General features: G+C 45.8%; 1 protein-coding gene across 1 annotated transcript; it reads left to right on the top strand.

Moving 5' to 3' along the window:
* The first annotated feature begins 26,217 nt into the window (after positions 1-26,217).
* CYP19A1 (cytochrome P450 family 19 subfamily A member 1) lies at positions 26,218-59,079 on the top strand. The gene is made up of 9 exons (XM_012763484.3): positions 26,218-26,362; positions 32,067-32,217; positions 41,589-41,743; positions 47,223-47,399; positions 50,316-50,430; positions 53,475-53,589; positions 54,388-54,550; positions 57,309-57,550; positions 58,831-59,079. Exons 1-9 carry the CDS (start codon positions 26,218-26,220, stop codon positions 59,077-59,079), a joined length of 1,512 nt encoding a protein of 503 aa, XP_012618938.1.
* The last annotated feature ends 13,010 nt before the right edge of the window (positions 59,080-72,089 follow it).

The raw sequence follows: 72,089 nt of genomic DNA, 5'->3' as shown, positions 1-72,089 counted from the left end.
TAAAGGCAGAGACAATATTCCCTTAGTGTGCTTCCTATTTGCGCCCTCCCCCAGTACTGGAATCCTAACACCATGCCTTCCCTTGAAAGGAGTTTAGTGTTCTAGCAAAACTAGTGAATGAATGAATTGTAAACGTAATTTGGATCTTTTTTTTTTTTTTTCACAAAATGCCAACACTGAAAGTCCTCAGCCTCCTCTTCTCTGCCCACTCATACCAGCTTCCTGGCGTCTCTCCCCACCTGTCTGGCATTTCTCTCCCCCTGTAAAGAGCTCTCCAGTCAGTCTGCACCATCATTCCCTCTTTGGATTCACTGTTAAAGATGTTGAATAAGGCTAGATCCAAGGTCTAGCACTTTCCATTTAGAGAACTGTCCTACCAACCCTGGTTTCTTCAGCCCTGATACGACTGTACCCCCTCCCCTAACCCACAGCAACACCAGAAGAAAGCCTTACAAAGTCTTCCCCGGTGAAAGAACTAGTTGTCCTGGAGCCAAAGGAAGCTATGTGCAGTTGTCCAATTAACCCCCCAAAATCTCCCTTGAAACTCAGGAATCGAACACAATATGGCCTTTTCTCTGGGTTCTTTTGTGAGACCATGTTTTCTTGCACATAGCCAGAAGGATGCAGCTACCTCCAATTATCCCTAAGCATAGATTATGCCAGAAGCTGGTCGTGTGTAATGGATACACCGTTATTCTCAAACAAAAAAACTTTTTTTGGCATTGGTGATGACTTGACAGATGTTCTTGATGATAAATGGTGGCAGTAAGTCCCAGTGCTTCCTAGTTCTATGGGTGCTTTTGCTACCTGTTTTCTCCTCTGATGGTCATTTCATCCCCTGGATGGTAGGAGGGCAGAGATCATTAGCCCCATTATACAGATGCACAATCCGGGGCTGGGAGAGAGATTTCATGATTTGCCTAAACTGCCACAGCTTATAAAAGGTGGTGGCTGTCGGGGGTAATACTTAAACCACAGCTTCCTAAGACTTTCCCACTTTCTCAAGCTTTTGTGAAATTTGTTGTGAGCAGCATTTGCTGGGGTCAATTTTGGTTCCTTGGATATTTAGTCATCCACTTAAGCTGGCTCCTCTATTTTTTTTTTTTAAATTTAAACTCTTCTAATTAAATAAATCAGATTTACATTTTAAAAAGAAAACCACTCTAAAAGTCTTCTTAGTTTTTGTAAATCTTTGTAACAATTTCAGCAGGTCTTACCCTAGAGTTTCAGCCCACAGATATGTATCATGTGCCTCTCTGTTGACCCTTCTGCTAGACACGGGGAGACTGGCACAGGGGTGGGAGATGATGAGGAAGGGGGCAGGGGAAGGAGCGGGGGCACAGAGGGTCTGCATGCCAGCCCAAGCAAGCTCTGCTGAAGGGGCACCCTTTCCAAAGTTGATCCTCCGAAAGGTGGAGGCTTTTTCTAGAACATGCATATGTGCTGCATCTTCAGCTAGGAGTATCCTGGTGGGAGGGGCTGTGGAGAGACAACAGTGTAGTTTACAAGACAGTCAAGTCACATGCATAAGAGTTAAGCAAGCACCTGGACGACGTTGGCATAGAGATGTGCTAGCAATGGGATGACGAGGATGTACACTGAGTGCTGGATATAGTTGTAGACAGTGAAGGAAAGCAAGGGTGAGGGAGAGGTGCCAGAAGGCTGGGGGGAACTGCAGACTTTGTGGAGAAGCAACTGAGATTTGGAAAATGTACAACCCCAGCTAAAAGAAGGAAAACATAGTCCCATCCACTGGCAGGGTCCCAAGGTCCTACCTAGTGCCTATTCAAGGAGCCTCCAGTCCTTTGGAAGTAGGTAGGGTATAACTATAATGTTAGCTACCCAGCACAAAGGAGAGGAGAGAAAAGAAAGCAAGAGGCACTCAAGAGGATAAGGGCATGGTTCTGGGCCCTGAATCTGACGCCGTGGATCTGAGTTCTGTTCTACCACACAGTAGCTGGGTGACCTTGGGCAAGCTGCTTCTACTTCAGGACTTCAACAGTAGCACCTGCCTCCTAGAGTTGATATGAGGATTAAATGAGACTATTGCCTCCAAAATGCTTAGACTGGTGCCTGGCATGGAGTAGTGCTCAGTAAGTGTTAGCTATTATTATGACCATCTAGACACATACATGCTTGCACTTTGTGTACCTTTACCAGTGTGTACACATGTACGCACACAAAATGCCTGTTGTGATCTGCAAGTAGTATAAGGATCCATGGATTCAAAGTTATTATGTCCTACAAGGCACCATTAAAGGTCAGGGAAAAAGACTTGACCTTCAATTGTTGCTACTGTTTTTGCATGATTCAGTACTTTGAAATAACATTTGGAGGAAAACATTGCAGTGGAATTGGTGCTATGTGGGACTGACCTTGCGGTCCGGGGCTCAGGCACTAGAGGACAATGTCCAAGAAACCAATGCCTGTTTGTATTCATCATGCCATGGCATGGAGACAAAGCCCCTGTGGGCTACCAACCCAAGAACCCATAGTCCTGTGAACTCCAGCTTCCCCAGAAGTGTTTGTGGCCCAGGCCCTGGGGTGCGGGGGGGAGACCAGTTTTATTGCTGAGGGAAATTTCCAGAGTGGCTCTGCTCACCCTTACTGAATCAGCACCCCTCACTCTGCTCTGCCTTGCCCCAGACCAGAGGGCCTACAGAGGCCTGCCATTACTTCTCATCCAGAAGTGTAGTAAATTGGGGCCGTCGCCCCAAGTTCTACACTTGGTGACATATGAACTCTTGGGCAAGTTATCTGATCTTGCCGAGCTACATCTGTAAAATGGATATACGAGTAAAATCTGCTTTATGGGGCTGATTGTGAGGTTTAGATGTGATAAGGTGATTCCTGGCACTCAGGGAAAGGTGGCCTTACAATTATTCAGAGCAGCGACCACGGCAGCGTTGATGCCGCAGGCTGGGAGAAGCTGGTGCCGCTGTTGCAGGCTCACTTGCGACTCTCATATAATTAAGTGACCATGGACTGTATTGTCCACACTGGGGCTCTGTTAATAATGGTGCCAGGACAACAGGCACAAACGGGGGCTGTCTTGGGCAAACCAGCCCATGATTCTATAACCACTGCCCAGCCTTATCCAACTGTACCTCTGTCTTCAAAACATTGTTCTTAGTGGAACGTGTCTCTCTCTTGATGTCTTTGTCTTTTGAAGGGTGTTGTTCAACCATTGATGTCAGCCACCACTTGTTGGGGGGTGAATATGTGTCAGCCATTGCACTGGGTGTTTTATGGAAATGAGCTCTAGGATCCTCACGGTCACCTTGGGGAGCAGGTGTCCCCCCCCCAACAGACAGCCATGGAATCAGAGGCTCAGGGAGGTTAAGTAACTTGCCCAGCCAAGGTCACGGGTCTATTAAATGATATATTTGGGATTTACCACATGACATGGTAACAACAAACATTTAACAGAAAAACACTATATTGACCTTCACGGGACCAGAATGATTGGAAGTTAGCCCAGGATGATTTGTGGGGGCCCTCCCTCCCACCCCTCCCCTGCTGTGCTAATGGGGTGGGCGCCAAGGCCTAGATCTCCCTCCCATATTTACACTAATTCCCAAACCCTCAGGTCAGAGCAGCGGGCTGAGTAACCATGGGGCCCTCTGATTTCCACAGAAATGGGAGCTTCATAAATAAAGGCCGTTAAGCCTGCTTTGGGTCTCTTTGTAAATGGAATCTTGCGTAGTTTTCGTAAGACTTAAGGATGGTGTAGATAAGCCTGCAGCAGGTTTTATCCTTCTTTTTTCCATTTCAGATATTCCCAAGGTTGGGGGCGGGGGCGGTGGGGGGGATCGGTGAGAAGCAGGATCTCCAGGGCCCTGGGCCTTTACGGGCGAGCTGCATAGAAACACTTCTGCTAGGAATGCCCACTTCTGATTCTGCCGCGGTGACACAGAGACTCTGCCGTGCTCGTTCAGTGTTTGTTGGTGGAAAGCATTAACTCTGAATGTCTGGTTCCATGTGAGCAAGGCTAGGGCTTCCAGAAAACTGACCAATGATGCTCTGAATTCAGTTGAACCATCTGGGCAACCCCATTATTTCTGGGGCCATATTTCCGGGAGAACGGTTCCCACAGCGCGGGGGGTAAGGACTGCCTCTTACAGCGTTGGCGTGATGTGGCCAGAAAGCTCTCTAGCAAACGCCTTTCTAGTCCATTGTTAGAGAGTTTGTCACCTCCCGGGTGCTTGTCCAGCACTGATGTCGTTATTTAAATCAAGTGTTAGCAAGTGGAAGCTTTCTTCTGCACCCTCTGACTGGTTTCTTGGGACAATGGTGACTTGCCACGTGGCGGCAAGTCACAGATTTTTGTCTCGGCTGAACTTGAGCAGCAGGGACGGTTTCCATTCCAGGGGTGAAGGGCTTTCTAACCTTCAACAATGGTGTTGATCCCAGTTCTGAGGAGTGGGACACCAGAGAGCCTCCCCTCCACACCCACTGGCAAGCTTGATCAACTGAAATGAAACCTACTCTCAAATATTCCGAGTCAAGATTCTTTTGAGTTACTTTAACTGGGTTTTTATAGAGAGAGGAATTCCTCTCTGTTTCCCATGTCATAAGCGACTTTAGCATGCAGGGCTACCCTCCCCTTGCCTCCCCACACCTGACCGGTCAAGAATCCATGCAGGAATTTATGGCCCAGCTGCTCCGGAGACCCTCAAGACAGAAAGTGCCTGGAATTACTGGGATACTGCCTGCGTAATCTGGAAAGCCAGAGCTTTCTTACATGGGAGAAGAGCATTGCCTTCCTCACCTTTGGGACCTTTGTACACACTGTTACCTCTCCCTGGAGTAAGTCACATCGTCTCCATTCCTTCTCCGGGCAAACACTCACTCATCCTGAAGACTCAGCTTAAGGAAGCACCTGGGCTTGTGGTGGGGGGGGGGTTCTGGAAGAAGTTTCCTGTTATGTTTCTGTGGGTTCCCATGGGACTCCTCGGCTCCATTTGACACAACTCATTTTCATAATGACAAGTTCAAGGCCTACCCTCACTACTGAGACATGAGCTCTAGAGACATGGGGTCCTATCTGCCATGTTCCTCAGGCCCCTTCCTCACCCAGTAGAAGGCCCCTGGGAAAGGGATGAATCACTTAGGAGGATGTGTCTGGTGGTGGTTTGGGGCCTTGCAGGGCCCCCCTCAAATGCTTACCTGGGTTTCGAGATGCTTTCTCTCTCTCTCTCCTCTCTCTTTCAAGGAACACTGGATTGTTAGTTCTTTCTCCTAAACTCCAGGAGAGTTCGAGTAAGCCTTAAGGCAAAATTATGCCTGTCATTTATATCACTTTCCAGTTTATATAGAAGTCAAGGCAAGTAAGGTGCTATTATCTCCATTTTACTGACAAGGAGACTGACAGCTCAGAATAGTTTAATAACATGCCCCTAGTCACACAATGTGGGGCAGAGCTGGAGAATGAATCATTCCCCACTATGATACCGCTACATTGACAAGACGTCATAAAAACTATTGCAACCCTGATTATGTCTTACTTCCAAGTTCCAGTTGGTCACAGATCATTCAGAGCTTTTTTCAAACCATCTCTATCACTTCTTAAGGACTAGCCCATTTTCTCTTTGCAAATTTACTCAGCCTTGTAGAAATTTTGATTAGTTTATTGGAATTCTCGTGCCTGGTCCAAATCTCCCAGGGTGTCTCTTCTACCCGTTCTCTGGGAAGCCACTGTTACGTGTTTGCATTTCTGCTCGCTTCTCTTGCATTCCAGCTGGGTCCCGACCCTCCCCAGCCGGCCTATATTTGCTCTTTGGGGTGTCCAGTTTTTCTCTTTGCGTTATTTGTTCCCTGCTTCCTCTTGTGTTTGCTGCATCCAACTCTGGGCCCTTCTCGGGTGAGAACTAGAGCACCTCTGATATCAGTGACGTTGCTCCATTGTCACAGGATGTGGCTGGCCTCAGAGCCATGCGGCTGATGAGTAATAGATCAGCTATTACATAGTCAACAGATGATCTTTCTGTGCAACATAACTGCTTATTTTAATGATGTCACCAAAACATCAGTAGAGCCCCTTCTTTGAGATTCTCTCAGAAATCTGTGGCTTTGTATTTTTAATATCCTCAGTGAACTTCTGGTTCAAGATGGGGAGCTACACATGCATTCCAGCCTCACTTTCTTACCCCAAATCTCTGGAATTGATAGCCAAGGTATTTTTTAAACCCACAACTGAAGTGTAAAATAAGAAGGAGAGCCCTCCTTGGGCCAGAAAATCTGGAAGCATAAGAACGGATGGAATAAATCTGGCAAAGGAAACAGATCAAAATATACATGGGAGAAGAGTATTCCCACAAAGCTGGGACAAAATCCAAGAGGGCTCCACACCTGGAAATATAGCGGATTAGGAGAGCGGGAGGAAACCAGGGACAACCAGTAGGCTGGGGAACTGGCTTCAGGAGTTCCTGGATGTCTTTCTTCCCTTTCCCAAGCAGCAGTTGCTGCGGGGCTTCTGCCCAAAGAAGCTACAGGTACAGAGGGTTGGCATTGGAAACGCAGGCTGTACCCACACCTAAAAGTCTAACTGCCAAGATACTCTGACGAGTGGCGTGTCCCACCCCTCCCTCAGTCTTCCTGGAAACAGACTGGGATACAAGCTGCAAAAGGACATTCTTCCTTTCCTCCTCCTCCTCCTCCTCCTCCAAAAGGTGGGCAAACAGAGGCAGCCGCTGACTAACAGCGCATTTCAGCCACAAATGAGCACGTGATTAAGAATCACTGAACATTGGAGGAGTGCCAACACCTTGAAAGGAAGTCACAAACAGTAAACAAATAGAAGAGGTATACCTGAGGACACGGGACTCCAGAATACATTGAATTGTTAGCATCAGAGACACCAGCAGATATTGCATCCATAAAAACAGTTAGCAGATCCTGGGCACTAATGTTTTGATTTTTGAAACAAAAATCTGAATGGGTAGGCTGAGAAGCCATACAGATAACAGCTGAACAGCTGGGAGATCCAGTCAAGGAATCACCCCAGAATGCAGCACAGAAGAGAAAAGAGATGGAAAATACGAGAAAGCCGGCAAGAAACGTGAAGGGTGAAGCCGTAAGACCCAGTATCTGTCTGATTGATATTCTAGGAAGCAAACATAGTGAGGATGGAGAGGAGGCAATATTTAAAGAAATATGAACCAAGAATTTCCAGAACCAAAGAGGACTGCCTGAATTGGCAGCAGTTAAAAAAAAAAAAAGTCACATATAGATTATCTCGTGGGGGCCAGTTCTTCACTCACTGAAGGTAGACTTGATTTGGAAAGCAGCAAAAGGGCATTTGAAACCAAACATGGCAGAAAAGACGGGCAATCAAACTTAGTTCTTGTGGACCATGAGAAGTAAGTTAAATTAGATTAAAATTGTAAACATTATTTGCAAGGCTCTCTCCTGTTAGCGCCCACAGGCAGTTTAGCGAGTAGAGTTTGCTCTGTCTTCTCAAAGCTCCCTCTAGTTTCCTTACAGCTCAGAATGGGAGTACCCCAACCCATGAAAAGCCAGGGCTCCACTACGAGAGCAGAGCGATGCCTCTCCCATGTCCCTTGCTCGTCACCCCGCCCCTGCCCACAGTTCCACTCTCGGTCGATATTGATTCTTCACAGCTTGAATCCAGCTTCTTCAGTCTCAGTATCCCCAACTGCTTTACTCACTCCTGCTTCTGGCATTTGCAAGGCCCTCCCCTCTCTATCACAAACCCAACCACATTTCAGGGCCCAGAACAAGTGCTACGTTTCACACATGTTGGCTGCACATCTCTATGCTAACCTCTCCTCATACGTGTCAGCCATGCCAAGCTGAGTTTTCTCCCTAGCCAGCCTGGGGGCTGCCCTGGAGCGGGGCGGGCCCCAAACGTCTCTTTTGTGTCCTCCCGAGAACTGCTCCAGGCACCTGTTAACGGCAACAATAATCCCCGAGAGGGAAGAACAAATTGTCGGATTAGCCCCTGGGTACTAATTATTTGGGTGAGGTAATTTCTTCTGACTGGGCAGAGGAAAGTGGGTGGATAGAAAACTTGGGGAAATGACACAGAAAAGGAAGCATGGGTGAGGAGGGGCGCGGGCGGCAGACGCCCCTATTCTACGACGGTGCTGAGGTCACCTGGGCATCTCTGACGTGATGCCCAGTATTTCGGTGACAAGAGGGCCATAGAGTCACAGAACCCTAAACCCAAGGGAACTTAGAGACTACTCCACTCCCACCAGGCCCCTCTGGCAGCCAGGAGAGAAACGGTGACCTGCCCCAAAGCACACAGCTCTTTAGGGGCCCCTGAGGGGAGGGGGGCCTCTTTGCGGGGTGCACAACTCCTGAGCCCTGTCCCCTCCAGCTGTTCCCGGGACTATCCATTATTACCTCTGCCTTCTCTGGAGACTGAAGACCTACACATAATGACTCTCACTGAACTTTTACTATGTGCTAGACACTCTGATAAGGCCCCAATATGCTTTATCTCATTTCCTCCTCATTTCTCCCATTTTCTTGTTGAGGAAACTGAGGCAGAGCTGTATCAGTGAACGCAGTGACAGAGGGAGCCCCTGAACCCAGGAAAGGAAGTGGTGCAGGGAGGGGAGCGGGGGGCAGCTTTGAGCTGCTTCTGTGGATTCTTTCCTTATTCTCTTAGCCTGCAATACCCTTCCCCCGACTTGATATCTTACGAAATAATGCTCCTCCTTCAAGGCGGGCTCATAAAGCTCAGACGCGACCGTCCCTGGGTGGTCGGTCACTTTCTTCTCTGTTCCCATAGTTGTTTATGCCTCTGGTTGAATACTTGTGCACCCTGACTTATGTTATGATAGTATGAGTGGTTCTTTCTTGCTCAGATTAATTTGCTCAGATTAAGGGCAAGGACCTTATTTTGCCATATTCCTAGAGTCTGGGACAGTGGCTAGGATACTGTAGACTGACTGACTTTGCGGGGTGCAGATAGTCGCTGCACACACACGTGCATTCCATGAGCTGCAGCCCCGCCCCCACCCGTGGAAGCCCAGAGACCCCACATGCCTCGCTGCCTCCCGCAGTGCTGATGACACGCCCCCATGGACAGTGTCTGTCTGGGATCACGGGGTATCAGATGGGCCTCTCACTCTCCCCTTAAATGTTTTCATGGGTTGAAGAATCAACCACCTTATCATCAAGCTTTCAATTGTAAGTTGGGGTCCAGTTAAAACGGAAAACCCCCAAGAGAAATTCCATTCGCTTGCAACCTGGTCAGTGCAGGTGGTTTTGATCTGGAAAGAGCCTCTGGGGCATTGGGCACTGGAGGCGGAAGGTGGGGGAGGGAGCTAGCCCCAGGAGCTGTTAATTTGAGGTCTGTGAATGGGCCTCAGGGGGTCCAGGAAGCCAGAACTGATTGGGAGTACTGCATGCTGATTCCTGAGTGAGTTTCTGCAGGGCGAGATTCCACAGCTTTCGTTGGGTTCTCAGAGTGGGTCTGGGGCTCTAAAGAGAATGAGAAGAGATAGAGAAGGTGGCCAAAGCTGGCTATTTGCACCCTGGCCTCCCTGACATCTCCGTTTGTCTCGGGGCACCTGCGGCGCCTAAAGGCACCAGTGGCAGGCCTGACACCTGAGGAAGAAAAGAACCAAGGAAACCAGCAGGGCGAAGGCACAGGGACAGGATGGGGAGGGGCAGCTAAGACAGAGGGGAAGAATGTCAGGCGTCAGATAGGGAGATAAGAGGGGCCGTGTGCCCAATAGCCCTTGTTTTCTAGATAAGGAAATGGAGGTCCAGAGAGGCTAAGTGGCCCTGGCACTCTGGGGTCAGCCAGGGGCTCCCTTGCCAGGGATGGCTCTGTTCTAGGACATCGCTGTGTCCTGACAGTTTGTTCATTAAATAACAGATAAGCTTTGAAGGAAAGGCCAGCACTGCTGCTGCTATCTGACTGTTTGGGTGGTGGCTATAGGCCACTGGGCTGCTGGGACTTGGCATTTGGAATCACAGATAAGATAAGAGAATGCATCATTCTTTGAAGACCCCAGGCCCAAATGCTCAAGATGCTAACAGTTTATTCACTTCACTGACATTTACTGAGCACTTAGTAGCCTCCTGGGGGCTGCAAAGAGGAGTGAGAGGAGAGTCCTTGCCCTGGAGGAACTTATGCTGTGGTGACAATGGAGGATGTCCCACTGGGGAGGACCTGGCTGCTCTGATAGGAGGGGGTGGAGATGTCTCTGCCCTTGCAGGAGCTTAACACATCCAGGTAGAGCAGTGGAAGCCAGGCCCCTTGAGACCTCGGGGTGGTAAATCTTGGATGCCAAGACTCAGGTGAGGCTCTGGGTCTTGCCACAGAAACGGGGTTCAGTGACCTCTCTGTCTGGTGGCATCTGGGCTCCCCTAAGAATTGTGTATCCACGTGGGGACCTTGCGCTGTTGCTGCCGGAGTCATGGAAATCACACAACTTCATGTGCCACAAAGACCTTAAAACCCAGGGAATGACAAACAGCACCAGCGGTGCGTGGGTCCACTTTGGCTCTCACCTCGGCGTCCGGAGGTAGATAGCATTCACTTCCTCAGCCAGGGCTCAGGCAGACTTTTGGGAAAGGGGCAAGGCCCCAGGGCTGGTTAACCACAGAGCTGAGACTTGGACTCGAGTCCTCTCACATCTCAAATCCTGCTTTTGTGTTGCTGCCTTTACCCTCCTCGAGTTAAAAGCCAAAATTCCACTGGAAAATGCCACGATGGTACCCCTTCTGGGCCCGGACTACATGTTAGGTCTTACAAAACTGGATCGCAGAGTGGAAGTGGTGGGAAACATCTTAGAGAAACGACTGCTGTCGCTGGAACAATCTCCAGCTTGCCCTTTCTGCCTTCTTCACAAGAAAGGGTCGGAGTGCCAGTGGGAAAAGTACGGTTTGGGTGTCAGGCAAGCCCAGCACGACGGGATCTGAGGGCCCAGGGTGGGCTTCCGGTCCCCAGATACTCTCCCTCTACCTTGTCTTGTGGCCCGAAATGCCTTTAATGATCAAGAAGGCTTTTGAGGCAGTCTCTGCTGAACGGACGTGTTCCAAAACAAACTCCTCCTGGAGACGAGAGGCGCTTTGCCCTGTCAGAGGGGCAACGATGAAAGCTCTGAGGTAAAAGGGCGCCCTGCAAACTGATGCTTGCGGGAGGTTGGCCTGTAAGCTGCTGTGAGTAAAGGAGCATTCACACACACACACACACACACACACGCACACGCACACATGCACGCATGGAGTATCTGCTGTCCTGGGGATTGTGCTAGAAGTTATGGGGCCTCAAAAGTGAGCGAGAACGCCACCCTGCCCCCCCGGGCGCCCAAGAGCTTTGGGACTGCACCTGCACTCATGAGCGATGATGTGGGTTTGGGCAGCACGTGCCTTTCCTGCACTGTCGACTGTCTTCCCCGCGTGGCTGGAAGCCAAGGGGCTGAGTGGTACCGCCTGGGCTTCCCACCCATTCCACACATGATCGGTTGGGGACTGCACCGGGGGCCAGAAGTCCATACAGGGTGGACAAGACAGTTGCCCTGAAGGTGGTCCAGCCACACTCCATTTGTCCACCCCAGTTTCCTTTGTTGGCTCCTTTTGTCTCTCTCCTGCTCCAGAACAAGAAATTCCCAGGGAATCACTTGGAAGCTTGCTGGGAAGAATGACTCAACCTCCGGAGTCCTGATCCCAGGACCAGGGTATGGAAAGCTGATTGCAGAATGTGCACAAGGGTAAACCTTCCCTGCTTTTAAATCATCGTTGACAAGTGACCTTTCTTCCCTGGGTCTCATGTAGTTGATTCACGTTTAAAGTGGGGAGGAGAACTGTACTATTAGAAAATGTGTTGGCATTTCCTTCCAGTTGCGGTACATTGCTTTTCCTCGATGAAGTTCATGGGCATCTCTGCCTGTCATTCTAGAGAAATATAGTTCTCATGAGGTGTCTCGGCTTCCAGCACCTTCGGCCTATTTGCCTTACTGCTTCTCATGTCTAGAAACAGAACTGAGTGTCTGGATAGAGTACCTTGCTCAGACAAGTTGCTTAATAAAGGTTTGTTTAACGAAACCCTTCCTGACTCTGATTTACATAGTGCGTTGGCAGTCAAAAGCATGGGTGCCCCAGGATGGTGTCAGAGAGGAAAGAGCAGTAAGAAATGCCCCAGGCAAGGAGGGGAGGAAGCAGCCTTGTCCCAGGAGGCTGGTGGGGCAGAACTGGATGGGTAGGGAGACTCAGAGGGAGATGAACTCGGCAGGTAGGTCTCTGGGGGTCAAGGAGGTGTCAGACTTTGAGTGGAGACAGCCTGGAACAAGGCTGGGTGAGGATGAATTTGCAAGTCTTGAAGGCAACTGGAAGCAAGGAAGGGTTTATAGCAGGGGACTGATGTGACGAAAAGCTGGGCTGAAAAGCAATCTGGTCACAGCGTGCAGGATGGAGTGAGAGGAAAGGTCTGAGGAGGGCCTCAGAGAGGTTACGGTGGGGAACAGGAGCTGGACACGGGCGGGCAGAGTGCAAATTTGGGTGACAGGTTTGTAGCTAGCACGCATGAAGGCCCAGGTGCTGTTCTAGAAGTGGGATACAGTGGTGAAGTAGAGAGATGCAGATCCTCATCCCTGGGGAACTTGCCTCCTTCTAGAAGGAAAGGAAACAGAAGGAGGGATATGACTTTTCATGAATTAACGCCCCATTTTGTTCCATAGGAGATTCGAGGAAATTTACAAAAATACCTCCAAGTCAGAAAGATAAGTATAAATGGTTTTTTATCTATTGTCCCAGAAGATATCCCTCCTTTAGATAAAACGGTGATTTGCGTATGGCTGATCTTATAAAAGTCTCTCAGCGTCAGCTTAGGGCCTGGCACCAAAGCATCACTAACCAAAGGTAGCTGCAAAAAAGGACACAAATGACTAGGTCCCAGTGTATGGCTCCATAGAGGTTGTAGCATTGAATTCAGATACTAAGTAAAGGCTGCAAATGGGCTGGAGCCTAGACTGGGCTGGTGGAGAGAGATGTTTTGTTTTGCATCATGCCTGACGCTTTGAGAGGAGGGCGGTGCTCTGTAACATTCGTCCCCTGCCCTCCACTTTGGTGTCACCTGTGCAGCCCTCAAAGCCCTTAGAGCCTGGCACTGCCAAGAGAGGACTGAGGGCCCACCAGGAATCCCCAGATTTTTCACAATACACGCTTTTGAAAATAAATAGATATTGGAGAGTTTGAGGTGGGGTAACATTTGGCAAGAGTCTAGAAGGAAGATATGAATTTGCCTTCAACTGACCACTGAGAATACGCTTTGATCCTGAATAGAACAGAGGGCAGGGTTATAAGACCCATTATAAAAATTAAGGTATAAGCCAGAAGGTAAAGGAAATTCAGGAAAAGTACTTTGAGACAGGGACAAAACATTTTTAGGGACTCTCCCTAGAACTTGGAGACTGGACATGGCTTGGCTGGGATAGGGGAGGGACGTGGGTGGGAGAGAGTGAGGGGAAGCAAAAAGCACCAAGAACTTGAAGGTGCAGGGCCGGGCTGATGATGTGTAAGAAGGCTGGGGCGTGGGGGGAGGCTAGGAGGAAGGCGGCTGGCTTGCTTCTCCACACAGCTGTGGAGTAATGGTGACATAGCTAAGGGCTGGTGCTCGCTAGGCCACTGGGGCTTCCGAGATGGAGAGGACAGGGCCAAGAAGAGATTGGGGAGGGCAGCACCACAGAGGTAAGAGCTGAAGACAGGAGAAGTAATAATGAGCTCTTGCATGGAGGATGAAACAGAGAGGCATGAGCTTAAGCTATGGAAATGCCCATGTTCCGGGAGCCGGAGGAGAAGTAAGAACAGGAGTAGTGGAAAGAGAGAAGCCTGTCCTAGCAAGCCACCAGCGAACAGACCCAGGAGGGAGGGCCCGAGGGGTCCACCGTCAGAGAGCGAGATCCAGAACAAAGGCGGGCCTGGCCTAGTGGCTCACGCCTGTAATCCTAGCACTCTGCGAGGCCAAGGTGGGAGGAATGGTTGAGCTCAGGAGTTGCAAACCAGCCCGAGCAAGGGTAAGACCCTGTCTCTACTATAAATAGAAAGAAATTAGCCAAACAACTAAAAATAGAAAAACTTAGCCAGGCACGGTGGCAGGTGCCTGTAGTCCCGAGCTACTCGGGAAGCTGAGGCAAGAGGATCGCTTGAGCCCAGGAGTTTGAGGTTGCTGTGAGCTGGGCTGATGCCACGGCACTCTAGCTTGGGCAACAGAGACTCTGTCTCAGGAAAAAAAAAACAACAAAGGCAGAGGGTGGTAAGGTACAGATTGGGAAGTAGAAAGTCCATCTGTCACTACCGCTTAGAGAAGAGTACCTTTAGTTTCAGGAGCCAGGAGGTAAAAGGAAATGCATAGGAATGTAATGGAAGCAGCAGGCATGGGTTATTTGTTTGGAAGAAAAAGAAGAGAGGAAGAGATCAGAGACATAGAAGGAAAATGAGGAGAGGCTGGTATCAGGGAAGCCAGGAAAGGAAGCAGGCGTTAGTGAGCAGAAGCAGAAAGCGTAGTGTGGGTTGAGAGAATGGGCGTCCAAGTCAGGCAGGTTGGTGGCCCACTCCCACCCTCACCGCTCGCTCTGATGCTCCGAGGCTCAGTTGTCTAGCCTGCGGCATGGAGGTGTAGCGTGAACTTATTCCATCCCATTGTTGGGGGGATTGAGCCGTCATTCCTGTGCAGCGTTTGGTGGAACATTCCAGGTGAGAATGGGACTAGTGCTGTAGCCCACAGACCTTGTCCATCCTTTTCAACGGACCATTGACATCATAATATCCTCATTGTTTGCCCCTCTTGTAAAACAGCAAGCACAACTCTTGTAATCTTTAAAAAAAAAAAAAAAAAAAGCTTCTTGGAAGTTCATGCCTTTTGGAAATACTCGGACTTGCACTTTCAGCCCTGCCTCCTAGCCGTTATTGTAACAGCCCAGCTGCGCCTCCTTGTTCATCAAACATGCTGCCGCTTAGCCACAGTCTGCTGCTTCTAGTCTCCTGCTACTTCTTGGGCCACTCCTGCCCTGCCTTCTTTGTAAGCTCATCTTTTCTCCCCAGGTTTTTCCTCCTCTTTTCCGCCAGTAAATTGTGGTGCCTTTCAAGACACCCTCCTCAGGATACCTAGTCTCCTGGAGTGACGTCTTTCATCACCCAGGATTTAATTTCTCCCCATATGCCAGTGAGTGTCTCTAGCTCAGACACCCCGCCCCCCCACACACTGAGTTACAGGCTGTATACCCAGGAGCCTACTAGACATCGCTACTTGGATGCTCCACGAATTCCTTAAACTCAAAATTTCTAAAAGCTAAATGAGCTTCCCACACCTCAACGTTGGTCATAGCTCAGAGAATGGCTCCACCATCCTCTCCTCCTATGTCATTGGATGTAAATCACAACCCAGTCATGTCAATTCAAAGTCCAGACGTCTCTTCAGCTGTCTGTCCCCTTCTCCAATTCCACCTCCTGAGACCACAGAACCCTCCTCTCCTGCCCAAAGAACTATGGAAGACTCCCAGCTGGTTTCCCTTCATCCACTCCAACACCCACTGCCCCATGCTATTCTTCCCACTGCAGCCAGAGTGACTTAGATTTTCAAAACACACATATGATATTCTTGACCTCCGCTTAAAGCCCTTCAATGGCCTCTCATTTCTCTCAGGGTCAATTCCAACATCTTTTCCTCAGCCTGTAAGGTTTTACACAGGTGTCGCCTCCCACTGTCTCCAGCTCCAGGGCACCCCACACTGCCCCTGCTCGCTGAGCCCGGGATCACCAGCCTTCTCTCAGCTCCTTGCTGATCTTTCTGCTTATTAGCATCATGCTCACTTACACCTGTCTCCCCCTCTGTCCCACCCCCTGTACCACTCAGCAACACCTCTAGCCCCCAGGGACAGGGCACTCTCCAGCCACAAGCCTTCCGGCCCCCAACTGAAAGTTCTCACTCGCTTGGGGAACTATCCGATAAGGGTCTGTACCTCCCCCTCTAAGACCCTGTTAGTTCCTGGGGCCAAGGTCACAACTGTCTTGCTCCTAGTGGCAACACTAGCAGTCAGCTCCTGAGGACCCAAAGCAGAGGGTGCAACAGGGAGAACCAAGGTGCCTGGGTTGAGTTTCCCCTGAAGTGGGGGCATGAAAGAGGGATGGACCAAGTGTGCTGGAGTGAATTAAAGGGCGCACAGGCTTGGCACCTGGCCCTCGGACACAGGGTGGCTGGGGTCATCTCCCTGCTGGACAAGTCATCCCTGAAACTGCCCTTCAATAACGGGGTAAAAGGCGAAAACTGTGGTAAGAGAACTGTCCCCCTATAATTGCCACTCCAAAGTCACATAGCTGATGGTCATAAAGATTCCTATCCCCATAGCTGGTGTCCATAAAGATTCATAACTTTCTCCATAAATCACATTTTCAAAACCTACAGGTAGTGTTTAAGATATCTTCCTGGCCCTGCATTCCCATGGATCAATGGGCCCACCCACATCAGTGGTGCATACCAAGAAACCAACTCAACTAGAATTGTGACCCCAGGGATGGGAGCAACACAAGAAGATGATTTCCATGCCCCTATAATTTTGCCCCTATTAGCCCTATTGCCTAATCCCTTGCCTGTCAAACTACTCTTAAAAACCCCCGTCTCTCAGTTCTCAGGGAGGTGGATTTGAGAAATTTCTCCTGTCTCCCCGCCTAGCGCTATGCGGAATAGTGACTTGGTCTCTGCGTAAAACCTGCTGACTCCGCATATTGGCATATTGGCTGCTTCCTGGCCAGCTGGCAAAGGAACCTGGTTGGGCAGCAACATTCCCATGCTAAAGGTAGGATTTAGTAGGGTCTGGCCAGTCCAGGCAGCACTTCTGCAAGACCAGGGCCTGCCTCCCCTCACTGCTGAAGGCCTGGGCTATACCAGGGTACATGGGAGTCCTTTCTGGCTCTTTGGGGCCCAAGACATGTTCTGACCCCAATGTTGCCAGGACACTTAGGCTCTGCTGTGTCCCCATAGACCTTTGCCCTGTCCCAGGCTGAGTACTTTTGCTGAAGGACTGGCATTTCCTTTCCCTGAGGATGGCGGGGCATTAAATGAAGGTGTTAGTCATGTAAACTAAAATAAAATTTTAAGGCTCACCCCTCCACACACGGGCTGACTGAATGGATCCCCTGGTGGCCAAAGGAATATCCTAAAGCTAAATTGCCTGCCAGGAGGAGGGAGGTCAGACATGCCTCATCATGCCCCCTCCCTTCTTGGGGACATACTTTGTAACCCTGTTAATACAGGCCTAAGGGTAGGCAAGATAAACCTGCAGATCCTCAATTTACACAACAAATATATGTCTGCTGGCTTATGTCTGATAAACAACTCCTAGGTTAAAACATTCCAAGCCTATAGATAGACAAAGCTTCAAGTCTTTAACCAATTACAAGACAAAGAATCTTTAAACCCACCTATAACCTCTAAGCCCCCCCCACCCCCCCTCACTTCAAGATGGCCCACCTTTTCTGGCCAAACCAATGTATGCCTTCCATGTGTTGATTTATGTCTTTAGGTGTAATTCCTGTCTCCCTGAAATGTATAAAACCAAACCGTAACCCAGCCACTGCCAGTCCACTTGCTCAAGGCTTCTTGGGTGTGGCTGCGGGTCATGGTCCTCAAATTTGACTCAGAGTAAATCTCTGTAAAATTATTTTACAGAGTTTGGCTTTTTTTTTTTTTTTTTTTTTTTTTTTTTTTTTGAGACAGAGTCTCGCTTTGTTGCCCAGGCTAGAGTGAGTGCCATGGCGTCAGCCTAGCTCACAGCAACCTCAAACTCCTGGGCTCAAGCGATCCCTCCTGCCTCAGCCTCCCCAAGTAGCTGGGACTACAGGCATGCGCCACCATGCCAGGCTAATTTTTTCTATATATATTAGTTGGCCAATTAATTTCTTTGTATTTATAATAGAGACGGGGTCTCACTCTTGCTCAGGCTGGTTTCGAACTCCTGACCTCGAGCAATCCGCCCGCCTCAGCCTCCCAGAGAGCTAGGATTACAGGCGTGAGCCACCGCGCCCGGCTTCAGAGTTTGGCTTTTTCTGTTAACAAGACTTGGCGCCCAGATGTGGGGCTCAGAGAAGACTAGGAACCGCCGAAGCAGTAGCCTGAGTACCAGCACAGCCCCTTTGGGCCCTCTGACTCTGAGCTTCTCCTTTGGTGGAATTGGTCAGTCCTCCTGAGCTCCAGACCTCCCATTTTTGATTGATGGTCTTGGTTTACTCTGAGCTGGTTGTTTTCCTAGGAATTGTTGTTTGAGATCCTAACTCAGATTTGGAGATGCATTCTAAAGGGTCTTCTCCATTGTCTTTTTATCCTAAAATTAATCTCAGTTGGCTTTTTTGTGCAATTTTGAAAGAGGAAACCAAACTGTCTTGTTTGTAGATGAATGAGAGACTGAGTTCCTCAGCTCTGAACAGAAGGGGCATCTTACTCCTCCCAGCCTTGGCAGCCCTGGGTGACTGGGGTCCTGAGTGGGAGCTGCCTGGGGTGATTCCCAGAGACCCAAGTGGCCCCATAGGAAACCCCCCCCCCCAATTAATTAGTTAAAAGAAGGCTCATCCAGGAAATGCATATAAGAGCTGATCACTCAGCGTTTTGAGCTCTCTCAGAAGTCCTAGACCCCCAAAAGAGAGAAACTGAGACACGTAAGAGGGTGGGACTGACTCTTAGTGAAACACTGAGGAGCCCCACCCACAATCAGCACACGATCCAGGACACCAAACCCTGTGTTACAGTTCGGTTGCTTCTTTTAAAGAAAAATGGGAAATCCTTTAAAAATCAGGAAAGACAAGGAGAATGACCCAGTTGGGCACCCCAGTTGGTTTGTGACACCTATACTTGCAAGTATTTGTGTAAATAAAAAGATTCAAAGGCATGCCAGATTTTTCTAGGGCTCCAGCTGGTTATAGCTAATTCTTGTGCACAAGTTTTTACGAAAGAGCAAAATACATCAAGGAAAATTCAGAGCTCAAATGGTGGACCTACCACTATAGAGTTAAAACGTCTCAAGCTATTTCTCCCTCATCTTTTCCGCTACTCTGAAACCTGTCAACTTTTCCTATTGATGTTTAGATAACTCATTGTTTATGGTATTTACAACTGAAAGGCTACCTGGAGATCCTGCAGCCAGTTCTAGCTAAAATGCTAACATTGAAAACTCATTTTGAACTGAAGGAAAAAAAAGGGTAAAGGTGGTTTTTGAAAAAAAAAAAAAAAAAATCAAACTGCCATGGAAATTGCTTTACCCAAAACTTTGATCCACAGGCCATATTAGCTTACCTATCAGGGCAACTAAAATTTGCCATGTGAACAAGTTCCAGGTTCATCAGAGGAAATTTGGATCCAACTGTCTTTTACAGACTGGTGAGTTGGGGTTACCATCTCATGGCTAGAGTTCTAGGGTAAAACCTATTAGAACTTTGTGTGCATATATGTGTGTGTGAGAATGTATATGTTTAGATATGTTTTGTGTCTGTCCATATAGTACATGTTTGTGCTTACATGATTCCGGACTGGCTTAAAAATAAGGGAGCACTCATAAATTAAACCCAAATGGTTCACGTGAATTTAGTAATCTTTGGTAAATAAGCTGGGTGGGTTATTATTAAAAAATAAAAAAGGTGTTATTAGTAAACTAGTAGTAAAAATGTTTTCAAGTTGTTAGCTAGCATACATTTGTTTTAGCCTGGGTTTTACTGGACATTTTTATGTTCTTGAGGTGTCAAGATTTGACATAAAGGTTATAAAAATATAAACTCAGCCAAAGACAAAATAATGTGTGATTTTTGATAAGTAAAGTAAATTTAATATTTGATCTAATGATAATCACTAAATCTGAGTTACCAACAAAAATACCTGTATGTTTCACTTTAAGGTAAAAATGCAAATGTGCCTAAGTGTCAGCAAATTAGAATAAATAAAACACCAAGGAGAGCACAAAAAAACAAACTTATGGTCAAAGGTTTATGAAAATATTTTGGTTTTGGTCTTTTAACCCTAACTGCAGATATACTTTACTTCCACCGATTGAATGTCTGTAGAGAGGTACACGAAATGTGTTTCTAACTCAGTATCATCTAATATTAACAGTACTGTTAGGGATTCAAAGTTGTCTTAGAAGTTGTAGTTAGAAGAGCTTAAATTGGAAGCTTTAGTTTTTCCTTGGTCTTGTCCATTTTTGTCCTACTCTTTATAAGCTAGCTGGTTATGTGGACATTGTAGCTGTAAGAGAGTTTTTGTCTAACGAAAAAAATTCTAAATTATTAATTTTTGTAGTAATTTATTTTAAGATAAAAAGTTAATGATGGGCGGGGCGTGGTGGCTCACGCCTACAATATTAGCACTCTGGGAGGCCAAGGCAGGAGGATTGTTCAAAACCAGCCTGAGCAACAGCGAGACCCCGTCTCTACTATAAATAGAAAGAAATTAATTGGCCAACTAAAAATATATAGAAAAAATTAAGCAGACATGGTGGTGCATGCCTGTTGTCCCAGCTACTCAGGAGGCTGAGGCAGGAGGATTGCTTGAGCCCAGGAGTTTGAGGTTGCTGTGAGCTAGACTGACACCATGCATGGCACTCTAGCCCGGGCAACAGAGTGAGACTCTGTCTCAAAAATAAATAAATAAATAAAAGTCTAAAACAGACATTAAATTTATTTGGTGTGTCCAAACCATCCAGGGAACATTGTCAAATATGAAATGGTGTTTATCTTTCTTTCTGCTATACTTGTTTAAGTAAATTATTAACATATGCTCTAGTATTATCAAATATTGACATGTCTTGTTGTGTGTTGTCAGTAATAATTATGGTTATTATGTAAATTGCTATATGCCACAAAAATAACCAATTTGGTTATCAATTGTCTCTAACCATGGCTAGTTCAAGTTCTATTATCTTTAGAAAATTATTATTTTACTGTAATTCATCTCAGAAAGTAGTTCTTTCTGGCTAAGTCCAAAGTTGGCTTCTTCAAGTAAAATCATAGGAAGGACTGAAAAATCCACTTGAATACTGGTTTCTAATATCTTTGGAGGAGATTATATACCACTGGACTAAAAACAAACTTCCAGGATTTTAATTTTAATTAGAAAACTGATATGACTATAGATATAACAACTCAACCTCATGAGACCTAACTAAAATTTCACAAAAAGACTATTTAAACATTTCTAATTCTTTTATTTTGTTTTCCAAAGTCTTGACAAATTTTAAGTAAATAGCAAGTTTGCCTGATCTCTGGGACCTAGAACCTTGGAATCTGCCAAAGCCCCGTTGAAATATCCTCCCTCTAGGCCCAGGGACTATCGTGGAAGAGGGGTTGTGTGAGATTGTAAGGGCCGATTCTGAGGGATGGACTTAGTTTAGACCTTCCAGATCAAGGAGGGACACACAGAAGCCTAAAGGGACACTAACTGAAATACTTCGTCTTTTTAAACCACATGCTGCAGACATCCATCCAATTGTAAAATATGTTTTCCTGCTTCCTATAGACTTACAGCTTCCTGAGTATAATTTTTCTCAGTTATGGATTTATACAAAAGGAAATATAATGAGTAATTTATCAGCCACCATAGTATAAATTATTAAAGAGACTAAAATATTATGACACAATAAATTCCCTTAGTTTAAATCCCTTAGTCTCTAAATTCCCTTAGCTTAAATATTAATGATGCTTATATTTGCTACAAGTCTACCACTAAGCTCAAGAATATAGTAGCTAAACACTTACAGTTAATTAGTTTTGTAGCCTTGCCTTTGACATTTTGGATTTTACTCTTATGTCACCTAGCAGATTTTATTTTAATTTTTATTTTATTTTATTTATTTATTTTTGAAACAAGAGTCTCACTCTCTTGCCCAGGCTAGAGTGCCGTGGCATCAGCCTAGCTCACAGTAACCTCAAACTCCTGGGCTCAAGCAATCCTTCTGCCTCAGCCTCCCAAGTAGCTGGGACTACACGCATGCACCACCATGCCAGGATAATTTTTTCTATATTTTTAGTTGGCCAATTAATTTCTTTCTATTTTTAGTAGAGACGGGGGTCTCGCTGTTGCTCAGGCTGGTTTCGAACGCCTGACCTGGAGCGATCCTCCTGCCTCGGCCTCCCAGAGTGCTAGGATTACAGGTGTCCACACTCAGCCTCACCTAGCAGATTTTAAAGTGTTGATGAATTCCTGTCCTCCTCCAGTCCTGTTTGGCCTAAAATATTTAATTGGCTGTAAGCCCCCTTTCAGCTCTTCAGTCCTCTTGGCCACAAGGGTCCCACCGAGGACTGGATGGACCCAGGGCAGGTAATCACACCACCCTGGTAACCATCAGGACAAAATAAAAGTTTGGCCATAGATGCTGCCTCTGACATATCTTGGCCACAGGGGGTAATTGTGAATTAAAATACAATTTTAAGGCTCACCCCTCCACACACGGGCTGACTGAATGGACCTCCTGGTGGCCAAAGGAATATCCTAAAACTAAATTGCCTGCCAGGAGGAGGGGGGTCAGACATGCCTCTTCATGCCCTCCTCCCTTCCTGGGGACATCTTTTGTAACCCGTTAACAGGCCTAAGGGTAGGCAAGACAAACCTGCAGGTCCTCAATTTACACAACAAATATATGTCTGGTAGCTTATGTCTGATAAACAACTCCTAGGTTAAAACATTCCCTTTAGACAAAGCTTCATGTCTTTAACCAGTTACGTGCCAAAGAGTCTTTAAACCCACCTATAACCTGTAAGCACCGCCCCCTTCAAGATGACCCACCTTTTCTGGCCAAACCAATGTATACCTCCCACATACTGATTTATGACTTTACCTGTAACCCGTCTCCCAGAAATGTATGAAACCAAACCGTAACCCAGCCACGGCCAGTCCACTTGCTCAAGGCTTCTTGGGTGTGGCTCCGGGTCATGGTCCTCAAATCTGGCTCAGAGTAAATCTCTGTAAAATTATTTTACAGAGTTTGGCTTTTTTTTTTTTTTCCTGTGCTGCCACCCAGCACAGGCACACAGGCCTGGTCTGTCAGGTGGCCAGACCTCCTGCTTGGTGCCAGGCCAGCGTGGGATGCCTGAGCGGGCAAAGAGTACCCTGCAAACAACGAGGGAGGGAACCGAGGAGATGGCCCTCAGAGGTCAGTGGAAACCCAGGCATTCAAGATGGCCTTGAAGGCACATAGCACTTGAGGGCTGTGTGTGTGTGTGTGTGTGTGTGTGTGTGTGTGTGTGTGTGTGTGTGTGTGTGTGTATGCATGTTTGGAGGTGAGGGGGGATGTTACTGGCAGAGGGGACATATAAGCAACCTCTATGAAGTTCTAGGACCTTCCTATATTCCTGTACTACCATGCTGCTCAACCTGCCTGTGTGGCCCATCAGAATGTTCTACTGAATGGGAAAACCAATGTGCAATCAGGAGAGACTCTCAAAGGACATTTCCAGCTGTGGCATTCAGACGTCCATAAAGCTTATTCCTTGAAAGGGAATCTTTCTCAATAGCCCAGGAATAAACATTAATGATTGAAAAGTGCCTGCATGTAGAAACTAAATGAATCCCATAAGAGGTAGCAAAATGGCATGATTAAGAGCATGGGCTCTGGAGACGGCCCACCTAGGTGCCAATCCCAGCTCTGCCACACACAAGTTGAGTGCCCTAGGGCAAGCTACTTAACCCCTTCCTGCCTCAGTTTCCCCATCTATATAATGGGGATAATTACCTTTAGCTCACAGAGTTGTGAAGACGAATGGCTTGACATTTGTGAAGTGTTTAGAACAATGTCTGGCACATAGCAAGTGTTGTGTGAGTGTTAAAAAAAGTTCTTATCCTGTTGGGCCTACAAATGGTGCTTTTGTCGGGGGTCTTTATGACATACTTTTGAAGACGATGAGAAGCCAGCCTTCTTAGCGCCACTAAACATTGAGACACACAGACAGTCCTCACTTTGCTTGGTAGTGCAGGACTATAAAAATGACAGTGGGGTCTAAAACTGTGCAAAACAGACTTAAAAATCAGGAGAAAAATTATGAGTGTTCCACTTTAAATTCTTTTTGCCAAAGCATTAAAAACTCTCTTACAGTAGGTTATAAATGTACAGGGAAACAAAAAAAAAATAGTAAAACAAATATTTTAGTACACAGTAATTTAAAGCACTAAAAATAGTGTAGATTTTAAAGTGTTTTCTTTCTTTGTAAAAAAAAAAAAAAACAGACTTACCAAGAGTATTTGAACAGTTCTTGCCGTCTGCTATTTGTGTAATGCATGATACTGAGAGAACATCTTTTCCATGCCTTGGTGAATTGTCATTTCCTTTACAAATTTGCATCAGCTTGCAACATCTTATACTTTGTGCCTTCCATGTTGTGAAATATCTCTGAAAGTTCCTTTAATGTGAAATTTTTTTGATGGCATCATTTTCTCTGAGACATCGACATCGTCTTCATTGCAACCACTTTCCTCATTTGTGCTTTGAATCATGGTTTCAGGTTTCCTCAACAGAAATAGAAACTTCTGACTGTCAGAAAGTCACATAGAGCTTACTCAGAATGATGTCAAATTCCATTCTGGAAATTTAAAAAAATCTAAAAAACAAATCTCAACTTGTTCCAAGTAGCTACTCATTAACAAAGGAACCTGATGCTAACAGACACAATGCTGGCTTTTTCATCTCAACTTATATATATATATTAAAAAAAAACCAGCAGCAACAACAACAACAAAAGTCTCAACACAAGCACAGACATTTTCAGTTTGCACTTCTGTGTTACTTGTTATTTAAATTATGGAATAATACAAGTGATGGAACAACTGGATGAATTCAACTGTATTATGAAATGTCTGTGGTTGGCCAGAAATCAGCCTTTGATTAGATGTTTAAGATCTCATACAGATCAGGGGAGAAATATAATTACATATTCCTTAAGAATATGGTGAAAGTTATGGTCTATCTCCCCTCAAAAGTGCACACGAGCCAATATAACAATTTATGCAGCATTTCAGGGAATTCACAGAGCTCCTGAAATCCATTTAGAAGCCCTGGCTATGATTCTAGAATTTTATTCCTGGGTGAAACCCAGCCAAAGTCTGTTTCAAAGCCATTGCAAGTCCTGAAAACTTCAGGCACTTTCTAAGAAAAGGCAAACCTTGGGGCATGTCACCTGCCACCAGAAAATGCATTTGATGGTGACTTTTTCCTCACTATACAAGTTTGTTCAACCTAGACCTCTTCGGCTACAAACTACCATCCCTGAAACTCTCTTCTGAGACTAAAGGGGTTGCAAAATGTGGCTGAACAGACAGACTCAATAGCATGTTGTTGAAAAAACACAGCAGAACCAGCAAATCCAACTGAACATTGTCTCACAGGACGTTGGCCAATTTGGGAATGAGGTTGCTGAGTGGCACCTGGGCCTATTGCAGGTGGCATTCTCTGCCTGTTCTTCTCTTCTTCCCGCCCCATTCCTTTTCCTTCTCCCCTCCCTTTATTCTTCCTCTCCTATTTTTTTTTTTTTTTTCCTACTACTTCTGACACCGGCCCCCATGGACACTACTTAATCCAGCCTGTGGTGCAAAAGATTTTAGATCCTCATTAAACCCTCCAGAGAAATCCCTGAGTGACTTACTTTAAATGCAATAGACAACCTAATGGGAGGCTCGGAGAACACCTGAACAATGCCCCAGAAATGTGTTCTTGTTGTAGAAACTTACCATTCCAGGGAGGTAGTTTTGACCAAGGAAGGGGGTTGGAGGATTGCTTGTTTTTTTTTTCATTTTTTTGTTTCTGTTTTAAATTGATTTGGCTTCAAGGGGATAAGATGGTCTAAACAAAACCTGCTGATGAAGTCATGGAACAACTCCACCTCTGGAATGAGCTTTATTTTCTTGTATTTTGTTAAGAAATTTGGCTCTCAACTGGGAATGCACGTCACTCTACCCCCTCAAGGGCAGGATGATAAGGGACCTATCAGACCAGGCCCCCAAATGAATCTGAGACTCTATCAAGGTCAGCAATGCTGTAATTCAAGCCAAAAGATCTTCCTTGAGCTTGCTTGTTTTGACTTGTAACCACAAATTTATCTTGTCTAAGTGTCCGATCACATTATAAAAAGATGTGTGAACCCGTACAGTACAGGCACCCTCTTGAAGCAACGGGAGTCATAGATGAACCTCTTGGAGGATTCTCTAATTTTTCTGCCCCTTTGATTTCCACAGGACTCTAAATTGCTTCCTCTGAGGTCAAGGAACACAAGATGGTTTTGGAGATGCTGAACCCAATGCATTATAACATCACCAGCATGGTGCCTGAAGTCATGCCTGTTGCCACCATGCCAATCCTGCTGCTCACCGGCCTCCTTCTCTTGGTTTGGAATTATGAGGACACATCCTCAATACCAGGTAAGCCATTCATTTACTTCTGCATCTAAGGAGATTGCTTCCTCGGGCTTTTGGTCCATGATGCTAAAGAAAATTTTACAAAAGGGAAAAGGGGAAACCTGGAAAGGTCTCTGAAGACCATGGCCATGTTAGCAAGTGAGGACTCAGGTGAAAACTTTTAGACCAATTATCTGCACCCTGCTTTTGGGAAAGTAGACTTGGCACGAGTCCCCTTGAAAACAAGCTTGAGATGGGGTGGAACAAGGTAAAATTCTGGGTTTTTGTTGTTGCTGTTGTTAGTTTTCTTCAAATTCATTCCAGTTTTGCTCTGAAGGTGAAAATGTCTCTGGAATGCCTTCTCTACTTCTTTCCTTCTCCCTCCCACTTCACCTCACCTGCGGCCCTGCCCTGTCTTGTATTTATCTCTTCTATTCATCCCACTCTTCCTCTCCTCTTACTCTTGGCCATGTGGTAGTATTGGTGGTCCCACCAGAAGGGCTGACTGGGACCCCGGCAGTGGGAGATGAGTGGGGACCACAGTGCTGTCCTTGAAACGTCACACCCTGATAGAATCTCCAGCAGGGTCTGTGGGTCCATCAAAAGTAGGGAATGATATAATTATCCAGATAATTCCAATGGAAAAACCCCACTGTTCCACACTGCTAAAGCTGGAATGATCAGATATCAGATTAATTCAGAAGCATTAGAAATTTCAGACTGGTGCTTTAGTTTTCAGTGCACATTTCTCCCGGCGGGCATCTGCTCCCAATTCCATAAGATCCCCGATGAGGTTTAGTTCCCAGAGCATAGTTGCTACACGCTTGTAAGTGCAGTGGGTCTCGTCTCAGTGTGGCCGAGAGAGTGGGAGCGTGGGGCTGGTACAAAATGCTCTGTGTCTGGATTCTTTTTAAAATTTTCCAGATAATTGCCTGTCTCTCAGTCTGATTCAGCCTGGTATTTTAGATTGCTTTAATGCCCACTTTAGCGGAACATTTAGTTAATCTTGTTCTCTGCTCCCTTGACAGGGTCATCTCCCGAGAAGGGAGGCTCAGAGCTAAGGGATGCCTCTGCCCTGGTCTTTAACTTGAACTCCCTCCACCAGGGCTGCTTCCTCCTCCCGTATATATAAAAGTATATATACTTGTAGTATAGATAAGAATCCTCCAGGAGGTAGAAGCATGTTAAAATATCAGATTCCTGGGTCCTGCCCCAGACTTTTTGAAACAGACTCTCCTGGCCTAGAAATATACACTTTTAACAAATTTCCCCAGATGCTCACGCTGCACCCAGTGGTGGGATTTTTCCTTGCACCCCTGAGCGAAGAGGTCAGCCTGGCTTTCCTGAAGCTCCAGATCAGGAGTCCAGACAGCACCTCACTCTGTCCCCCACGCCTGGGCTGGGGACTTCATGCTGTCATGCACTGACAGTCACATCACATAGTACAGTGATTGTCAGCCCTGTCTGAGGTAGGGCCGCCAGGTTGATTTTTTTTTCGAACCTCCCCAGGTGATCTTTCATGAGCAGGCAAGGCTGAGAGCCACAGATCTGAGCCTGGCCCGTCATCTGCTAGAAGGGGAAGCCGGGACTCAGAGAGGCGATCTGCTTGGCTCAGGCAAAGCATTATGGCCAGCCTGAGAAGCCACTGGAGTTCAAACTCCTCATCGCACAAGGGAAGGGCTGAAGCCCAGAGAAGGGAGCTGGCTTGTCAGCTTCCCAGCTAGAAGGGAAGTGGGAATGCAGGGGGACACCAGGAAGCCCTAAAGCCCGAGGTGATCACTCTGCTAGCCAGGGAGTTTCTAGTCTCATGCTTTCCCTTTGAAAGCATAAGGTCTGCTTAGAATCCTCTAGGGGCACAGACTGGTGAGGTCCCTTGCTTATGGGTTGGGAGTGGGAAGATGAGAAAATTGGCCTTGTTAGGGTGGTTCTTTTTTTTGAGACAGAGTCTCAGTCTGTTGCCCGGGCTAGATGGAATGCCATGACGTCAGCCTAGCTCACAGCAACCTCAAACTCCTGGGCTCAAGCAATCCTCCTGCCTCAGCCTCCTGAGTAGCTGGGACTACAGGCATGCGCTGCCATCCCCGGCTAATTTTTTTCTATGTATTTTTAGTTGGCCAATTAATTTCTTTCTGTTTTTAATAGAGACGGGGTCTTGCTCTTGCTCAGGCTGGTCTCGAACTCCTGACCTTGAGTGATCCACCTGCCTCAGCCTCCCAGAGTGTCAGGATTACAGGCGTGAGCCAACTCGCCCGGCCTGGGGTGGTTCTTGATCAGCAAGACTCCGGAACTCCCGCAGGCCCCCTTCAATCAATGGCTTTCTGGGCTCTTGCTGTTAGAGGTTTAGGGGGGAAGCTCAAGGTCAGTGGAAGCCAAAGGGAGTGGAGAAGGTGTAATGATGAAAAGCCCTTAAGTACATTACAGTTTACAAAGTGGTTTTGGTGCCCATTGTCTCCGGGGAGGCTAGTGTATTTATGCCTATTTCGTAGGTGAAGAAACTGAGGCTCTAAGCGGGTAGATGTCGTGCAGCTGCTAGTAAGTGAGGAAACCGGGCTCACGTCCAGGCTTCTTGAATCCACATTCTCTGAGAAGCTCTGCTGTGTCCAGTGCTTAGGGGGGCGGGGGTGGAGGGGCTATGCAAAGATGAAAGAGATGTGTCTGCCCTGGGGGGATTACATCAAAGTGGCAAAGACATCACAGGCAGGGGCACTCATAGGCAGATGACTTAGTGCCAGGGAGGGGGGGGGCTCTGAAAGTCGAGGGGAGGGAAGAGTCATTCCCACGGGGTTTTTGTCCAGGACTCCCGGTGGCCTGACACCTGGCAGCCCTCCCTTCTTCAAGGACACACCGCCACCCCCAACCTTGAATGGGGGGAGCTCCTCTCCCTCCAGGTGCTGCACTCTGCCCTGGCTGCCACCTCCCCAGAGGAGGGCACCGGGAAGAGGCCATGGCAACACGTTCCTCCTTCTTCCCATTAGGAAAATATTCCAGAGAAAAGCAGTGTGATGAAAAATTTGCTATCACAGTCCGCCTGGCACGAGACATAGGATGTTAGCCACATTCTAGAAACTCTGCGTGTGCCTTTTCAATCACTACACCTTCCTGGATTTCGTGACTGTCACTCCCTGCTTTTTTATAGTTTTGCCACCTAATTTCACATCCCCAGACGATATAGGTTAATTTTGCCTGGTTTTAAACGTTTTTGCAATCAAATCATGTGTTATTTATTCTATCTTGCTTCTTTGACTCAATATTATGTGTCTAAGATTCATCCACATGGTGGCATGCAGTTATAGTTCATTTTCATTGCCATGTGGTAGGTATCGAGCTACATGAACACCTCGTGGTTTAAATGCCAATTCTTCTATTGATAGACATTTGGGGCGTCTCCAGTTTGGGGCTATCATGAACAAGACCGCTGCGAACGTATGTGTGCGCAGGTTTTTCCAGGACAGCTGGTGACAGGTCCCAGATGTTGGCTCCAAGGAAGCTGTTTCCACACAAAAATGCAGTGAAGTATTTACCGCTTCTCTTAGGCTCAGCAATCAATCATTGCATGACTAGATAAACATTCCCTTATCTGCGAAGCAAAGAGCAGCTTAATGTGGATGCAACCAGAATATTCCCCTAATATTTTACCAAAGTGTCTAGAGTATTCTTCTCTCCAGCTAGGGGGTATTAGATATACATGTAAATGAAAAGATTACATTGTGTTAGAATGATTCGATTTTGTCAGTTTTTTCAGATACTCTCCTGCCCTGAGAACTCTGACGGGGGTGGGGATTGGGGGGGCGGGGAGACCTCATTATACTTATCATAACATTTCCAGTCACTAACTTGAAATTCGTGTCTACAACTAGTAGGACCTCAGTGTTTGTTGGATGAATTAAACTGACGTATAATTGATTATTAAGGACCCCAAACTCTGATTCTCTTCTGATTAGAACACCCAGGTTCTCATTCTAAGCACAGGGTTCATCATGATCTCCCCTTTTCAGTGGATTTCAGCTCTCTTCTTTTATATTTTAAATTTGAATAGTGGCTCCCAAATATTAAGATTTTCTACCTGGCACCAAACTTTTAGATAAAAGCTAAAAAGTGCAATTTTTTATCTGTATGTCTTTGTTTCTTATAAGACTGGCATATTAAGTAAGTAAATATTTATTGAATTAATCTATTTCCAAATAACTAGATACTTGACCTCATGTGGATCAAATGTATGTTTTATGATATTTTCCAATTTTTTTTATCAAAGTGTAAATACAACCTAAAATACCCTAAATGAGGATGGCATTTAAAACTTCATCCTATGTATTGTAGGCACAAGCCTAATTAATTTTTAAAATTCATTCAGGAAACATTTGACAAGAATCTACAATGTGCCAAGCTATAAATATCCAGTGAAGTATTTTATTATGCATATTTTAATTGATTAAAGGTTAGAATATCTGATGACATTTTAAGGAACTACGTATTCAATCAAATCTGCTTGTGTAAATCTTTAAAAGAACTTAATGGAATTATTTTACTATAATGTCAGTCATCTACTGGATAATGTAGTGCTTTTTAAAATAATTACAAGCTTAATAACCCTTTGACAGTAATTTGGTTCTATAGATATTAATAAAGATCTTCGCTTTAAAGAGAAAAAAGAGCTAGTAGTCTTGTTCATATTAACTCAGCTATTGCAAAGAAAAAGACTAAACATTGTTTGCTGCTTTGGGGACTAAACATCTAGTTCAGATGATCCAAGCAAAAATTTACACTCTCTAATTACACAATTCTTCCCCTGAGAGTGAGAATTCTGTCTCACATGGTTAGGTGTGTTTTGGCTTCAGAACTATTTCACTGACAGAATGGAATCGAAGGTGACAGATTCAGTATAACTATACTACTTTATAATATAATTCCTAAAACCATTCCAAAACATTTTCATCTAAATTTTTACCACCACCAGTAAAATCAAGCTACCAAGTGTGTTCTCTGATGCAAACAGCACCAAATTCCCCGGTTGTTCCCTGGACTCGTGTTCTTTACAAATTCTGCCATCCTATACATCAGCAGTGACACGAGCAGCCACTGCTCTTGGCTAAAACCAGATCACGGGACTCTAGTCCAGACACTGAGCAGACTCATTGCCTAACTCCTCAATTCTTAGCTTTATTTTGTTTAATGAGATTTAGCTTAAGAGTTGTTTTTATTTATTTTTTTTCTTAAACTGAGTTCTTTTTAAGAGAAAAGGAGAAATGGATGTTCTGAGTTTAGAGGATTCCTCTAAAACTACAGCCTATAGTTCTAACTCACCCATTCTGTCGGGGGGCGGTGGGGGGGGCACTCAAACCAAAAATTTTCAGCCCAAACCTGGCAGCCAAACAGATCTGTCAGCTTGTCACCAGATGGACGGATTGACTTGCATTTGAAACTCATGGACACTGGCTAGCGTGGGAAGAAATTAGCGCATGTACCCCAGTTCTTCCAGACTGGAATGACTGAGACCAGACAGAAGGGGGAGAGCATGGATACTGGCCCACTTTTTACTCATGGGGGAGCGAAGGGCCTCACGCCAGGCATGTGTTGTTTTGTTTTAAATCACTTTATTAGTGACTCACAGACATACACCAGAAGATGTAAAGAACATTTAGATATAGAGGAACAAAGACAGCAGTAACTCGAAGCAGTTGCTGTTTTCGGTGCCGCTAACACGCTGGTTGCGATCTGATGACTTTCCCAGGTCCCGGCTACTGCATGGGCATCGGGCCGCTCATCTCCCACGGCAGGTTCCTGTGGATGGGCATAGGCGGCGCCTGCAACTACTACAACAAGATGTACGGAGAGTTCATGCGAGTCTGGATATGCGGGGAGGAGACTCTCATCATCAGCAAGTGAGTCTGTTAATAATCGGAGTTATGTTTTGTTTTTTTTGCATTGAGGCTTGGGTTTAAAAAAATGATTTAGCTATCTTAATGTCTTTGTTTCTAAGACTATATATTTTTCCTGCTGAAATGAAGGTGAGCGATTCCCGGGTGAAAAATCTAGCATTGCGGGCAGAATAACTGGGTTTTGCGTGAATCGAAGCCAGAGAGGTACATGGATAAAGAACTCGGGGGAAATTGGGAAGTTATTCAGAATCTCTGCGAGGGGTGAATGTGGAAAGTTAGAATCCAGATAATTTGATTTTGGCAAAACAGACTTTAGGGAGAGGCATTATCTTGTCTGCTTCCCTAAGATTTTGGTCTTTTCTGCAAGTGCACATTAAAAAGAACAAAACAAACCCGTAAAAACCCAAAATAAAACCTGAGACAAAGGCATCTGACTAGCTGGCCAGGCACGGTGGCTCACGCCTGTAATCCTAGCACTCTGGGAAGCCGGGGCGGGCAGATTGCTCGAAGTCAGGAGTTCAAAACCAGCCTGAGCAAGAGCGAGACCCCCGTCTCTACTATAAAATAGAAAGAAATTAATTGGCCAACTAATATATATAGAAAAAATTAGCCGGGCATGGTGGCACATGCCTGTAGTCCCAGCTACTCGGGAGGCCAGGAGTTTGAGGTTGCTGTAAGCGAGGCTGACACCACGGCACTCACTCTAGCCTGGGCAACAATGTGAGACTCTGTCTCAAAAAAAAAAAAAAAAAAAAAAAAAGGTATCTGACTAGCAATTTGCCAATGTGTTCTAATGGCAGGTGACTGAGCACCTCTAGAAGGGCAGACACTAGAAAAAGAAGTCATTCATGTACTGCTCTCCCATTTATGACTGCAGGCCAGTGTCCCTGCTAAGTGGTCAGTCCTAAGTAAATAAATCAGAAACAATATTGCCCATTACAGAAATGATGTCCCCTCTCTCTACACTGTTATATTTTCTGGAAAACTAGCAGATTGAATTCACTGAACCAAATATGCATTGACTGTGGAGAACTAGCTTTGTGAAATACTGGTTTTCTTGTTTATGGGTCTTGGAAAATGGAGAATTTCAAAGAGGGGAGATTTCACTAGACTTTCAGCTGTCTTTACTAGACTTTTAGCAAAGTTATCACAGACACTGTTTCATTAATAAATTTTTATATTTGTAATCCCTGACAGAGCTTTACCCACAGACTAAAGCTGACCAGGGTGTTCTATTGATTTCTTGGGATTATTTGTTCAGATATATATACTGTCACTCAGAAGTAAGTGAAGCATTTCTGGAAACTACATTAATTTTTTCAGGCGAAGATTACATTTATCATTTTGCAAGCTACCCTGGTATCCTCAGAGCCCAATTCATTGAGGAAAATATTGAAAGAAGGGAGAGGGGAGAAAAATGTGTTTAAAACACTTCCAAATATTTCAGACTATCCAGGAATGTTATTTTGGATCTATCCAATACCTCCATTTTCCCCTGGGCTGTTCCTGGTTCATTCAGTTTCACGTTGTAGCACTTTTAAGAGGCAGGTGACATTTATACAACTAAACATAAACGGCTTCAGGTGGGGATATCACTTTATTAGGTTCCCTCTGAAACAATACTATGTAGTGGTTCTCAAAGTGCTGTCCCTCCACCAGCAGCATCAACAAACATGGGGACATGTTAGAGATGCACATTCTTGGGCCCCACCCTGAGCAACCGAATCAGAAAGCCTGGGTAGGACCCCTACAGTCTGGGGTTTAACAAGCTTTCCAGGTGATTCTGATGTGTGCTCAAGTTCGAGAGCCACTGTCTAAGGACTAGATCATAATTACTCTGATTTTACTTCTCCTGATCTACTGAGCCCTGTTCAGCCAAATTTAAGTGAATTTGGTAGGTTCTCATTTTAAAAATGGATACTCTAGTCACTTTTACGACCTACTGTGGTCTCATGAACGTCCTGGAACTTATGACATTGGGTTTGAGGGACTGGAACATTCGCTCCTGCTGTTTCACTCCCTGGCACGGAAGCTGCCACCAACCCTCCTCAACCTGGTGTGTGACTTCCCTGTCACCTGTTCCTCTCAGCAGACAGGTGAAGTGGCCCTCAGGATATTTATCCAACAGACTGTCTACCTGCAGCTCAGGATCTAGAGCGTGGTTCTCACCCTGGCTGCACAGTAGAGTTCCCCAGGGAGCTTTAAAAAGCCCTGATGCCTAGGCCACACCCCAACTTGTAGATCAGAATCTCGGGGGGTGGGACCCAGGCATCAGGAGACTTTAAAGTTCCCCCAGATGATTCCAGGGTGCTGCACAGCTCCAGGACCTCCCATCTAGAGAAAGGGGAGGAGGAAGAAGCTTCCGGGGCAGGAGGGCCTCTCCCTGGGGTTAGGGGAAACAGCTAAGCGTGGAGGGAGTGGTCTTGTCTTACTGCACAGCCCCCGTGTGTAGCTAAGGCGGTGGTATAAGACTAGAATTGCAGTGAAGAGTGGCAGAGTTGAGAAAGGGCCCGAGTACCAGGACAGAAATCACTCTCGGACAGGAGCTACTTACATGCTAGATCCTTAGGTCACCAAGATACACTCCCTGGATGCCCAAAGACAATTGCTGAAGCAGGATCCTTGTCACCGCTGGGGTGGCATCTGACCACTCTGCCTGTCTTAATTGGGAAAGTGACTCCAGTGACCCTGACAAGTCAGGTGCTGGTTCATGTTAAGATATGGACGACCCACTCGCCCTTCCCCCGGCCCTCCCGGCGCCCTCCCAGTCCCGTCCTCTCAGGCTTTTCACTTGCCGGGGCCTTTGTGCTCTCCTTGATTGCCTCCGAGCAGCTCAATGTTGCTGTTAAAGGCTGGGCTCCCCGCGGGAATCATGTTTGTCCGCGTCTCCTTTCCCTGCCTGCTCTTCACGTCCCTTCCAGAACTACCCGTACCTCTTGAAAAGACCCCACTGGACCTCAGAAAAGCTTTTTCTTTTGATTTGAATAGTTTGCCAGATTTCTTTTTCTTTAGAAAAGTTTGAGGGCTGTAGTCATTACAACTGTGTAGAGATTACGATCCAACTTTTCCAACTGGCACCGTCCCAGGGTGGTGGGGGCTGCAGAACGTTAGGGGAGGGGGTCAGGCCTGAGTGCTGCTGGGATGCCGGATGCTGCCCGAACTTGGTCCTCCGTCTGGTCAGCTTGTACACGTGTGCTCATTTCCCCCAGGCAGCTACACGCTAAATTAACGGGGGTCTACAGATGCTCTGTGTGACACTTCATGACCGTTATATGCATATATATTACACATATATTTTGTCACGAGTACAAAAAAAAAGGTATTTGAGTAGCATTCATAAAGGGGAATTAGCAATTAACATGCTAATTAGGGCCATATTTGCACATGTTAGCAATGAACATACTAATGAGGGTTATATTTGCACATCTGTCTTAATCATGTGTAAATTTACAGGGGACTCATTCATTTATTCTTTCAACATACACTGAGAATGTATTATATACTATGCATAGATATTCTAAGTTATAATAGTCATTATTGGCTCTCCATTCATTAAATAAATATTTACCGAGAGCGTACTGTGTGCATCAGATACCATTCTAGGCTCTGGGAATACAGCAGTGAACAAATCAGCCAATAATGCCCTTCCCTCATAGAGCAATATGTTGTTATTATGCTAACCATAAACAAGTAAAATATATAGAATATTAGGAGTGTGACAAACTCTCTCAGTTTGCCTGGGACCAGAGGGTTTCCCAGGATGTGGGACTCTCCTTGCTGAAACAGGAACAGTCCTGGGCAAACCAGGATAGTTGTTCACACTGTTATCAGGTATACATGTGCTATACAGCAAAAAAAGCAGGGAAGGAGGATGGGGGAGGACCAGCTGTAGGGAGGGAGGACACAATTGTAAACAGGTGGCTCAGGCAGGCCTCATTGAGAAGAGAATATGTGAATAGAGACCAAAGGGAAGTGGGGACGCAAGCCATGCAGTGATCCGGAGGAAAAGTACTCCAGACAGAGGGACAGCAATGCACAGGTCCTGTGACGGGAGCCTGTCTGAAATGCTCAAGGGACAGCGAGGACACCAGGGTGGCTGAGCGGAAGGATAGTGGAGATGAGATCAGAGTGCAGTGGGGTGCCAGCTCATGCCAGGCCTTGCGGGCCAGTGTGACAACTCCCTGCACGTGCTGGGAAGCCATTGCAGAGTCTGTGCAGAGGAGTGGCATGCCTGACTCACTCATCTTGCCGCAGGATCGTCTGGTTGCTCTGCTGAGAATAGGTGTAAGGGACGAGGGCTGGGGGCCAGATAGGCAAGAGAGGACAGTGGCCGGTCCAGGTGGCAGCAGTAGAGGTGCTAAGATGATGAAATTCTGGGCATGTTTTCAAAGTAAAGCCAAGAGGACTTGCCGATTGATTGCATGTTGGGCATGAGAGAATGAAAGAGTCAAGGTAATGCCCCGTTTTTGCCTTGAACACTTGGATGAATTTGGACACCGTGTCTTGAGATACAGTTCAGGAAGGGGAGAGAGCAGGATTCCATTTCAGACGTGTCAGATTTGACATGCCCGGCACACCTCTGAGTGGGGTGTGGAGTAGGGAGGACTGAGCCGTGAGCCCCTCCAGGTACAGTGCTCAGAAACCACCAGAGGAGAGCGAGAAGGAACAGCCAGGCGGAGAAGGGAGAAGCAGGTGAAGGATGCACGTCCAGGGAGGAGGAAATTGTGATCCACCTCAAATACTGCAGACAGGCCAAGTGAGTGCTTGGAGACTCGAGAGTTGCATTTAGCAACAGGAAGGCCAGGGGCGATTTTGACAAGAGCAGTTTCAACGGAGTGGTGGGGGCGAAAGTCTGACCAGAGGAGGAAATGGGGGCGGAAGAATCAGAGGCAGCAAGTGCCGATGACACTTCCAAGGAGTTTTCCATAAAGGAAGCAGGAAATGGGCCAGTCGCTGGAGAGAGACGTGTGGCCAAAGGAGTTCTGATGTTTAAAGCAAGAGAAATTCCGGCGTGTGAGTTGTGGTGGGAACGATCGATTATGGAGGAATTGTTAACACAGGAGAAAGAAGGGGTGTACAAGGTGAGATGTGAAGAAGTCCCAGGGGACAAGTGGTGGCAGGGGCTGGCCTCGAATAGGAACATGGAAGTTTATCCGCACTCACAGGAGGGCAGGTGGAATAGATGAGCACAGATCCTGGGGGTTGGAGTTTGTGGAGGTTCTCTTGTAGTTGTTTCTGTGTTCTCAGGAAAATAGAACTAAAGTCTTCAGCTGAGCCTGAGTGGGGAGGATATAATAATAATCTAGAAGAGTGAGAGAGCGAATGGACTAGGGAAATGCAGTAGAATTGCCAGCTGTATTAAGGGCCCACTTGAATTCAACTGAGACCTGTCGGAGTGTGTGTGTGTGTGTGTGTGTGTGTGTGTGTGTGTGTGTGTGTGTGTGTACACTCGTATATGTGCACGTGTATGGTTTTTCTTTTTTTTCCTCCCAGCCCAATTCGGTTGCCAGGTGCAAACGCAGAACAAGCTAAAAGTTGGATTCAGCTGGAGTGGGGGTTTTACCAGGTAACCATGAGAAAGTAAGGAGAGGGTCAAGGGAGTTGAGGATGCAGGGAACGGTATTTTAATTTTCATTTTCATGATTGCCAATAAAACTTATTTTCAACTTTCTATTAAGAAATTTTGCAAACGAACAGGAAAGTTGAAAGAACAGTCTTTGCCCTCTTTTCCCCCAATGGCATGGACCTTTTGAAGAGACCAGGTTAGTTATCTTACAGGATATCTCACATGCTGAATTTCTCTCATTGTTTCCTCATAGTGACACTGAACATATTCCTTTATTCCCTGTATTTCCTATGAACTGACAATTTGGTCTAAAGGCTCCATTGGATTCAAGTGACACATTTTTTGTACTCATACTTTATCAGTAAGTAGTATGAGGCACTTCATGTCACATCACATCAGGAGATGAGTAATGGATTGTCCCCCTAGTGGTGATGCTAAATTTGATCACTCAGCTAGGGTGGTTACAGTCAGATCTTGCTGGTGCGAAGATTGGCAGTCACCCTAGAATCTAAGCTTGGCAAGTGGGGAGATTAAGGGGCCAAAGGACAGTGAAAAGGTGATCGGATTAATGGAACGTAAGACTCGGACACAGAAGAGTTGTTCAGTAATTGTCTCCTCTGTATTTCTGGCGCTTGTCACCGTTGAACCTGGCCACAGGTGTGTGAGTCATTTAAACTCAGAATTTAGGTGGCTTCCTCCTTAGCACTTAGGAGCTTACTTCCTGGCTACTTTTCATCTTGCATAGACAATAGGTTTGACCATCTCTGGAGAGGTCTTCTGACTTCAGTGATGTTTAAAGAGAAATAATGCCCCTGGTACCCAGACACCTTGCACTGCACACTATCCCTCCTGAACTTGGGGACCCAGTTGGTCTCTCCTCAGTGGTAAGAAATCCTCACTTTCCCAGTCTGTGTAACGTTTCCCTCAAGCAGTGTCACGGGCTGGCCCTGCGGAGCCAGGTCCATCTTGACTGCCAGGAGGGGCTCCGGGCTGGAGCCCCGAACTCTTCACCACCCTTCTCTTCTTCGCTCTCCCGATTGACTCTGGCTACATAAATCCAGCCTAATTTTGGTAAGTGACCTTGTTTTAAATCGCTCTCCTGTGGCCAGTCACACTTCACTTGCTACATGTCACTTCTGCCCAGACCGATGGCCTTGTCCTTTGCCAAGTCTGAACCTCGGACTCAAAATAGCTGAGTCGTTGGCGCCCCCTGAAGGACACGTGGATTTTTTTTAACGTTCGCTCATTATTAACTGGCAAACATTTAGTTGGATTTATTTCATGTTTGGAGTTTCTTATTCTCTCGCTTTAATTGGTCAGCAGTTCCTTAAACGAAATGTACAGGCCAATTTGATGAGTGCCATGTACAAAAGCCCTAGGAGTCAAAGCAGGAAAATGGTCTTCTGCTTGTCCTCCGAGTACTTAAAAATTTTAGATACGAGTTTGTGAACAAAGAATATATAAATCACTTACTTTCTGCTTGTGGGGAGGGAGCTCTGCGGCCAGCGAGGGTGAGACGAGCAGCGGCAGGCAGATTAGATGAGACATACGCTTTACTGTCGGGGGGTGCAGCCATGTTCTATATAAGAACACGGCAAGCGCTTATATATGGCTCGGAACAACAGTGGCAACGTGCCAAGCAAAGACGTGATCACATGGGTTTTACATGCGAGATGACATCATGGTTTCATAAGCGCTGACTAACACCTCACTGCAAGGCCGGCGGATGACACACCAGCAGTCATTTTAGTTTGGCTTAAGAAACTGATCGCTCATACAAATGGCTTTCCCGGACATTGCACCCCCTAGGTGATAGATTTTGCGGCTGACTAACGGGCCCATAGGGAGGCCCCTTGGGCGCAAGGCCACAATAACAATACAGGGAACAGCATAGTATTACCAGACTACAGCAAACAGCTCCTAACACTAAAAGGGTCCAACGCCAGGATGACGAGAGGCGGGGTCCCCACCGTTGTTCTAATGGGTCTCCAGTCAGTTGTTGGATGGCCTGTACCTCACTATCGACATCCTTCAAGGCAGAGGAGATATCTTCCTGGTGATCAGGTATATATACACAGGTATATATACACAGGTATATATGACTGCACATGCGCCCCCGTTGGGCTGCAGTAAGGCGATCAAGAGTCACGTGGTTTTGCAAAACCACCTTTCTCATCTGGGTGACCTCATCCATTCAAAAGGGTCAAGGCCTGCCTGGTGTGATTCAGGTCCGAGCAGTACACTCCGCCAGGGCGTTCACTTCTATCTCTACTTTAATGGCTCCACCCACGGGGAAAGAGATGGCTACGGGGTAGACCCACCATGGAGTCCATTTCACACGATGCTAGCAGGAGAACACAGCATCCCAATTATGTGGTTTCTCAGTAAAGGTGGGGAGGACCTTCCCGGGGACATATGGCCATCCCCAAGCGCACTTGAGTGCACCTTCCTGTCCAACGAGCCGGAAGGTAAAGCCACCTATACAGGATGATGCCCTACTAGCCAACCTTGGGCTTTCCATGGAGGTAACCAGACAGGTCTGTAAACATGGCCCAACCAGCAGAGCAGACATGCAAAAGGGACGGCTCATGCATGACCACAATCTATGTGACATGCAATTCAGCCCATTGGCTGCTCTGCCCTGCCCCATTTCAAACCAAATTTCATGATGATCCAACTGGACAGCCACTGCCGTCCATTGGGCTAAAGGACCATGACTAGACCCATCAGTATACCATGCCTCCACTGGAGGGAAACCTCGTCCTTCAAGGTATGGGCTGTCTTCCCTAGGTACTACTGTGGTCTGAGGGTCAGCATCAGATGCAAATTCAACAGAGCCCCATACTGTCTGCAACTCTGCAGTCAAGGGGCTAGAGCTGAACTCTGTTCATAGCTCCAAATAAGCTCCCCATTTCACCAGAGTGGGCATCTGGGCTATGCCTGATCGTGGGCTGGCTATCCATGCCCTCACCCATCCTGCTGTGGGCTATGTGGTGCCCACCAGCGCCTTAGACTGCCCAGTTATAGCTTCACAGGCCTGAAGAGCGGCATACACACGCGCCAGCTGCTTCTCCACCAAGGAATATCCCTCTTGGGGGCCCTTCTAAGTCTGGAACCAAAGCCCAGTAGGGACTCGCGGCTCATGCTGGCGTTGCCACAAACCTCATTCCACCTCACTTGAGTTGACTGTCACATTGAAGTCAAACAGCTGTGAGCGGTCAACCACTTATAGCATCTGGGCTTATGCGACAGCCCTCTTGGCCACCATAAAAGAGGTCTCTGCCTCCAGGGACCAGTCCCGCTGTGTCCCCTTCTTACATAATGCATGCAAAGGTCGTAACAGTTGTGCCAAGTGAAGAATGAGTGAATATACGCCAAAACCCCAAGAGCCCCACAGACACTTGTAACTGTTTCACCATAGTGGGTTGGGGAAGACTCGAATCTTATCCATAACTCCCTCGGGGATTGCTTTCGTCTTACCCAACCAGACAACACCCAAGAGTTTGACAGACAAGCCAGGTCCCTGGACCTTGGAGTCATTCACCGCCCAATCCCATTGCTCCAACGAGGTTCAAAGGCTGGCGACGGCTTCTTCTAGATCTGTAAGGGAATCAGAGGTTAACGTTATATATTATTGATATAATGAAACAAGTACATTGTTTCGGATGGCCAACTTCATGTGGCCAAGTCAGGTGCCACCAAACCATGACATATGGTTGGGCTGTGGAGGTAACTTTGGGATAATACCACAAGTGTCCATTGTCGTCCTTCCCTTAAACATTAACACCAAGGTTTTCTTTCTTCTCAGGTCCTCAAGTATGTTCCATGTGATGAAGCACAGTCACTACAGTTCCCGGTTTGGCAGCAAACTTGGGTTGCAGTGCATCGGTATGCACGAGAACGGCATCATATTTAACAACAATCCAGACCTCTGGAAGGCAACTCGACCTTTCTTTATGAAAGGTGAGTAGGTGCTACATTCTTGTGCTTCTTCATCTTCTTGTTGTTTTTACTATGAATGTACCTTTTTTTGAAATCGTATTTTAAGTTCTGGTGTATCTCAGTTTTGAAATAATAATAATAATAGGAGAAAGAGCTGACATTCATTATACCTTTATTGCTTTATTGTAGAGTAGGCTCTGTTCCAAGCACTTGATGTTTTAATCCCACAGCATCACCACATGGTGAATGCTCTTATTTACACTTTACAGACGAGAAAACTAAGGCATTAAGAGGTTAAGCAACTTCCCCCAAATTAGTAAATAGCAGCCCAGGGTACAACCCCAGAGCCTACATTTTTTAGCCACCACAATCTTTTTTTTTTTGAGACAGAGTCTCACTTTTGTTGCCCTGGCTAGAGAGAGTGCTGTGGCATCAGCCTAGCTCACAGCAACCTCAAACTCCTGGGCTCAAGCGATCCTCCTGCCTCAGCCTCCCGAGTAGCTGGGACCACAGGCATGCACCACCATGCCTGGCTAATTTTTTGTATATATACTTTTAGTTGGTGAATTAATTTCTTTCTATTTTTAGTAGAGACGGGGTCTTGCTCAGGCTGGTTTCGAACTCCCGACCTCGAGCAATCCGCCCGCCTCGGCCTCCCAGAGTGCTAGGATTACAGGCGTGAGCCACTGCGCCTGGCCTCGCAATCTTTTTTTTTTTCTTCCTGTTGATGTAAGAAGCAATTTCATAGATGTAAAGAAGGGCAGAATCTGTGTACTTAGGGCCATTTCAGTTAAGAATTTAGTGTGCCAGCCATATGTTCCATTTAAACACGGCCAAACAACGTCTTTGCCGAATCACTGACTGGTCAGCCTAGATGTCTTAGCAGAAAGCAGTTTGTGAATGAAATTAGAAAACTGCAGAACTGGGAAGAACAATTCTTCCCAGTGCTGTCTCTTGGAGCCTCTGAGTTCTATAGTTGAGGAAATACAGTCCTAGAAAGGCTGTGATTTTCTCCCAGGCAACATAGTGAGTAATGGGCGAGCTGCGACCCGATTCCAGGCCGTCTTGTCCAGCGATCTCCCCCTTTTGCCATATCAAGCTGGAGATGAAGCTGTTGGGGAATTACACGTGACTGGCCTTTGACATTAACATCAAGCCTCAATAACAGGCGTCCTCAAACTACCACCTGTGGGCCACATGCAGGCCGCCTAGCACATTTATCCGGCCCTCCGGGTGTTTTTGCCGCCGCTGCCTGTCCTGCTTAGCAGCCGACTCGTCCTGGGCCCACAGTGCGCACTCTCCAATGGTCTGAGGGACAGTGAACTAGGCCCCTGTTAAAAAAGTTTGAGGACTCCTGGTCAAGAAGGACAATCATGCCCCAGAAACCTTGTCGATAGTGGAATCTAAGGCTAAAGGGACTTTGTGTCTGACCCTGTCCCTGGATACTCTTCCCTCCAGCCAACCTGTGCAGCGAGTCTCGCCACCTCCCGTGTGGCTGTTAATACAGGGAGAGCCACGCCAGGGCCTGCCCCTCACCAAGACTAGACACAACGCTGTTGGGGACCCCAGTGTATTAGTTGCCTGTTGCTGCTGTAACAAATAACCACGAACTAAGTGGCTTAAAACAACACATTTATTATCATGCAGTTCTGTAGGTAAAACCTGGGTCTCAACAGGCTAAAATCAAAGTGTCAGCAAAGCTATGTTCCTTTCCGGAATCTCTAGGGGTGAATCTCTTCCCTTGCTTTTTCCAGCTTCTAGAAGCCACCCACATTCCTTGGCTTGTGTCCCTTCCCTCTACCTTCAAAGCCAGCAACAGTGGGTGGCGTCCTTTTCAGGTCACCTCCCTCTGCCCCTCCTCTGTCATCACGTCTCTCGCTGACTTTGGCCTCGGCCAGAAAGAGCCTTGCTTTTAAGGACTCATGTTGTTAGATTGGGCCCACCCAGACGATCCGTAATCATCTCCCCATCTCAAGGTCCATAACCTTAGTTATGTCTGCCAAGTCCCTTTCTCCATGGAAGACAACACAGTGACAGGTTCCAGAGATTAGGACCCAGACAATTGGCGGGGGCTATTATTCTGCCTACCACTCATATTGGGGAAGGTCAGTCTCCTTAATTCCTTACAAAATTCTGGAATGGATTAATGGAAAAAAGTATAGGATTCAGGGTCGTAGGTTGTGGGTTCAAGCCCCAGAGCTGCCTCTTACTAGCTATGTAACCTTGGGCAGGTCACTTAGCCTCCCCGAGCTTCAGTCCCCTTAGCCACAAAAGGCGATCAATATTGTAAAACTTGTACTCTAGGGCTGTTATAAAGAACAAATGAAATAATGCTGTGAGATCCCATAGAAACGTGAACGTCATTTTACTTTGTCATTTGGCTCAGGCGCATTAGGAATATGTGAACTAGTATCTAGGGACTAAATACTAGTTAACTAGTTAACTTTCATATACCAATATCCTCCCTGACATGCAAGAGCTAATAGAATCTCTAAGTTCACTCATTTGTTTTAACAAACTACTGTTCTCATGGTTGAACTGGACGCCAAGATACAAAAACAACAGGACACAGCCTCTGCCCTCGAGGAACTTACGTGGGGGGTGGGGGTGTAGGGAACTGAATTGGGAAGGGAAAGACCAGCACATCACTAAACAGCATCACGGGGGTGGCACCATGAGAGCTGTGCACGGAGCAATATAAAGTAGAGACCAATGGACCATCTTAAGCTCACTTGAGGGGTCAGGGGAGAGTTTTCAGAGGTTTGGATGCTTACATTGAGTTTTGAAAGAAGGTAAAAATCTACCTAATTAAGAAAGTGTGATGAAGAAGGACATTCCCAGACTAAAGAGCAGGATATTCAAAAAGGCAGAGAAGGATAGACCAACGTGTCTTGTTCAGGGTCCTGCCGGTAAGCCATTATGCCTGTTAAGCCAAGGAGTTGAGCTTATCTCAAAAGCTATGGGGAATCACTAATGATTTTCAGCAGAATGACATGAACGCGTTTGTGTTGTAGAAAAATCCCTCTAGTAGCATGGTGAATGAGTGGAAGGAAGGAAGGGTGACTATGGGCAGCGAGAACAGGTAGGAGCCGCTGCAGGGACACATGGCGGATGGAAGGGAGGCCACGGGCATGACAGGTTAAAAGAGCAGACACGGCAGTGCCTGGACATGAAATGAATCACAACGTCCTTGTGACCTTTTGTAAGATTAGCCCTAGATGTGGAAGATCAGATTTTCTAATAAAAATGCTACAGAACTGGACCCAAATTCAATGCCAAAAGTAGGAGGCTCATTGCTTCTCAAAAGTTCACCTGTAGTATTTGACGTTTCTACAATCGGTCAGAGTCCTAAACATTTCTTGGTGGATTTCCTTGTAGAGTTAGGCTCCTTGTTGGTTTAGTAGAAAGTTTGGGACAAGTTTTGGTATCTTTATCAGTAACATTAATCAAAGTATTGACTTACTGGGCGTGACTGTGGAGAAATAGTTAAGTGCAATTTAGACAATGGCCCATCTTGGGAGGTGGGGAGGGAGTAGGGGGTGAAGAAACAACATGTGCTTCCTGACACTGCCAAGAAAGTTTTCTAAATTGTTGGAATTTGCTGATTACTTGCTCAATTTTCTTCTTTCTTCTTTCTTCTTTCTTCTTCTTCTTCTTCTTCTTCTTCTTCCTCTTCCTCTTCCTCTTCCTCTTCCTCTTCCACCTCCTCCTCCAAGGTCTTACTCTGTTGCCCTGGCTAGAATACAGTGGCATCATAGCTCACTGAAACCTCAAACTCCTTGGCTCAAGCCATCCTCCTGCCCCAGTCTCCCGAGTAACGAGGATGAAATAATGCACCACCACATCTGGCTAATTTTTCAACTTTTTGTAGAAATGGGGTCTCACTCTTGCTAAGGCTGGTCTCGAACTCCTGACCTCAAACAGTCCTCCTGACTTAGCTTCTCAAAGTGCTAGGATTACAGGCATGAACCACTGCACCCGACCTCAATTTTCTCTTGACCTCAATCGATTCCATACTTTTTAGCACATTTTAAAAATTAAATCATGTCTACATCATACCACTGCATCATATAAGCAATTATATTACATTTTGCGTCTAAGTTTGAAATGTGGCTTCAAGTTCTTAAACATACAGGCAAATCACGTATCAGCCTGGGAGTAAGCCAGCAGTGATTTTCTATGCCAACCCTTCTACACAAAGGGTCGAGTCATTAAGGAATCGTTTGTCCCACTTGCCGATGTCACCCAGAGAACAACATCTTGGCCTTTCACATCTGCCACATTCTTGCTTGGGTCAGAAAATAAGCTCCTACCAGCCTTCCTTTCTATATCTACGGAAGTCTTAAGAGTCTAGGGCCGCTCCTCAGGCCTACTTCCTTATTTGTAAAGTCTGCCTTCAGCCATGAGGCTTCTGCGGCATAACTGATTTTCATTTTTAAAAAGTCTTCTGAGAGAGACGATAGTCTTCTGAAGTGAAGCCTACAAAGTCCCCCAGGATTTTTCATCTCATTTCAACGACTCTGACTTTAACAGCAAGTCTAAACAATAAAAGACTTTGAAAATAGAGATTGTTCTTAAAGGAAGTTCAAGGAAATTTAGGACAAAGAGAGAAAGGAGGCCCTTAAGAGTTAAACCCTCTTCAGAGGCCACCTACCATCAGGACCCACTAGCCTCTGTTCCCATGGTCAGGGACTGAGCAAGGGCAAGATCAGAGCCCGCTCATTCATTCATTCATTCATTCATTCCTCTATTTGACAAATATGTAGGCAGGGTCTCTATGCTATGTTACTATTTAACTTGAAATCCAATGATAATAAGTGGTTGTCGTTGTCTTTAAAGAGTTCCCAGGTAAGTGGGGGAAAGACTGTTAAGCAAACGAGGAATTGCTTAGCTGTTATTGCCACTGGTTGAGTAAAATAAACCTGGAAGTAGTTTGAAGAGAAATCAAAATTAAGAGAAAGACACTTCTGGTGATTTATAAGACTAGCACTTTACACATATAACCTACAATTAAACAGGAAGGACTTTAAATCAAATAGGTAAGATCCAATTTGACTAGTTCCATAGTACTATCCTGCCGCCTGTGGAAACATAAAATAAATATGACCTGGCCAAATGCAAGCCATCCATCCATAGGAGGAGATGTGAAAAATCACTGATTGGTGACTTATGACCATAAGGACTGACTATTTCGTTTGCAGTCATTCCCAGAGATGATTTGCCAGGGCATGAAGAAAAGTTTAATTTGGGATAGTTTGTTTAAAATATTTATTTATTCGTTCGTTGATTTTGATCCACGAAGGTAGTACATACATGTAGAGAATTAGAACACAGAGAAGCATAAAAAAAATAGGAAAGAGTCTACCAAGTTATTAAATAAAAAATTGTGGGCAATTAAGCTCCAAGCATAAAAGGCCACGATGTCCTGATTCTGTGGGTGTGTGTGTGTGCGTGTGTGCTGGAGTTCGTGCCGGCTGATTCTCTGCTCTGTACCCTGCAGCTCTGTCGGGCCCTGGCCTTGTCCGGATGGTGGCGATTTGCGTTGACTCCATCAGAACGCACCTGGACAGGTTGGAGGAGGTGACCAGCAAGTCGGGCTACGTTGACGTGTTGACCCTCATGCGGCGCATCATGCTGGACACCTCCAACATGCTCTTCCTGGGGATCCCCTTGGACGGTACCGCAATTTTCATTCTAGAAACTGGACATTGTGCCCTTTACTGACCAAGGGGGCGAGAAGGGAGGCAGACTAAAGGAAACACACCCCGTCTCATACATTGCTCTTGTCTAAACAGTGCTAACTATTCCTAAGGTGTTTTTTCCCCTAGCATTTATTCCTGACTTGCTCACTTATAAAATGTAAATTCCATAAAGTAGGGGCCAGCTTCTATTTCTTTTGGATCTCTCCTCATCGCTCTAGGAAATAGGATTCTACTCACAGTGAAAACTTAAATGTGCTCGGAGGCCGGGCGCGGTGGCTCACGCCTGTAATCCTAGCTCTTGGGAGGCCGAGGCGGGTGGATTGCTCAAGGTCAGGAGTTCGAAACCAGCCTGAGCAAGAGCGAGACCCCGTCTCTACTATAAATAGAAAGAAATTAATTGGCCAACTGATATATATATAAAAAAAAATTAGCCGGGCATGGTGGCGCATGCCTGTAGTCCCAGCTACTCGGGAGGCTGAGGCAGAAGGATCACTCAAGCCCAGGAGTTTGAGGTTGCTGTGAGCTAGGCTGACGCCACGGCACTCACTCTAGCCTGGACAACAAAGTGAGACTCTGTCTCAAAAAAAAAAAAAAAAAAAAAAAAAAATGTGCTCGGTTCATTTGACCATTAACACCCCCTATCACCAATCAAACGGGTGTATTTAACTACTTCCAGCCATTCTTTTGGGCATGAAATATACATACATGCATATATACACATACACACACACACCCCTCCCTCAAAGCCACTCAATATGAAAACTTTGGCTCTGTCTCTATGTAAAAATGGTGATGCTGCAGCTGCCTGTAGCTTCTCTGTGTCTGCTATCTGCCAAGCAGTGTGAAAAGTTGCTGTATGTACACCTTTGCCATTTAATACTCACGACAACCCTGACAAGATGTCTCACTCAAAATGCCACTTTTCTCCCTATGTTACAGAAATGAATGTTAAAACATGTGCACACGACTCTACCACCACCAAAAACCAAATATTAATCATTTGGGTTAATTCCATTCTGCTGTTGACATTAAGTATGTCCAGGCTTAATGCGATTTTTTTTTCCCTGAATTAATTTACAGCAGTGTTCATTGTTTCATATATTCATTCAAAAAACATTTGTTGATTGCTTGTTTATTGCCAGGCACTGTTCTAGGTTCTGGGGATACAGCAGTAAACAAGACAGATGAAATTCTTGCCTTCAAGGAGCTTACGTTCCAGTGGGGGAAGGACAGTAAAATAAGTAAACATCTAATAAGATATTAGGCAATAGTAAGTACCTGGAAGAAAAAAACAAAGCAGAGAAAGAGGACAGAAAGCGAAGGAGGGGTCCATGGGATGGGGCATGATTGTCGTGGAGAGAGGACATTTGAACATAGCTCAAACACAGGGAGGCCACCAGCCACGTGCAGATTGGAGGGAAGTGCATTCTAGGCAGAGGAACCACGTATACTTTCAGCAGTTGCCCCGGCCACCTGAGCCATGGGCGGCACGTGCTGCCTGGTTTACTGCATTTGCACAAATAGTCAAGCTCCCTTCCCCCTTGCCAGCTCTCATTGCCTCGCCTCCCCTACCCCAGCTCCTCTTCACAAGAGCTGTAGGAACCTCATCTGATTTGGGCGGGAGCCCCCACTCGCTTGGAGAATTCTTAGCCACACGGTCCTGTCTGGTCCCCTTACAGACAGGGACTCCACTGCCAGCGTGCCTGTTCTGCAGACATTGCTTCTGAAGTTAGGCGGGCAGGTATTTCACAAGGCCAGGCTCCTGGGTACCCCCCCCTAGCCTAGATTGTTAGGTAGGATCACGTAAAGGGCGTTGTAGATCTCTCCATCGTGCTAGAGCGCCGGCATAACCCATGCCGAGTTACGTCAATTTCCTTTCCGCCAGGTCCTTGTTAAACTCTCCATTTGCCCAAGGGACCCCAAGAGGAAATGACGTCGCCCTGAGGTCAGATAGAACAAGCTGCAGCCTAAGGGCCTGCCTGCCACACTGGCCGAATGGTGCTGGGCAAGTTTCTTAATTTCTGTGAATCATAGTCCCTTCAACTGCGAAATGATGACACTATTACTCCCCTGGCAAGATTGTGAGGATCAAATGAAAAATCTCTTTCATAAAGCACGTAGCATGGTGGCTGGTATTTGGCAGTTGGACATGTCTGTTCCCTTCCCTTTTGTGTATTGATGTGGTATAATTTGGAAAAACAGGGGTTTTCTCTCCTCTAGTATTCAATTTAAGTAAAAGATATTCAGTAAGAGCTGACTATGCATGAGGCGCAGGACAAGGCATTGAAGAAACTAAGAAGAATTCTGTACTCTGGACCTATTATAATAAATATGGAAGCTGTGTGATGAGGGCTATGGAAAAAAAATGAATATGGCGCTATGAGATGAGAATATAGTTAGTAGCTATTAAGTAGGTGTATCATCCAAGTAGATTGACCACTTACTTAATGGCTCGCTTACCCAACTCCAAATGAAGTTAAAATGTGCTATGAACTTCCCCATAGGCTCTGCTTTTTGTTTAACCCCAACCCCAGGTGCCAGAGTCAAGACTGAAACAGCCGCAATTACTAGTCCCCTTTGTCCAGAAAAGCGGGAGAGAGTTGAAGCTTTGGCCAAAGGGAGGCTATGTGAGGTTCTAGACTGTGTCTCAAACACAGTCTTGGAAATGGGCAAGTCCTGGGTTAACCGGGCCAGGTTAGATGCCAAGCACGATAAATCAGTGCTCGATTTGTCTAGCGGCATCCACGTGGCTAAAAAGCCCACAGAAGGTGGAACCCTGCTCAGCTTGGTTCTCAGACTGGTAGGAGAACCTATGGGGAATGTTCTCTGCTCAGAGTACCCTTGTTAGGCTCATATTTTGCTCAATTGCTCTTTTGTTTTTTTCCCCCCAGAATCTGCCATCGTGGTTAAAATCCAAGGTTATTTTGACGCGTGGCAGGCTCTTCTGCTCAAACCAGACATCTTCTTTAAGATTTCGTGGCTGTACAGGAAGTATGCAAAGTCTGTGTAAGTAAGACACGTTTGGAAGATTTATGAGTACAGTTGGATTGTGGTTTTTTTCCTTGTGTCTTGGCTGTTGTTTTTGGCCCCTTCCTTAAGTTTTCTGCTCTCCAGAACCCACGGGGAGCTGTTAATTACGTTTCTGATGAAATACACCTCAGGCATCTGGCCAGACCAAAGAGCAAAGGAAGCCGTTGGCCTCACAGCTTCTCAGCAAGGAGGCTTAGTGTGTGGTCTGAAAACTTTCTCTCTGGAATAGAACACAGCAGTCTATTTTGAGTTGAAGGGTTGGCCGATCCTATCATTAATATCTGTCAAAACTCCCTTTGCATAGCTAGAAAAATGGATACAGAATCAATGCGTAGTTGTGTTATTTCTGAATGAATTTAACATAATTCGACTTGTAATAATTGGCAGTAGTCTCAAAAGAATTTCTTAATAATGGATATAATGAACTTCAATAAAATGTGTGATTTTTTTTTTTTAGTTGTATATCTTGTGTTTTGGAGGCCCTGAAACTGTCATTAAATGGCTTTGTTTTGGTCTTAGTCCAGCAGAAAACTAGATAAAGCCTGGTTTTTAGATTGCAAGTAGCCAGTAGAAAGCCCATGAGACCTAAAGGCAGACAATACTAGTTTGTATCCTGTCTCTACTACTCAGTAACCAAATGGCCTTTGGAAGTTATTTAAAATAAAATATAACCTACCTTCTAGAATAGGGTATAGGTTAATGAGATTATGTATATAGAGCAATTAGTATAGAGTATGGAACATAGTGGGCACTAAATATGTTAGTTTTCTCCTTCCCTCTGTTCATAGCTTCCTCAGATGCCCTCCCACCACCCTCCCCACTTAGGTTCTCCATCTCTGAAAGTTCCCAAACTTATTGAAGACCCAACTTTATTCTATTTGTGGATTTTGAAATTCAGTAATATTAGTTTCTAGGGAGGAAGCCAATTTGATGTTGCCTTGTATGTTCACCAGCAGTTGATGAGTATTAGGTGAATGTTTTAGACTCTTTATACATTCCATTATTTCCAACAGAGTTTACTGTGACTTGAATCAATTAGATAAAGGATTCATCTCTTCACTGTGATCAGATTTGATGGCAGTGATAGTGGTCTGAAGAGTCTCATTGTATAGTTCTTGGTCATTATTTAGCCTTTTTCTTGGCCATTTGGCCTATAGAAATGTACTGCTTTAGACTGTATAATGGTTTCTCTGAGGTTTCTATAGAAATTAGCTAAGCAACATTCCCTTTATGTATAACATTTGCCAATGGTTACTGTTCTAGTTTATATCTCTTATGTCTTAGAGTAATAAAGACCCGGAGAAATCTTTTAATCTCTTCCCCCATGCCCTTGCAATAATGCTAATACATTATAAAAATACATTTGTGGGAAGGAGAGTGAGACATCTACTTCCACCTCCATTCAATTTTATATGTATGCCTCCTTTAATTTTCAAATATTATAGCATTATTGTCCTCTAATTTTTATTGTGGCACAATAAAAATTTTCAGTCACATAATACCTTACATAGGTGTTTGTAGGCTGGGCTGGTATCCTAGCCACTACTGTTTTGGTGCAAAATGTGTCCAGAGTTCCAAACAACAGGCTGACAAATGCATTCTTATAACATGTTTGTAAGCCAGAGACTTCCTATTCCCTGAAAATTGTCATTGAACTCAATTCTCCCAGTTTTGAAGGGCATATACATTCAGATGCATACATTTATGTAGGGCCAATTTTTACTAATAACTCTAATAGGAGAGATCCCAATGGATATTCAAGTCGACTGATGCAAAACTGGATTCTGGCCCAGGGAGGAAGTAAGTGCTCAGTAGTGGCTATAGTTCCTTCAAGGAACTCTCTATGAATTTGGAGTCTAGGGGCATTCCAACACCTGGACCATTTTGTGGTTATTGATCAGATAGGAACACTATGAGCATTCTCAGCCTACTAGGACGTGGGCACTACAGCCCAGATACTCAGTTAAGTGAATATCTGTATGTAGGAGATGCTCAATAAATATTCAGTGAATGAATGGCCTTTCATTCAGTGAATGAAAGGTATGTCAGTGGCCCTGTCAAAAAGAATTTGACAAAAAGATTTACTATACATTTAATATAATACAGAACATTGTTCCCTGGGGTCAGGAAACAAGCAATACATTTACAATGAACACAAACGCTTAAGGACAGAGGCAGGACTAACAGGATTTAGATGCAATGTGACCTTACTATTCTTCTAGTCTGATCCCTTCATTTTAAAAGAGATGTAGGGCTCAGAGATTTAACTTAGGGTATGTAGAAAGGGAACAACCTGGACTAGAACCTGACCCTCTGTCCAAGGTGCTCTTCCCTCAACCACACCATCAAAATACATATACGCATTTATGCAGCTAGTCATCCATTCAGCAAATATTTCCTTAGCGTTTACTGCATGGCAGAAACCACAAGGTGTGAGAATAAATACCAGGAATGATAGGCGGTCACTTGAGTTTACTATCTGGAACAGGAGTCTCAAACTCAATAGTCTTCAGAGGTAGGCAAATAGAAGTGGGCTGTGTGGGTATAAGATAAGAGGAAATGGAGGAGCTGGGGCAAATTGAAGAGTGCATCCCCTAAAAGCCATTCGCAGGTTTTCTTGGTTTTGTTTTTTAATTTAAAAAAATTAAGTTAAAAAATTAAATTAATTTTTTAAAAATTCAAATTAAATTTTTTGTGCCTGCCATATCAGAAATTGGAAAATATGGTTAGATTTAGCCTTTAATAGCAGTTTTTGACCCTTAACTAGAAAGTCACAGCTTTGATTTAGGCCAGTATCTAAAAATCTAAGTAATTCTAGTACTTCAACATGAAGTATAAGGTATATGTATTATAATTCAAGGTTATTTGTAAAGAAATAAAATGGAAATTTACTTATTCATGAGCACCAATGGCTTCCATTAAAGCAGATCACTTTATTTAAACAAATGGCAAATGAATCTATTTTGTTAGATGTCTAAACTGAGTACAAATAGACTATATTTTGACTTTCTTTTTTCCAGCAAGGATTTGAAAGATGCCATAGAAATTCTGATAGAAGAAAAAAGACGCAGGATTTCCACAGCAGAGAAACTGGAAGAAAGTATGGACTTTGCCACTGATTTGATTTTTGCCGAGGTACTGACCTGGACCACCCATAATTCCCCTGCAACATACGTTGTGACTATTTCTGTGTGGGTGTGTAAAGATCCACTTTTGTAATTGTTGCACATTTCTGCTTCTAACTATTTTCTCTAGCAGTTCTATGATACCCAACTCAAATAGTCCATACATTAGATATTCTAGTAAGACTGACCTTTAAAGGCCGGGCGCGGTGGCTCACGCCTGTAATCCTAGCACTCTGGGAGGCTGAGGCGGGCGGATTGCTCGAGGTCAGGAGTTCAAAACCAGCCTGAGCAAGAGTGAGACCCCGTCTCTACTATAAATAGAAAGAAATTAATTGGCCAACTAATATATATAGAAAAAACTAGCCGGGCATGGTGGTGCATGCCTGTAGTCCCAGCTACTCGGGAGGCTGAGGCAGCAGGATTGCTTGAGCCCAGGAGTTTGAGGTTGCTGTGAGCTAGGCTGACGCCACGGCACTCACTCTAGCCTGGGCAACAAAGTGAGACTCTGTCTCAAAAAACAAAACAAAACAAAACAAAAAAGACTGACCTTTAAGATGGAAACTGTTCTGTGTCACAACACAAAACACGAAAACAGGAGAGGAGGACCAAAGACACTGAACACATAGAGGGTTGGCTTGTTTATCCCTCAGCTGAGGATTGTCATGGAAGATGTTTGTGGTCAATTGCAGAGACGTGTCATTTCTAAGATTTCATTTCCTTGAGGTTGTTGATACTTAAGGGTCATCTCCCCTTATTTTTTGAAACAATGGTTCACTTTTCCAATGTTCCCCACCTTTCAATTGTTCAGAGACGCGGCGACCTGACAAGAGAGAACGTGAACCAGTGCATCCTGGAGATGCTGATCGCGGCCCCTGACACCATGTCTGTCTCTGTGCTCTTCATGCTGTTCCTCGTCGCAAAGCACCCTAAGGTGGAAGAGGCAATACTGAAGGAAATCCAGACTGTCGTTGGTAAGAATTTATCAAATAAATCAAAGAGCTTAAACAACACTTCCTTCTGAGCGTCAGCTCATGTCAAACACAAAGTCTTTTATAATCCGCTCAGAACAGTAAAGCAAGCCATTTGGTCACACTTTGATGACGCCAAATAGGTCGAAAAGGTAGTTCTTTCTGTGTGTGTGTGTGCTTTAAATTATAAATGTAATGAATGTAACAGCTATATAAAGCAGAAAGTGACACGGCCCAATCCCTTTCCCTCTCCTCCCCAGCCTCATTCCCATTCCCCGGTGGGAATTAATGGCTTGCTGTGTATTCTTCAAGATCTTTTTCCATGTGCACACACAAGCACACATCTGTGGCTGGATTTGTCTGTTTTACAAACACACAGGATCGTGTGCCATGTTCTGCCTACCTTATCAGTTGCAAAAGGCTTTTGTGGGTCCCCCCGCCCCAGGGGGACATGGCTATCTGTGACTGACAGCAGTGTTTCAGAGTCAAGCAGCCCATTCACAAAAGAGCTTCCAGTTGGTGGCAGAAGTGGAAGGAGAGGGCGACAGCCAAGGCAGGAGAGTGGCCTGTTTCCCTCTCCACTTCAATCCAGGGATGCTGGCCCCTTTCCCCCTCCCCATCTCCTCTGCAGGGAGCCAGGCTGCCACCTCTGTAGGAAACCAGAATCGCTGTCTGGGAGAAAAGAGAATTTCTTACACGAAACTTCCTTTACCTGAGTTGTGTTTTCAGGAACACAGTTCTTAAAGCTGTGAAGAGATAGCACATGATGTGGACTTCCCTCTCGAGTTTTTGCAGTCCCTGTGAAACAAGTTATCTGGTTGTGAAAGGGCACCATCTTTTAAAAACTGTCTGAGAGCTGCTTGCAACAGTTTAAAACAAGAGGGGATTTCACAGAAGGCTTAAATATGTGAGCAAGGGATCTGCGGATGCATCACATAGGTGGGAATTGCCTGGCAAGGTAGGGAGCAAGGAGCCAGGACAACTACTCCAGAGCGTGGCCTCCAGTGCCTCCTCTCAGGTCATCGGGTCTGTGCCAGGTGCAGGAGTACAGCACTGAACAAGCCAGCGCCACCCCTGCACTTGTGGGGCTCATGGGCCGGTGGGAGAAAGAGAACTCGATAAGCTCAAAGGAGTGACGAGAGAGGGCACCATAGAAGGAGGGCATTCAGGGGACAAGGCGAAAATGGCTTCTGAGACCATATGCCTGTAATACCCATTTAATACAGTTTCCTTGAGAGGTGAAAAGAGTTTGTGCCTCTTGCTGTTGTTCCCCTGACATTTCAGTAGACCACAAAGATGCAAAAGCAGCAGGGCCATTTGCACGTGTCTGTGCTCCCTCCCGGCTGCCGTACACAGACGTGGCAGTCACTTCCTAGTGGGTGCCTTTGGTCACCTTCTCCATCATCTTCCCTTCCACCTTCCCACCCCAGATACGCATACCCCGTTAGACCCTTGGGTGTGCAAAAGCATCTGTAGGGGGAAGGACTGTGAGAGCACTGTGACCAAACTAGAGCTTCCCTGGATGGCTGAGCTGTACAGGAGGCAGGGCTGCCTCAGGACCCTGGGCTATGTTTGATTCTGCAAAAGGGGGCAGCCCATTTGAGGATGCTCTGGAGCTTCGCCCTGTGTGGGAGTAACCCAAGCCTCTTTGACCAGCGTCAGGCCAATCTGAGATGGGGGTGGTGGTTCATCAATCCCCAACTCACTGGGGGCAGGTCTGAGGCACCAGTTTTATCATTGGTGGGGAGAGGGGAGTCCTTGTCACTCTACTGCAATAGGTTGTTCTTGATGAGATACGGAGGGACTAATGGTGACACTTAGGGGCAGATGACTGCACAGGCAACCAGAGGAGAAAATTTCATTGAAATGGATGAAATCCACCACCTCATTTTGACTATGCAGCAACAGACTCCTCCAACAGACTCGGGGATGGCTATGGTGCTAGTTTGCTCACACAAGAGAGGGAATGAATTTAGAGTAGGGGACAAAACCACAAAGACTCCAGGGGCCAGGCCGGTAAGACTCATGTCTGACGCAGACTAGCTGTGGTCCACGTGGAAATGCGGGGTGTGCACCCCGCTCCGCGGAGAACCAGCCACTCAACTTCAGCCCACGTTGCCATGGGGAAATGTGGGTCCCGTATTACCAAGTTTTCTGATTTTTCTGGAAATCCAGGCTTTTCTATAAAATCCCTCAGGTTTGAAGATCACTGGCTTCATACATGATTTTTTTTTTTTTTTTTGAGACAGAGTCTCACTTTGCTGCCCAGGCTAGAGTGAGTGTCGTTGCTGTCAGCCTAGCTCACAGCAACCTCAGACTCCTGGGCTCAAGCAAGCCTCCTGCCTCAGCCTCCCAAGTAGCTGGGACTACAGGCATGCGCCACCATGCCCGGCTAATTTTTTCTATATATATTAGTTGGCCAATTAATTTCTTTCTATTTATAGTAGAGACAGGGCCTCACTCTTGCTCAGGCTGGTTTCGAACTCCTGACCTCGAGCAATCCGCCCGCCTCAGCCTCCCAGAGTGGTAGGATCACAGGCGTGAGCCACCGCGCCCGGCCCATACATGATTTTTTTTATAAAACACTCTGTGGACCAAGCATAACATAGTTGGCCCTGGTTGCTGGGGTGTGTTAGAATTACAGACATAATTTTTTCTCAACCAAGAGCAAACTGTTCTGTGGGAAAAAATAGGACCTTCAGTGCTCACCCCATATTAAAACTAACTTACCTTCTTTGTCCTTTCTGATGTGCTCCCACAGGTGAAAGAGACGTAAGGATCGATGACATGCAAAAGTTAAAAGTGGTGGAAAACTTCATCTACGAGAGCATGCGGTACCAGCCTGTCGTGGACCTGGTCATGCGCAAAGCCTTGCAAGATGACGTCATCGATGGCTACCCCGTGAAGAAGGGCACTAACATTATCCTGAATATTGGAAGAATGCACAGACTGGAGTTTTTCCCCAAGCCCAATGAATTTACTCTGGAAAACTTTGAGAAGAATGTAAGAGCCCTTCCTTAAAACCAACTGTGCCACTCTTGAAAATGTCAACTGTTGAGCCTGCTCTGGTTCTGTGTGTCAGCACCATGCACATGTCATTCTTTTTACTTGTCCCCCTCTGCCACCTCAACCACGAGCACAGGTGTCCCCTAACTTGGGACAGGGCTACCATATTCATCCTCAAGCCAAGGGCTGCTGGGTCTCCAGCTCTGAGAAATATCTACATGGTGGCCACATGCTTTCAGGTCAAAACATGAAAAATCCAGGCACTTCATTTGGCTAAAATGAGGCAGATTTTGTTTAACCTAACCAACCTACTTTTCCATTTAAACTTATCACTTTGGCATCATGACATCAGATTTAACTATAGCACCATGTGAGCAAAGCCCACTTCTGCTTCAGATGGGCAGCAAAGGAGACCAAAAGATTTGGTTTTTGCGACGTGCGTTTGGTTCATCAAATGGCCCCATGAGCAGCAGGTCCCATTCTAAATAGGACTCAATAATTAGAAGAAAGTCAGCCGCTGCTTTTATCACTCATGTGTACTGGGTATTCTGCCTCCATTATGTCTAATTTTAGGCAAAAATGTTTTTAAGCTTGAATTATCCAGGGAGTTCCTTCAATGCCCTCTTTTCCATTTGCATATGATGTAGAAACATGATGTTAATTAATCCGGTACTCTAATTCATTATGTTTCTACACCAGCAGTCCAGTTAATGCTAGGTAAATCAGCCAATTGGTCAACAAAGTTTATTGAACATCCGCTATGTGCCAGGTACTATGTAAGTCCAGATATAGAAAAAACCAGACAGATGTGGTCCTCATTAATTTTCTGCATAACTAAAAATAGATAGTTGGTACTGATGGGCCAGGAATCTGCATTTTTGCTTGCATCTGTCCCGTTTCATCAGGTTATATGGCACCAGGCACAATCTTTGCCTTGGTGACTTGCAAAATAGTAGTGAAGACATGTCTCTTTCACAGAGCTAGTTGAGCATACTAACATCGGCCGTAGTGAGATGATTTGCACTGCTTTACCCCAGCACACTTCCATGAAAAGCCAAACTGGGGACTGTCTAAGGTTGAGTCTGTATCACGAGAGTCGAATCAAGCAGGATGGAGAAAGGGCTTACCTGAATTCTGGTCATTCATCTCAGTAGAGGGGCAGTGAGGCTGGGACCCCCCAAAGAGAGCATTCTGACTCCCAGTGTTTTCGGAATGAATCAAAAACTGCATGACTCTAGCCTTTAATACTCTGGCTAACTGTCTGTTCGTTTTCATAGGTTCCTTACAGGTATTTTCAGCCATTTGGTTTTGGGCCTCGTGCCTGTGCGGGAAAGTACGTCGCCATGGTGATGTTGAAAGCCATCCTTGTTACACTTCTGAGACGATTCCACGTGCAGACGTTGCAAGGAAAGTGCGTTGAGAACATGCAGAAAATAAATGACTTGTCCTTACATCCAGATGAGGCCGACAACCTTCTGGAAATGATTTTTGTCCCAAGAAACTCAGACAAATGCCTTGAGCACTAAAGAAGGCTGGCCAGCACCTACTCTGGAGCATTTCTCATCAGTAGTTTACATGGAAATCATCCATCCTTACCAGGTAGAGTCATCCTCAGAGTGAACATTCTGTGGCGCATGGTGTTCTATAGGCGTACCTCCTATGGGTTGTCCGCAAGATGGGAGCTGTCAGTCATCTGCCCTTGCTAAACACAGAAAGCCTGGCTGCCAGAGAAAAGGCAGGGGCCAAGAGTCTCCAAGGGAAATGGTCAGTGAAGAAACTGCAGCTCTAAAGACCCCATTCCGCAAAATGTGCTTCAGAAAGGACAGGCCATCAGCAAAAATGTACGTCTTTCCCACTGGATCTCCAAGGCCCTGCCCCAAGGGCATTTTCGTGACCCAGGGAGAAGCTCTCAAGTTTACTAGAAGAGCCAAGCCAATGTCTGGGTATCGGGGCCAAACATACCTGCTAGTGTAGATGAAAGTACTTTCCTTTGGTTTCTTTGGGGGTGGGATAGCAACTTTCACAGTCTTTGGAGAAATGCTTGCAAATTCAGCACTTGACTTGTCCTGTGGATTATGCCCAATTAACTCCTGTTTATCCACATGTGATCTGTCTGTGCCATAAGTTATATCTGAGGATGTCCTTTCCCAGTCTCTCAATTCAGGCCTCATTCATTTGCCTCTGCTATAATAGGCATAGATTCAGGCAATACAAGCTAACTTAGTAATAGCTTGAGTAAAATATAATGAGGACCTTCTATTTGCTGTAGGAAAAAAAAAAAAGAAATCACATGATGCATTTCAAATTAAAATAAAAATCCTTTTTGCATGTTTGCATTGTTGCTTAGCTTAATTAGGGTGGCTAACCAAGGGACAACTTTTAATATGGCATCTATTAGCTATTACTATAGCTTCAGTGATTGGGGGAGGAAATGTTCTCTAAACCTATATCGAATTCTACAACCCAATGGGTTCAAACTTCTAAGAAATGCTCATGCCATCTTCTCCTCCTCCTCCCTCGACATTTTCTCCTTCTCTTTCTTTCCATGATCCCAAAAGCCAAGGGCAACAGATCAGTAAAGAAAGTCGTCAGAGGACAACCCCTCCAATCATTTTTTTTTTATCCTACCTCAGATTTAACAGTTACCTGAAAGGTTTAGCAGTTATTTAGTGTATTGAATCATTGCATGTAGCATGGGTAAAATGTACACCTTGGAATTAGCTCTTTAGCAGTAGTCCCAAACCTTTTTTGGTGGGGTTAGGGGAGAGGTGGATGAAGCTTCGCTCACTCACCTGCCGCTCACCTCCCGTTGTGTGGCCCTGGTTCCTAAGTTTCATGGCAGGTGGGGGGTTGGGGTTGGGGCAGGGGGCGGGGTGGGGGCAGTGGAGCTCTGCAGCATGGTCTCTAACAGGCCGGGCCCCTAACAGGGGTTGGGGACCGCAGCAGGAATCAAATCGATGGGTTAGTTTTCCAAACACCGCTTTATTTGTGTTATATAGCTGATATGACTATATCTATTGAGTGTCATTGAAAACCTAAAAAATTAAACGTATTTACAAATATGTAAGTGTTTGCCATTGAGTCAATAGCCATCCCATCCTAGTTGAATATTCTTTTCATCCTACTGTCTAGCAATGAGGCAATAGCTGAGTATAAAATGAGAGTGTAATCTGCCCGAGAGCAGGAGCTGTTTTCTTTCTTTTGTAATCCATCCCCGTTCCCCCCCCCCTGGACTCCCCGTATTTACTGCCATGGTTAAGTTCATAATAGACGCTTGTTCATGGATACTCTCAACTGATCCGGAAAGCAAGTAAAAAGGCAGGAATTCTAAGAATTCAAGGATGGACATTAGTAAAGGACACATTTGAACTTGGAATTATTTGGATCTATGTGATCTAAAACTACAAGGACTATGCCTGTGGACCTGAATATGTCTGTAGTCAGGTCTAAACAATCATCCAACTAATTCAGACCCCTGAAAGCAAGGCCAGGATTTGAGATTTAATTTCTGATTAGTAACACGCTGTTTACATTGCCTCTGGCTGGAGCTGCATGGTAGAGGAAAACAGACTTTGGATCAGGGTCTTTCTCCCACCCACCCATGTACTCTTGGGACATTTATGTGTATTTTACCTGTATATATGTAGCCAAGGCCTACGACTCTACAGTGCAAGTGAAATGACAGGTTGAGATAGTTGTGTATAGACAGTGCGGGTACAGAACCAAGCTGGGGGAGACCTGGGAGTCAGGAGCGGAGATGAGGGACATCAAGCAGACAGGCAGAGGGGAAGTGCTTTTTTAAATGACCCAAGCGAGCTCTCCCAGAGTCAAGTTATCTGGGTAGTTGTTTAACTTCTCACCCTCTTTGACCTGTATAGACAAAAATCCATATGTTTATACAGGCTTGGCCTAAGGAATTTGGAATGCCATTGACTTTTCAGTAGGCTGACAAACATATATTTGAAAATCCTATTATCTTTTCAGAATTTTGCCTCATTGTTAAGTACTTAATTGTCACTCTTGAATGTGCTGTGGATTCTATTTTCATCCGTTCTCAAAGGACTGGAATCTGTAAACTATCGGTGAAAAGCATGCATACAAAGGCTCTATCACTGTCAAATTGTGAGGACAATTGTACCCGTCTATCCTCAGTGTACCAGATACCCCCCAGGCCTTCACTGAGATCCCACTGCCCCTCCCCCCACCAAATGGAGAATAATCACATTCAGAAAGCCCTCTCATTATTGAGAAATGCCAGTTGGAAGTTGCCACTTTTTATTTCTAAGCAGCATCTGTCACCATTCGCGGTGCTAATATTCTGCAGCACTGGCCCAGTGAAAGAATGCTAGCTGGACCCCTCTCCATTGCCTGGGTCCCCTCTGGGACTGAATCTGTCACCTATTCTCGCAGAAAGATGTGCTAAATTAAATTTTGTCAAAGTAATGAGTTGAATGAAATTTGTGAGACTTTCAGTTACTCTGAGCTCAAAGAACAAAGTCAAGGGCTTAACCTTCCAGAGTTCAACCCAGAGGGGGCTTACCTGAGTGACCTCTCATTCCCTCTCTGCAGCTGTTAGCAAGTATTGGCCTATGTCTAGAGAGTCAGTGGCCGTACCCCTGGTTCTACCAGGTCAGCAAGGCAAACGGGATGTACTTAGGGCAACCTGTTCATCAAATCTAGCCCGTTAAGTATACTCTACCCCTCCCTCTTCCATCAAGAAAGCATTTCAAAGTGCAAAACAAATGAGAAACACAAGAATACAAGTATAAGAATTATCATAAGAATAATCTTGCATCCACTGTGTTAGGGACCGGCTTCCTGCACCCCGCCAGGCAGACGAACAAAGACACCAAGGATGCAATCACTCAAGAGGAGCTTTATTTTCTGGCTAGCCAGGGTCCAGGCCCTAGAGTGCCAGCGCAGTGGCCGCTCTTACAGGCAAGGACCCTGACCAAAGCTGGGGCTCCCCTTTTATCCCCCCTCCCTCTTGAACACCCAGGCTGATTGTGCGTGTAAGTCTTTAAAATGATTGGTGGACTGGTAGCCCGCCGGCGGCTTTCTCCCTTATCTGGCCCCATACCTATGCGTCCAGCTGCAAGCAAGCGATTCTCAGAAGCAGAAATATGCGTTTAGCCGATAGCTCTACCTTTGGGCCCCAAGCTAGCAGTTTCCAGGAGCCGATTACTCCTCCCCTGGGCCCATTTTCTGTTATCCGGGCTCGCACAAGTGAGCCAGCAGCTTTGGGGTGCAATCAGGCCCTTACAACTGTAATTTTTAAGCAAAAGCAAAAGGCTTGTTTCACAAACCTCAGTATTTTAATTTATTAGTAAAATGTTTCTTGCAATGAAAGTCTGAAGTTACAAGACACTGAAGTTGAAAGCCTGTGGTCCAGGTGATTTTTAAAGTTCTTTTCAGCTCTATGACTCCGGATGTGGGACTACATTAAAAAATAGGGAGTGGTTTTTAAAAAAATAGTAATTTACTATAAGCACACAGTGTGCAAAGCAAACCTCAAGATGACCCTAAAATTGCCCTTATTTTGGCCCTTATTTGCCCTTAAATTGGCAAATGCCAAGAAGCCCATCATGATTCACAGCTATTGTGGAATTTCTTCATCTGGCAAGGATTCTGGACATGAATGAAATATCCAGTGCCTCCTGTTGTTACTTCCAAATAGCCAGGAGTTCGGGTGTGGAGGAGACACAGCAAGACACACAGCACAAAGGCTTCCTCTTCTAGCCTAGGCAAGCCCCGATGAATGAAGCGCTGAGAGCACATCACCCACCTGCCTCTTTCCCATTCAGTTAGTGTGAAAGTGTGTTCTTTCAGGCCAGGAAAATAATAGTAATTGTAGTTACTTTCTTACTATATTAAGCCCTTTTATACAGTCATTTCATTTACTCCTCTCAACAATACTAGGAGGTAGGTATTATTCCCCCCCAATCATCCTTTGTTACCTGCTTAGGATTTCCCTCCCCTGCCCACACATCCCCCAACACACATGGCTAGTATCTCTGGCTCCGTTGTCAAAACCTGCTTTCTAGCAGGTTAAAATTTTTTAATCTGCTAAACTCATCTATCTAAGTTACAGAGCATTGCTAAGGCTCGGGATGTTATCCTCCCTTGCCTCAGAGGTTTTTGTCGTTTTGTTTGTTTGTTTGTTTTTGAGACACAGTCACAATCTCTTGCCTGGGCTAGAGTGCCCTGGCGTCCGCCTAGCTCACAGCAACCTCAAACTCCTGGGCTCAAGCAATCCTTCCGCCTCAGCGTCCCAAGTAGCTGGGACTACAGGCATGCGCCACCATGCCTGGCTAATTGTTATCTATTTTTAGTATAGACGAGGTCTCACTCTTGCTCAGGCTGGTCTCGAACTCCTGGGGTCAAATGATCCACCCGCCTTGGCATCCCAGAGCACTAGGATTACAGGTGTGAGCCACCACACCCGGCCGGTTTCTGTTTTTCTAGTGAATTGCACAAAAAAATTACAGGCATCAATAAGCTGGGCTTGTGGGAGGAGAGATGGAGGGAAAGGAGGTGGTACCTTCCAGATACCCCTAAAATGATAACACCTACTTTACCCACACATGAAGCTGGTCCCACCTAGACTGTGGTGTTTAGATTGCAAGAGTCCCCAAGTCAGGATGCGTATAGCAGCCAGGCAGGTAACATAAATTGGATGGCCAGGCCGGCTGGAAGTAGAGCCTGCGGGAGAAAAGGAGAATGCATCACCTAAAAGCATTCAAGTTCAATGTCCTTAAAACACAGTGTCAGCCAAACCAAATTCACCCTTGAGCTGGATTGGGCCCATAGTTCAAGGGCTCTAACATCAATCCCCTTTCACCCACCCAGTGAGGTAGGCAGAGAAGTCCCCATTTCACTGATGTGAAAACTGAAGCCCAGGGAGGCTGAGGGATTTGTCCAAAGCCACCCAGTAAGTGCCAGATCCAGGACTCCCCCAGGGATCTCAGCTCCAAGGCCAGGAGCCGTTTGACTCTCCCCGGTCCTGATTCCCTTCTTTCACACCTGTGCATATTCTGATAGTTACTTGGGTGCCCTTAACACCAGTCTGAACCTCAGTAGCTCCATCTTCAAACACGGATTACACCAGAGGAGCTCTACAGTTATTCCCAATGCCTTCGTTATGTTAAGTTACTATTTTGCTTCATAAACATACCTGCATTTCCCCCCTTTGCATCTAAGCCCTACTAGCAAGTTGGGCGTCTAAGGTGATCTTGCTTTCAGGTCAAACATGCAATTTGGCACCTGAAAGGATGATGTGGGTATCCATCAATGCACTGGCAGGCTGCAAGCCCCCAAACATTAATATGTCTGTGTGTGGCCCTAACTAACTGCTGCAGGGGGATGAGGATGTTAGTGGAACACATTTCACCCCCAAATAATTACTTTATTCCCTATTTGCACTTGCAAACAAACCAGTGAATTTGTTGACGCAAATAGTCTTCTTTTTTTCCAAGTGGCCTTGGTTTCATACTCAAACCAAGTGAATTGCTAAGACTCAGTATTACCTCCCTTCCCTACCGAAATTAGTATTTTCTCTGGGCAACAACAACCGCTCTGGCACTCTTACCGTCTTCCCAAAACGCAACTGCTGCTTTCACTACTTGTGGAGCTCTAGAAATAACCAGAAACAGGCAAAGAGAGATGAACTCACTTTGGAGAAATCCCTGCCCAGGATGTTGCAGGAATAACTGACACATCTTTGCATGTGGACCTTGAGGCAAGTGCGGAGAGGAAAGGATGATTATAAACCATTAAGACCACAGACCAGGCTATCTCCCTTAAACCTCCAAACAATCATGCGACCTATAGACTATTCCCTGTTTTGCAAGTGATAAAACTGATTCCCAAACACTCACTTAGCTAGAATTTTGAACTCCTTGGCTTATCCCAAAGTCTATGATCTTTCCTGTATGCTATACTGAAAGTGGGATTTGATCCTTTGGAAAATCAAATATAGCATAATAATAAATATCTTTAAAGTTCTAACTGGTCAACCATGTAGGTGTTATAATTGGAGTGTAGGGTGCCAAGTATTGAAGACACTGGTGAATTCTGGCTCCTATCTTAGCTCAGCCCGGCCACTCCACCACGGGAACGAGTCCAAAAACAGGGACTTGAGACTCTGGCCTCACTCTAACCGCCAGCAGAGGGTGAGTCAGACCAATCACATTGATTTGCCCGGATTGAGCAGACAAAGCAAATTGATCCCATATGTTTTCTCTAATCACACGTGTTTTGCTCATCTCGGTGTCTGGCACAGAGCGTGTGCTCAGTACATTCCCGGTGGAGGAATGAGAGAATGAATCTTTGAGCCAGGAAAAGAAGCAAGTTCTATTAGACTCACAAGAAATAGGTGCCACATGCATGCATTCTCAGAGCTGTGGTTCTAACTCTCAGAGCTACGCGGCAGATCCATCTGCAGTGACTCCTCTTGGTAGCTCCCCCCAGCCCAGCTCGAGGCCTGTGCCCCAGGCTTGCTATCCTCTCCCTGTCGCCCGATGCCATCCCAGCAAATCTGGCGTGTGTTTGCTTTTGTCCTTCTCTTTCTTCTGCCTCTGCAGACCCACTGTCCACATTCCCCTAGCTCCTTCCCGAGTCTCCTGCTGTCTGCTTCTTCCTCTTACAGTCCCTAGTCACCACTCTGAGTTGCTCTGGCAGAGGTCATTAGTTCAGTGGCTTCACCAGCCGTCTTATTCTGAGCTAGTGACAGTGAAGGCAGACACCCTCCTGCTACCACGACAGGCTCTTGTCTGGAGGAGGAGCGGCCCCTCCCCGCCCCGTGTGAGTGTCCTGAAACTGCCATAACAAATGACCACAGGCTAGGTGGCTTCAAACAACAGGAATGTATACTGCCATAATTCTCAAGTCCAGATGTCCAAAATGAAGGCGTGGCAGGGTCACGCTCCCTCAAAGAGGGGAAGCCGGGGGTCCCAATCAGAGACTTGAACCCAGATCTTCTGCATCCAAGTCCAGTGCTCATCTTACTATCCCCTGAGATGGACATAACTGCTGCCTGACTCAGTGTTCTCTTCCCGAGGCTGCAAGCTCTTCCTCTTTAACCTTTGGCTGCACAACTAGCTCTCTTCCTCGCTTGAAATGACCGTCACTTTCAGACTTCACAGACGAAGGTCTCAAATGAGTCAGAGCCCCAAAGACCCCCTGAGCTGGAAGGACCTTTAAGACCATGTGGTCCAGCCTGTGCCCACCCCCTGCTCTGCTCAGTGAGACCCCAGGCCTGGAGAAGCGCAATGACTCACCCATGGCTAGCAGGGGAAGCGTAGAGGGACACTGGCTCCTTGTCCAGGGTTGTTTCTGCTACACAAGCCTGAGCAGTTGGGAACACAGAAGACTCATCTTGTCATCTTACTTCAGCAGGAGCCAGTAACAAATGATAATGGCAGGAAAATGTCTACAAATTGCGAATCACTAAACTGGTAACTTGGGGCTACCATTACTTACATCTATCCTAGAGTCCACTAGATTGAGTTTTGCTGCCCATTTGTACAAAGAAACTTGTGCTCAGCTTCTCTCGGTGCTGTGATTTGTCTCCTTGGCTGAATTATCTGTCTCCTCACCTGTAACTCAGTCTACCCCGCCAGAGACAGAACATCTCCAAGAGAGTTGGTGGATCCAAGTACCTACGAATAGGTAGGTACGAAAAGCTACAAATCTTCCTAGCTTTTTAGAAATCCAATGTTGCCTTGGCTCATAAACTCCCTTCCTCACAATGTGTCAGGGTATTTTCGGTTTTCCAGGTTGCTATTTGGGTTTTCACATGATGCACATCCTGCTTGGCCCCTTTCTGAGCCTGTTCTGTGTAAGACAGCTTGGGTTAGAAGTATTTAATAACAGCAGAGCATGAGTCAGTTCTTGCTTGAGGGTTTTTACTCAATCTTAGGAAGACGGACGCTCAGTGCTGGTATTTTCTCAAAGCTTTTGAGCTTATTTATGATATGAACACGGAGAATTTAAAAGTGACCATAAAGGAAGTGAAAGAAGCTTCCTTCTTTTAATCACAAGAAAACACAAGAAAGAAAAGAAGTTAACCAACCCACTCTTTTCAAAAGATCTTACAATTGTAGATCATGGAAATAAAAGTGACTTATGTTCATCAGGATGAAACAATAGCATCTTTTCTCATTAGACATTAACTAGGGTTTCCATATTCCATATTCTCCAATTGAATTCATCCCCCCAACTCTGCTGATAGACTTGGCTTTCTATGGAAAGATGCAGATGAGGAACTCTCTCAAAGCTGGTATCTGGTCTACAGAATTGAAGTAAAACAAACAAAAACATCAGTGTTTTCCTACACAGTCCAGAAGAGTTTAAACAAACTCTTTATATAATTTGTTTTTTTACTGCTTTTGTAGATTTGTGGAATGTTCAAGCTAGAGTGGGCACAATCCACCATCGCCAAACCCTGAAGACTTAGAAGTTAAGAACTTTTTGCATAAGGTCACAGAGCTCTTGGGCAATACTATGAGGCCTTGCAGCTTTGTTACCCAATTCTCAGTCCAGTGTGTGCTTCCTAAACTCTAACTTTCCCCTCAAGAAAGCTGGGGCTATGGTCTGCCAGCGTGTGGGGCATTCACCACCTCTGCCCAGGGATGGAGTCTAAATTTCAGTTTAGTGCTAGATGCCACCTCCCAGCACAGGGCTCTGCTTGTCCTCTGCCGCTAGCTTGATTCTGGCCCTCCCCTCCTGGACTGCAAAGCGAAATTGTATCTCAGCCTGCCTGTGCAGAGCGAGGCAGGAACAGCAAGACATTAGTAGCTGGCTACTGAACAAAAAAAGAGAAAGAAACAGCAAGACATTTTGCCCATTGATGAATACAGCTGATTGCTTCAGCTCTTCCCTCCACCAAGGTCTGGATGTGGGCCAGCCCTGGCCTACTTGGCCTGTATTCAAGTTACTTTTCTTTTCCTGATGAACCACAGCAGTTCTATTCATTATGGGGGAAATGGGAGGAAATGAATTGGTACATACGTTTTCAAGCCATCTTGTATTTCTAAGAGACTGGCATCAAGCTGTCAGGAATAACACGCATGAGATGCACAGATGGGGAGACGTGAGCTGAAAACCCCATTTTCCTTTTTCCCATTTTGAAAAAGGTTTTAATTGTGGTAAAATAAATAACACATAAAATTTGCCATCTTCACCATTTTTAAGTGTATAGCTCAGTGGCATTTGTACATTCACATTGTTGTACGACCCTCACCACCACAGTTCTTTTTCTCTTGCAAAACTGAAACCCTGTACCCACTAAACACTAACTCCCCATTTTCCCTCTCTCCCCAGCCCCTGGTAGACACCAGTCTACTTTCCGTCTCTATCAATTTGACAACCCTAAGTTACTCATATATGTGGAATCATACAATATTTGTTCTTACTGGCTGATTTCACTTAGCATAATGTCCTCAAGCTTCATCCCATGTTGTACCATATGTCCTAATTTCCTTCCTTTTTAAGGCTGGATAATGACAGTTTATGCATTCATCTGCCAATGGACATTTGGGTTATGTTCAACTTTTGGCTATTATGAATAATGCTGCTACAAACATGCATGTACAAATATCTCTTCAAGTCCCTACTTTCAATTCTTTTAGGTATATATCCAGAAGTGGAATTGCTGGATCATATGGTAATTCTATTTTTAGTTTTTGAGGAACCTCCATACTGTTTTCCATAATGGCTATACTAACTTACATTCCCACCAACAGTGCACAAGCTTCCAATTTCTCCACATCCTCTTTAACACCTACTATTTTCTGTTGTTGTTTGTTTTTTTTTAATAGTAGCCAACCTGATGGGTGTGAGGTGGTTGAAAATTGACTTTTAATCCATAGTCTCCAGTCGAATTTATCCTCTCAACTCTGCCGTTAGACTTGGCTTTCTATGGGAAGGAGTCAAGTGGGGAACTCTCTCAAAGCTGGTGTCTACGGAATTGAAGTAAAGCAAACAAAACATCCGCGTTTTCCTCCATAGCCCGGGGTTACTAACCGATTTGTCCTGATCAGCATGAATATTAAGTCTCTGACATGGGGGGGCTGTGACTCCCGTGGGTGCAGCTCCGGTTTCCCCACCCGCACCCCGGATTCCCACTGTCCACCCATCCTCACATTAGAGCTTTCATGCCTCTCAGGACTCCCCAGAAGCCCCGTGGGCGTGGGGATGAGGAGGAGAGTAAGTCCCACATACTCTGAAAGTGGAGAATGCCAATGGCCATTGAAAAGACAACACAGAAAGCAATGAGAAGAAAAATCGGATGAAACATCAGATCGTGAGGCAGGACCAGAAGGAAGACAGAGGATGGCATCTTATTTGAAGGGTTGCTGCCTCACCACCTGCCCCAAGCTCCCCTCTGCCCCATGAAGAACCACCATCTTTCGGTCTTAGTCCTGCTTTTTCCTGACTCCTAGGCAATCCCCCATACCCTCCCCCATAGGGATTCAGACCATCACAGGGCAAATGGAGGTAGGCAAGTCCAGAGCCAGACATTGCAAGGAGAAGCGGGTGCCAATGCCCCATTACAGCCAAACCACTGCCTCGCTCTGCTGGATGTCCCGGACCTGGCGACACAGCCTGGCTTCTGTCTCTCTTGTCCAAAAGAGCCAGTCCCGCAGGCTCCACTTAGGCTTGAAAACCCACTCTCCACAGCCACCGTCAGGGCTCCATCCTTTACCCCACCATCCTTCACACACTGGGGATGCGCCATAGCTCTAAAAGGTTTATATCTATGTCCCAGAAGCCAAGTTCATTTACATTTACTTTGAGCAAGAAATGAGTTAGGAATAGTGAACATGTATTGTGTGGTTTTCTTGGAAAACAAAATATATCTGCAAAGCAACCATGTCACCCATCTGGCTAAAACCCTCCATGTATTAAGACATGGTCTTAAATGGTCAGTTTCAGTTCATATTTACTGAGGATTCATCTCTACAGGCAGAGTAGAGCAAACAGCTGAGGATGTTTTGCTGTGCTTGAGGGATGGGTCAGGAAAGGTGCCCTGAATTTGGCCACTAACCCAGGTAGAGGGTGAATGCATAGACCATGGTAAGCGCAGGACAGAACAACAGGCAGGTAAGAAGGGAGAGAAAATGGGAGGAAGACCCTGCTCTGAACAGCCAGCTCAGACACCTGTCCATTCGTGTCTCTGAAACCTCTGCCGCCAGGCTCCTAGATCTGTGGTCTGTGTCTCCGTCATCCCTCATCTCTCCTCCAGATTTATCTCTGCCTGTGACTTGGACAGGGCAGCTGACGTGGAATGACCACGGCAGAGAAGTAGCTACGTGAAGCTGGAGGATGTGGGACTAAGAACCTGGAGGACGTGTTGTGTGAGGGTAGCAGGTGGGAGGAAGGGAGGAGGACAAGGAGGTGACAGCTAAAGTGTATTAATCCTGCGACTCTCTGAAGCAGTGTGGGCCTGAGACTGGGCATATTGGCCAGGCCTTCTAGACCCCTGGATCTTTTGCATGACACAGAAACACACGTGGAAGCTAGACCCTCAACCACAGGGCTGCGCTGATATAAAACAGCAAAATGGCATTATTTGGGAGCCTGGTTACCCTCAGAATTCTCAGCTAGTCTTTGAAATACATATATATTCCAATTATTTGCCTCACATAATTTTCCACTGTTTCTCTTACCTATGCCTCAATTGACAGAGGATAACCCTAAAATTATACTGTTAGCATATATGTTTCTAGAAGATTCTATCCGGATTCTTTTTCATAAATCTCAAGTTTCAGACGCTGTAATGATAAAATGTATTCATGTATATCCATGCCCGGGGTTCTTACTAGCTAACATTACTTAACGTTTCTTCAGCAGGGTTGATTACTTCCTTCTCAGGGTGTGGGAGCTGGTACCTAGATTATATCTCTGTTGTGGTTAACCCTTTAACACTTGGCTGGTATCTGTGATGTCTGAAGAAACGTGTGCCCTATCAGCTCTGCTAGGGAAGGTTCCCACCTCAGGCTGTGTCTAGTAATACCTGGGACCAGAGCATGGTTCCTGTGCTGTAGCCACTGGGACCACGAATCTCTCACCGTGGGACAATCACATTTGATCCACGTGCAACCGATGCGTGAAGTGCATTTTATTACACGCACGTTGAGTGATTTTTGTCAGATAAAATGTTAAGCTAAGTGGGAGGTGTGATGTGGCCAGGTCCTAAGGGGAAGAGGTAGGGACACAAGGCACTAAGTAGGCCAAGGACATCCAGGGGACATGTAGAAACTTCGTCTTTAACAAAAGTGAGCCCTGTCAGAGCAGCAAAGATTCTTTTCAAATTGTGGCCCAGGTGATTAAGTGACTAGAACCACAACTACCGGTATGTGTCCCTTTGCAAACCCTGTGAGGCAACCTCATCATGTAGTTGTAATGACATCGTGACTACATTTTAATTTCATCGTAACTATGGCTGTGTTTAGTGGTGTCTAAATCATTAGTGGTGTGTGCTGTCTTTGGTTGTTTTAAACACGCCGTCATCTGAAGGATGGAAGAAGAGTTG

Source organism: Microcebus murinus, chromosome 6, assembly GCF_040939455.1.
Source record: "Microcebus murinus isolate Inina chromosome 6, M.murinus_Inina_mat1.0, whole genome shotgun sequence".
Taxonomy (NCBI): Eukaryota; Metazoa; Chordata; class Mammalia; order Primates; family Cheirogaleidae; genus Microcebus; species Microcebus murinus.
The sequence above is the reverse complement of the archived record's forward strand: the minus strand, read 5'-3'. Positions and strand labels throughout refer to the sequence as shown.

Bases quoted from the DNA above. Each gene is read 5' to 3' on its own strand.
- CYP19A1 (XM_012763484.3), top strand. From the start codon at position 26,218: ATGGTTTTGGAGATGCTGAACCCAATGCATTATAACATCACCAGCATG. The intron at 41,744-47,222 runs GTGAGTAGGTGC...TGTACCCTGCAG, and splicing joins TCGACCTTTCTTTATGAAAG to CTCTGTCGGGCCCTGGCCTT. The intron at 54,551-57,308 runs GTAAGAATTTAT...GTGCTCCCACAG, and splicing joins GGAAATCCAGACTGTCGTTG to GTGAAAGAGACGTAAGGATC.